General features: G+C 38.8%; 1 protein-coding gene across 1 annotated transcript; it reads right to left on the reverse strand.

Moving 5' to 3' along the window:
* Positions 1–34,889: 34,889 nt before the first annotated feature.
* Positions 34,890–41,873, reverse strand: LOC121893598 (mRNA decay activator protein ZFP36L1-like). The gene is made up of 2 exons (XM_042405601.1): positions 41,678–41,873; positions 34,890–38,804 (listed from the first exon to the last, which is right to left on the reverse strand). The coding sequence occupies exons 1-2, from the start codon at positions 41,729–41,731 to the stop codon at positions 37,794–37,796; spliced, it is 1,065 nt and encodes a 354-aa protein (XP_042261535.1). The 5' UTR covers positions 41,732–41,873; the 3' UTR covers positions 34,890–37,793.
* Positions 41,874–72,089: the final 30,216 nt, after the last annotated feature.

A 72,089-nucleotide genomic window follows, 5' to 3' on the forward strand; every position in this document is an offset into this window, starting at 1 on the left:
CCAAGCAAAGCCAACGTTAGCTAAACTAAGCTAAACTAAACTGTCCTCAAACTAAGCTAGCATTGGCATTAATTTCCCAGAAATTTATATGATCAATTGCTGGATGAAATGGCACTTTCAACTAGCTACCGATATCAAAAAAGCTGCCTTGACTAGTTTCTGGATGCGAAATGTAGTGCTGGGTTTTGAGTCTTACCTCTTCTCCACAGGTGCAGGTGAAAATGTGCTGGTTCAGCAGGATATAACATGATGTTAACCAGGAAATGATTTGGTGGCTGGCTGAAGAGAGGTCACCTCGTTTAGGGTAACAGCAGTTTTGACAAAAACCGTAATTATGAGGACAGGCGACTGTCAGCCAATCAAAAGCTGTGAACTTTACACGTGTGAATTATTCATTAGTGGGTGCAGTTACATTGACCCACCTACAGAGGCCGCTGTGTCATACACAGATTTTACACAAATTCACGTAAATCTGAATTGTGGAGACATTTGCTGAAACTTTGGATTCTGGGTCTCTACACCTATAGAAACACGTCTACGCTGTCCGAATTATGAGGACCCTGTCCTCACAATTCAAAATGTCCTCACAGTGTGGCATGTATTCATGCAAAACGTCTCCATAAACTACAAATGCTCATACACACTCACTCACACACACACAAACACACACTAACACACACACACAAACACACAGACACACACTCACACACAAACACACACTCACACACACACACACACACACTCACGCACACACTAACACACACTAACACACACACACACTCATGCACACACTCACACACACAAACACACACAAACACACAAACACACACACACACTCACACAAACACACAAAACACACTGACACACACATAAACACACACACACAAACACTCACACACACACACACATGCACACAAACACACTCACACACACACACACACACACACACACACACACTCACACACACACAAACACAGGCCAGACCAAAGAGTCCACAACTTACCTTTAAAATACTTACCTACCTCTTATACGGTAATACCAACCAAACAGTCCACAACTTACCTTTAGAATACTTACCTACCTCTTATACCTTAATACCTACCTCATCTCTCATGGGTGTCAAGATTTTTCGAAAAGTCACTCCACGACTGGTACGAATAGACTCCAAATGACCTGAAACGTGCTCCTTAATACTTTCTGCATGGTCGATTTTGGCCTCCACACTGAAATTTTCATCCCAGTCATTTCCAATGGGGAGGACATTTTGCTCTATAACTCGGGAACCAAAAGTCGTAGAGACTCGGGAGTGAGTGGCTTCAGACCTAATTGGAGGGCTCTGAACGTGCCAGTCTTGGACCCATGTCTCTACGACCTGCCATTCCTGAGATACAGCCATTTCAAAAACCGGAAGTGGCGTATCTCAGGACCGGAAGCTCGCACATGCTCGTGGGCCGTTCCTGAATTAGTGGGGATGGAGCTTGGTTCCAAGTCTCTATGACCTCCCTATCAAAAGTTATTCACATTTGTCCCGTTTTGTCCAGTGAGACAAACCTCGTTTTACCCACATACCTAACCCCTAACCCCTAACCCTAACCCCTAACCCTAACTCCCTAACACTAACCCCTAACCCCTAACCCTAAAAAATGGCTCATCATGGGATACTCCAATGTCACCAGAGTGCCACCGTTTACAGCCTCAGACTTACAGATAGATAGTTATCCAGGGGCCACCTTCAGACACACTGAAGCCATCCTCACTAGAGCCACTTCATCTGTCACGGTGGAAACAGTGATCTTGTCCTTTGGTTTAAAGAACAGATCACGAAATGTCAAACAGACAACATTCAAACAACTACAAGCAGCTGTCAAAACAGCACAACTCAGATTTCCACAAGCAGAGATCCGCGTGCCGCAAATTAACTACCCCAGGGCTTTGCCACTTAAAGACCAAAGTAATTTGCTGCATCTCAATGCTTACATTACCAAAAACTGCAGATACATACCTGAACTGCCCATGAGAGTCTTCAAAATAGAGACAGACAAAATACACTGGACCAAACCCACAGCCAGACGCATGCTTCAACACTGGTTTGATTATGTAAAATAACTATCACCATAAGCCTGCCTGTACAGGAGGGGAGCAAAAATGTGATGAATTTGGCAAATAAATGTTCATCTGACACCCCCACAACTCACCCTGTTGAATATGGGACTAACTTTTATTCCTACTAAGGGCAGTAATAAAAACATAATCGAACAGACTAGATGGGATCTACAATTATGTCACAGAAAAATTAAATTGGCAGCATATTTCCAAAACACAAAAGATACAATACCTCCTCCTTTCATCCCCAAATCACATCGGACTCCTCCTTGTGGCAAACTGCCACCTGAAATCACTGCTCTGATCAGAACTGACATCCAATATGTTGACACAAAATTCCAGGTCTCTTATACACAGCCGAACCTGAGCAGAGAGGAAGCTGAGGCATTAAAAGACCTCAAAAACAACAGAAAAATAATCATTAAACCAGCTGATAAGGGCAATGCAGTTGTCATTTTGGATAGAGAACAATATCTATGGGAGGGATACAGACAATTGAATGATAAACATTATTATTTAAAATTGAAAATTCTGGCCCTTGTATGTGGTGGTGTCCAGAAAGTCCACTGAGGTCCTGCTGGTAGTAGATTTCACTTCTATAGATTCATTGTGATTGTTTAGAGTGATTAAGAAATGATCAAAATCCTCCTCTGAGTGTTGCCATACACCCCAGATGTCATCCAGGTATCTATTATAATATAAAGGTTTTTTAATACAAGAGGCTAAGGCTGATGTTTCCCACTCTGCCATAAAAATATTAGCATATGCTGGTGCAAATTTCTTGCCCATAGCTGTGCCTTTGATTTGTAGAAAAAAATTCTCCATTAAATTCAAAGTCATTTCTGGTCAAATTAATTTCTAATAGTTGTATCAATTCCTTGTCTGGTCTGTTTTTATTAGGATATTTATGAAATATGTTTTTTATGGCTTGTATGCCTTGTGGAATGTCAATATTTGTGTATAAACTATCAATATTAATTGTGAATAAGGTGGCATTTTTTTCTAAATTGATAAAACCTATATATACAGATACAAAGCCCATGATTGAGAAAATTGTACAAATATTACAGGATAAAAAATTCGTAAATGCTAAACAAAAGCAATATTTACTGGGCGACCCAGAACCCAGAGCCCAGATTGTTTTATATGTAGCCAAAAATACATTAAGACCCATCTAAGTGGAGCAAACCACATGAAATTCCTGCAGGAATTCCTGACACCTACCATATGGCCGAGTTCCTAGACTTTTATTTAAATCTTCTCTCTACCTTACACCCCAGCTCCATCAAAGACATATATGATTTTGTGGAAAAAATCAAAAAAATCCACATCCTAAAAAATGCCATCTTATTCATAATGGATATTGATAGTCAACCTGGCAACGTGATCCAATTTTTGAATTTCCTAACCCTAACCCTAACCCTTCCCCTCGCCTAACCCTAACCACACCCATCCCCTTGCCTAACCCCAACCACACCTATCCCCCTGCCTAACCCTAACCACAAACATCCCTTTCCCTAACCCAGACCTACCCCTCCCTTAGCCCCCCCACCCCAATAGACTTTTCTCCTCTCCTTTCTTCTCCCTTTCCTTTTCTTTTTTTTTGTTGATTTCTCTTCCCCTCCCCCTCAGCCCTCCCACCTCTGCCCTGTCCGGATTCCTGGTCCCATGGGGAGGGAACTCGCAACAGCTCCCTCAACTTGAGTTTTCATTTCTCTTCCTGTCATTGGGCCAGTGATAAACAGTCTCCCAAGAACCCTGAACCCCGACCCCAACCCCAACCCTAACCCTGCTGTCTGACAGGATAGTCATATGGATAACGAGGTGGATGTTAATATTTGAGTTTAATATGGAGTAAACTCTGCACCAGAGTTGACTATGGTTCTGTGGCTTTTGTGAAACCTAGGAATCCCTCTCAGTGTTGATGCTGAAGCCTTCCGGCCTCCCTGGCTGTGAGCTCCTTCAGCCTCCTCACTGTATGTATAATTTGCACACCACAGATCTGTAAATACTTCAACCACAAATCTGGAAGGCTCACTCGGGAAATTCCAACATGACAGTGCCAAGCACGTACACCACTCAGCTCGCTTGGAGTGTTTTTCAGCCATCCAGAAACAGAAGCTATGTAATTTAACAGCAATAAGTACCACAGCATCCAGTAGCCAGCACTGCTTCACAGTTTCATATAATTTTATTTAATTATGACATAACATGGCCACTTGGAACTCCATCTCAAGGTGTTCAGTTGGGTTAAGATATGGTGAGTTTCAAGGCCATAACATAGGATTCACATCATTTTATACTCATCAAACCATTCAGTGAATCCTTATACCCCATATCTGTTATGGTTTGAAAGGTGGACCCAAATGCAGACACAGACTAGAGTGACAGTAAATGAAGTAAGGCTTTATTGCCAGGACTGGAGGACTGAGAGGAGTAAGGGAGAATGGCAAGGGCTGGCAGAAGGGAGCAGGTGGTAGTGGGCTGGAGAGTGGGCAAGCTGGCAGGTAGGCAGGCGAGCGATGGTCCAGGAGCACTGGATAGAGAAACAGCAGTTAGTAACAAATCCAAACATTGAGAAATCATCATATAAGTGAGGCCTGTGGTGTAAGCTACCGCTTGAGCAGAAACAACGATCTGGCGATGAGTGGATGAAGAGCCGGGGTAGATATACTGCATGCTGAGGAAGTGATGAGAGGCAGGTGAGCAGACTGGGAGAGGTGATGAGCTGATTGCAGCCAGGAGTGTAGTCTAACCCTAACCCTAACCAAAACATAAACACAGAGAAAGACAGACAGGGGAGCATTGGAAACACAAGGAAGGGGGAAAAACAGGGAAACACTAGGGAATCTTCAGGTACCATAACAATATAACATATATAACATAACAATAACTGCATTTGTTATGTTTCTACACTCATTTATTTAGGTTTTTCCATTAATATGTCACCTGCCAGCATCTCTGCAGTAACTGTAGGTCTATTCCTTTAAGTTCAAATTCAAGTTGAATTTCAGCTTTTTTAATTCTACATGTTGCACTAGGATTTGGTAATCCCAGTATATTCATATTTAATATACTGTATATATACATAAAGACATATCCAGACATGGATCTTCACTGGAATTTAGTCAAATATCTCAGTTCAAAGCCTGCCTCCACCACATTTCATGGAAATTAGTTTCCTACTCTCACCTGCAAATGGACAGATGCTTCTGAAGACATCAACAAAATGAGGCCTAATTTAATGGCTTATAATCCTTCTGTGCCCATTCATGACCCTTCTTCAACACTGGAGCCATGTTGTTCAATTGCGATAATAACATGTGGTTATGTAATTATGCTGTGCTATACTAAGGGAGAAAATGACCCACAGACTGTTCTGTGAATGAACAGTTGGACTTTTTCAGGCCAAAATGTCTGGTATTTACATGCCTCGCCCCCAAATATGCTTGAAGCTGCCTCTATGTATTTATATGAAAGTATGTGTATCTTTATGTGTGTAAACAGCATTTGTGCCCACTGTGACAAAAAACAATTGAAGAGTTGTTTGTGTGCTCAACATTTTAGGGGCAATCCATTGATATTTATTTAATTGTCATTTCAAGTTCTACACTGTGAAATAGTTGATTGATTGATTGATTGATTGATTGATTGATTGATTGATTGATTGATTTAATTGTCCACCTCAGTGGAAATTTGTCTTTGTTCATGACAACTCTCTGAGGGAGGTCAGTTAGAAAGCTTCTGATCCAATGTTCATTTTAAAAAGTCATTCTAAAAGAGAGCCCATTTGCATATTGTTAAAATCAGAGCTAAAATCAATGAAAAGAATATGAGAAAATGATTTTGGTTGCTGTAGATGTCCAGCTATTTGGTCCTCTAATGTCTTTTTCAAGTCAGAGGAAATAATCCTGATGGTGTCATAATGATGTCAAAAGGGTTATCTCACCTTGGGCCACATTTTTTTTAGCAGAGAGCCTGAGTTAGAGAGCCAAGTGGTGGTGTGAAATTTGAGAGACATGAACATTGCAGGTACAGAAGGGCTAATGACTAAATGCCATAGAATTGCATTATGGGAAATGTAGTATTTCGGAACTTGAGCCACACTTGTGGCTAGAAATTTGGATATGTCCCCCTGGATCCAAGGTGTATCTAGGGAGTGCTGCTGACTAGGAAACACAAAACCCAGAGAGAGACCCAATACCATCACAACACATTACCTCTTCTGTCAAACTTTCTGATGCTCTCTAAATCCTTTGGCACAAAACTCCCTCTGCATCAGTATTCATCATTTTTATCCACTGGCAAGATGTTATGAAAGAAAAGGAGTGGGGTAATCTTGACAATTATTGTTCCATTAAGAAGAAGATATTAAGTTTCAAACTGCAGTACACCATCTTGAATTATTGATGCTTTGCTTCCTTTAGTTACTTATGTTGAAACATGTTTTGCCCAAAGAATAATTAACAGTAGTGGAAGACACATTCACATTCTTTGCTTAAGTAGCAATACCACAATGTTAAAATACATTACAACAGGTATAAGTCCTGTTTCAAAGTTTTACAGGAGCAAAAGAGCAGGAGTAATATATACATATATAAATACTGGATCTCACTATCTGACCACATGTTTCAAGACGAGGAAACAGCAGGAGTCCTCAAGAAACTCAACCCATGGATCCAGGTTATCAAAACTAGATCTAGATCCCCCTCTTATCTTTCTCTTTCTCCTGCAGCTGAGGCTGGAGCAGCTCCTTGTGCTTTTTCACCTCCAGCTGCTGAAGGAGCAGATCTCAGCTCCTCTTTCTCCTCACAGCTCTCTGCTCTCTTGTGTGGCCTGCTCACAACAGACACACACAGAACTCTTCCTTTACGGCAGAAGACGCGAGAGCCTGCCTAAGACTCAGAAACTAAAGTTATCTAGAGCCAGCAGCTACCACACAAGTCTGCTGGCTGGTTTAACAAGTACAGGAGCCACGAAACAGAGTTAGCTTGCCACTAACTCTAAACAAAGGAGTGACCTTGGCTCTCTGACCTGCACGACTGGAGTGCTGTCTCCCCAGCAACACCTGCATCTTTCAGCTTTGGAGCCAAACCGTTCTCAGCCTGTCTCTTCCACGGATTCACCAGCTTAACACCACAAAGCATCTCTTTCTTCATGGACTGGTAACAACTGGGCATAGCCTAGCAACATAGTGAAGCATAGCACAGCTAAGCAAGAATGTATAACTTAATCAATGTACTGTACATGTATTGATTTGGCTAAGGTTATTCATTGAACTATCGTTGTGATGTCCTTGTTGTTCATAGTCAGGTTATTGCATAGCCACACTGCTAGGTTAATGTTAGCATACTTAACATATGTTGCATCCAGTAACTAGACCTTGCATGCAACTAACCTCTTCCTACCCTGGCACCTTGATCCTACACCAATTGGCCTTGAACAGAGAACCACACAGTTAAGAGGTTTAAACCTACTTTTGCAAACTTTGGTTCAGGCAGCACATGTGGTTCAAGACACCACTTGGTCTGGCCTTTCGTCCCTCTGGTTCTCTTTGTCAGCCCTATTGTCTGCATGCTATGTGCCCAGCCACCAGGTGACTGCAGCCATCTTGCCATTGTCTTTCCCACACACACTTACACACACATACACATTCACACACATATACTTGTATATAGGTACACTTAGCTAGATTAAAATTGTGTGTTTTGCTCTTTTACCTTTTGTTAAATAAATGTTTTTGGATATACCTGTTGTCTGTTTTAATGTTGCACAAGAATAAGTTTTGCCATCCTCTGCTCTGCAAAGAACTCCAAAATCCTTCAGCCTTAACTAGCTATTGATATGGTAATTTTGTGTATAGTTATTAAGTTAATTACTTTGAGAATGTGTCTTGTTTCTTCAAACTTCAATCATCCAATCCACCAAACACAAAACAAGAGTCAATGGCAGGATAAGCTGTTTGGCATTGGCAGAGAAGATTTGGCAAATTTTTCATGGGCGCCAGCTCTGCTGCTCATCCCACAAATGCATGTTCCTTACAAATGTGGCACCATTTAAAAGGGAAATAAACAGACTTCCCAACGGTATAAGATTTATTGCCAAGAAGCATTGTTACAACAAAGAAATAATCTACCAAACACAAATTTCCTTACTTTTCTGTTGAATGTATATATCAGTGGTGGCTGGTGACTCAAATCTTACAAATCTTACAACTGAATCATACTATATCATTGTCCCCCACCTGATGAAATCAGAGGGGTGGTGGGCAATTTTATATGCCAATACAAGAGTTCACTTTAAAAAAACAAAAAACCCTGAGTGGTGAAAAGGCTGCTTCTTTGAATACACACACACACACACACACACACATATATATATATATATATATATATATATATATACATATTATTTCTTAACAAATAAGTGCTCATTTTAGCCACGGAGTGGTTCAGACTGTGTAATTTTACCAACAAAGTGAAATTCAAATTTGTAGTATTGTTCTGTTGTGACAACAGATTTATGTTCTCATAAAAAATAGACAACATATCACATGATTTACAGGTGTTTCCTATGTATTTTCTTAGTATACAGAAATATATAAAGTAGCACAAAGCCTATAATCTGATACAGGTACAGATCAGTGCTGAACACTAGAAAGACTGAACACTAAAAACATTCACAGACCTAAAAGTGTAGGTACACATCAGAAATTATTAATGCATGTATCAAATACATGACTAACACACTCTTATCTATATGCACTACATACAAAATATAGTCTACAAAGCTGACATGTTAACACTTGTTATCCTAGTTACTTTAAGCTTGTTACTCAATATACGGCTCAGCTCAAAAAGGAACTGAAGAAATTGTCACAAGCAAGCAGCCAGACCTCCTGCACACTTATTTACAAATCACACATCAACAGGTGACTGAACAACCACTCAAGTAAAAACTGGATCAATTCCAAATGAATGAGTGAGTCCAGACAGCTCACTGTAACTTCAACAAGCAAACTACTCACATCACATTATGTGATTTCTGCTGCATTCTTGTCAAGGAGATAAATTCACACAACAGCCACAGAGACACATTTAATCATCAGAGATGATATTAGCAACCAAAGAGACAGAGAGAGAAGCTGTATGTGACTCACGTTATCCGGCGTCTTCTTCTTTCTTCCATGGAGATGAAGTATCCATGTCATAATGCCATTTGTGGTTGTTGGTCATCTTGTTTGTTAGTTAACAGAACTTTATGGCTGCTGGTTAACCAGTCTGATATCATTAGCAACAATGACAAACAAGCTAATTCTCCTGGTTGTTTCTCTGGTTTGTTTCTCTTTCCAGCTGCTCCCTGGCTCCGTCCTACTGCTGCTGTGCTGCCCAGTCCAGATCCATTCTCTTGTTAGCTTAACAACAGTCCTTTAAGTCCTTCAGGGCTGCTACAATAAGCTAAATGTTGCATTGGCTAATGGAAGCAGCTATCTACTGCTTGATAAAAGAAGTGAAACATAACGTCTAAATATGAAAAAAAGGAAATTTGATTGTTGAAAGGGCCTTAATAAGATGTAATGTTTCACTGATGTGCTTAAAAATATAGTTCACAATTTGCATTATAATTTATTTTCTAATATGCTACTCTATCAATTTATCTATATCTTACCAGTCTTCTTCTCTTACCAGTTCCTCACACTCCTGTACGTTACAGTGGTAGAGAATTGAGGATGAAATCTGGAAACTATCATTGGACCAACGCAATGTCAGTATTGCATTCTGGTTTTTGATTAGCATGAAAAAAAATGAAGTACATTAAATTGATGTAAGATATCCTGCCGTGAGGAGAACAGCAGGAGCCCATCCTCCTCTGTCTCCCCCCCCCCCCCCCCCCCCCCCCCCCCCCCAATGCCCCCCACCACCACTTCACACAGACTGCCCCTTCTCCTCCTGTCCTGAAGGTGTCACTGTTGAAGCATTTTAATTAGAATTTCAACAATGGAAAAAAAATTTTTTATAAATAATACTGAGATTTGGTAATGGTTTATTCCAACAAAATATTATTTTTTATATTTTGATCTTCCTCTGTGACTTCTGTGACTGTGTGAGTTTGTGGGTTGTTCCAGGGAGCTGATTGGTTCTACCCTCCAGGCTTGCAGTCTTAGGGCCTGCTTCTTCCAGCTACTGCAGGACTCATCTCTCTCCACTTCCAACTAACCTGCCAGCCAACATGTTCTGATGTGATATGTAGTTTGTTCATGTGAAATGTCAGCCCAGGTGCCGTAGGGGTGGGTAGCAATTTTGTTTAATCCAATTTTCTCCTGTTTTTGTTGGGTTAGGAGTTAGGTTAGTGGTTTGTCTTTTTGTTCTTATTTGCTTTGAGTAGGTAAGTTTAGGTTCCTTAGCTTTAGCTACATTTGTTATTTTGCTGTGAGCCCACCCTGAAGTTGAAGAAATTCTAAATAAAAACCTAAAAGGCTATAAATTCCTTGTGGCTGGTGGTCCTTGGGAGCTGGGAAGAGGGGAGTCTCACACTCTTCATGTTGTGCCAGGGTTTCACCTAGGCCGGCTCGTAACAGTATGTATACGTATTACATACTGTTGGTACCTGTTGGTACCTCAAAATTCCCACAACCCTAGCCTGGCCTCTGATTTGTACATTTTCTTTCAAATCCCTCACAAGTCTCCCAACTTTAGCTTCTGTGTTACTAGCTTCTGTAATTAAATGCAATCTCTCATTTGCCTCATTTGTCAAGTTGTGGCATTTAACCCATGATGATCTAAGACTTATGGGAAGTTTGTTAAAGGTAGTTAAAAACAGAAATATTGAATAAAAACCACATTAGATCCTTTTTTCAAAAACATTACATCCTTAACACATGGAGTGTTTACACGAGTTATATAATTCCTGTGTAGTTAACACATCATTTTTTAGGTATGCATGATAAAATTTACAGCTTGAGGCCATATTTATATACCCACCTTATATGAGTCTACAACAAGAAACTTGCAAATGAACATGACGTTGTACTCTGTTATCTAAGACCGCAGTATTTTTCTGCAGTTGTGTATACTCTAAGAACAAAAATAGCTCTTGAAGAGCATCAGCTCAGAGGCTGGACACTCCAGCAGACCACATGGTCCAGTTCCTGTAAATGAATGGGTTTATATCCTAAAACAAAGAGTTTGGGCTTTTCTCAAGGCTGCCAAGACACAGAGGTCCAGCCACTAGCCACAGGGAGACCAGACCTCCCAGTCTCTCTGTCCCAACCCCCTCCACCACCCTGCACTCCTCTGGAGGTGTGACCAGCACTGGAGGAAGACTCCACTTTGACCATGGGTCAGTGAGTTCAGCCAGCAAACTCAACATGCACACTGCAGCTAATGTCAGGTCAGGACATGAACCCCCGGTCCTGGTCATGCAGGCTGAGTACATTAAGCTCCACAGTGCTGATCGTGAGCTGTCAACTCAAACACTAAACAGCAGCCCATTTTGGGTTGAGTGCTAAGCTGTGGGTTGGAGTGAGTGGTTCTCACTCACCCTGAGGCTGACATAGTTGGTGATTAGAGGGCTGACCCCGGGCCTCAAGTCCTCCCCTCATCACAAGACCGAGCAGTGACCTCAGCCCATCCAGCTCTTTTAGGATGGAAATGGAGATTTAACCATCCATCTTTACAGGCCATTTTTCATAATTTATGAGGACACTGACAAACACTCCCTTTGTTGTCACTAATGTCTCTTGAAAAAACTGAAAGTCTAAAGACCCTAGACATTTTAATGTTCATTACATTCCCCAGTACATAGATGTTAAACTGAACAAACAACATATGAAGGGTTTTAGCTATTCCTGAAGGACTATAGTGGTTTTGCATGTTGCATAGTTATGCAATTTGATTGTAGATTTATTTGATCTGGAAAGTATACACTGCATGCATAATGACAAGCTGCATTATTGTCCAAAATCTATTAAAAATACATTAATGAGCCACACTGTTGCACCGGGTGACATGTTCCTTCATCAAAATGAACAGACACTGTATTTCATTTTGACTCAACCCCATGCACACTGTCTTGCTGCCAGAAATACTCACTAGAAGACCAACTGTGTATTAATACACTGCTGAATAGAGTCCCCAACAAATGCACTATTTCTTCCTTTTTGATTTGACGTTTGTTAAAAACTATAGTGATCAACTGTTTAAAGAAATTACTGAACCTTTTTTAAAAATGAAAGCATATATTTGTGATCCATTTTTAAAAATTTACATCCTCAGAAGAAGAATGGGTTTGGGGCTGAGAGCCACAGAGAGAATAGGTAAGTCAGAAGTATTGAGTAACACATTGTTGGCTTGGGTATTTTCATGGGATTGGTTGATAACAAGAAAAATGTCAAAAAAAAAAAAAAAAGTCAGCCTCATCCTTTAATGAACACATGATGGGCACAGCATTACAATGAACTGATGACCTACTGTTAACACCAAATTTGTAGAGTAGGCCTAAAGATGAGTACTTTTAAATGATTTAACTTATAAATACAGTGTGACTACAGTAACCCCTTTAGCCCACAGGCTCATGTCAGTGACACATCACCCCCCCTGCAGGACAGATCTGCTCTGCTAACCACAACTACACCCACCGCTCAAACCTCCCCTCACTCACCCACCCTGCCTTTTTTCAACACAAAATCTCTCTACCAGCTCCTGTGTTTTTCTCTTTTGTTCCATCATCACTCTTTCTTCATTCTTTGTATTCACCACAACAAAAACACTACCTGTTTTGGTTTCTCTCCCTTCAGTACACACATGCAGACCTTCTTGCCCTGTCCCACTCTATTCATCACAGCAGACGTGCTGAAACTGGAGGGGTTGGGGTGGAGACATGGAGAGAAAAGAAAAGTTGAGTGAGTTGGATTACAGCTATGATTTACTCAACTTCTACCTGTGTGAGCTGTGGGATGTCAGCCAGCTGGCAAACAATATTACTACTAAGCTACGACTAAGCCAATGTATTCTACTAGTGCTTGTGAGATTGAATTCTGTGTGATTATGTGGGTGCCTGATGATGTGCTGTACCTCTGTCCTCAGGAGGAACACCTGTCATAACATGAATTGGAGAAGGAGGTTGTGCTTCAACAATGGGATTCTCAGTGAGTGCTAAATCCAAAAATCCAGTAGGCATATTCCAAAAATGTAAAAAAAAAAAAAAAAAAGTGTAGCACATCACAATTTTCTAGTCAAGGAGGACAAAATATTAATATCTCACCTGTTTATTTGGCTCACATCACATTAGAAAAATGCTTACACATTTCAGCACAGAGCCATCTTCAGAGCGTTTTAAGTGCATAGATTGAATGCAGTCATATATCACCCTTCTCATCCCATGGTTCTAGACACATGGACCAATCTCAAGTATACAATGAAATCTTATTTAAATCCTATTGCATACAAAATGAAACTTCACAAAAAAAATCCTTTTGACCATCATCGATTCCCCACTAAGAACATACACTAGATGGCAATAAAGGGACATATAGATTACAAACAATTTTAACCTAAAAAACATTTTAAGCTGAAGTCATCATTAAGTCATAGTGTTGAATGTTTATATCCAAAACATTTCTCTCTGGGCACAGACATAAAATGTCTTTTTTCTAAACTTAATTGATTTAAAGAACTGATTTAAAGAAAAGAAACAAGGCATGCTTGTAACATTGTCAGAATACACATGACAACGACATATTCCTAGAGGCCTTCAAATCAACAAAGCTCCAGCCTTTGGCACTGATGACCCTGAATTCATGAAGGAGTGGGAACAGATCTTAAACAAATGCTCACTGGATTTAGAGGTACTGCTTATTGAAAAATCAAAAGCGGAGTGTTCAAAAAAACTTGAAACAATAAAGGCTCTTGAAAATAAGGTCCACAGTCTTCACAAGACGGATGAGGTCACTCAAATGGAGGAGAAAATGATGAACTCATTGGATTCATTTAAGACACAACTCAAACAATACAAAATGAAAAAATACCAACGTGATTTGAATGACTACAAAGAGGGAACAATCTATCAATGGCAGAAGCCAACCTTCAAATGGAGACAGAGAACCAGAGTCAAAACAGGTGTCTCCCATCAAGCTGCTGATTATTCCTCAGCTGTGAGTGATATATCAAGCACTCAGAGTGAGAATGAGGATCTTGCAACCAACCACAGATCAACTTTTTTGGATCCACCCCACCCACACCAACGTGGAAAAGGAAAACAAAGCGGGGCAAATAAGTGAAGGGGGCAGCCCAGGGAGGTGTTCCATCAAGCTGGCTAACGGGATAGCCTGGCTTATTTCAATAAGCCTCGCTAATTTAAGTGAGAGTTCCGTTTCATCACTGCGGCTTATATGAGTTCCAGCTCAGTAACCATGGTAACTTAGTCAGCAGAACTAGCCTGCTCCATGGCAGGCTAACGGTTAAGCTTAACTCAGCTGTATGTCAAAGAATGTCCAACAGACGGAAACAGACTCTCAAAAGATGCTTCCATCAAGTGTCTTTTCACACTCACATCACTTGTCTGTGTTCAGGAAACATAAAATAGAAGAACTGTGAGGGACTTTTACAAAAATACTTAAGTATATCCCCATTTTATTCATGGTCACTCCTGTATCAGACTGGACCCTTTTATTTAAACGCTTAGCATTTATAATTTAAGAAATAAAAGCCAGCATTATTTTGAAGTTATTTATTTATTCATTCGCTCATTTTGTTCAAGCTGTGAAGACAAAAAGGAAATTAAATAAAGGCCAAACCATGTCCTTCTGCTGTGTTTAAATGGATACAGTATCAACTGCTTATAGTAAGCAAAATTCACCGCTCTCTTCGTGTTTTCTGCCGCCAGGGAAAAGAAGGAACTTGTCACTGGCAAAAGTTAGAACCTGCTGCTTCACTTAATTTTTAACTTTCATTGACACTTGTTAATGGACATTTTGTGAAAGAGAAAATGTGTCAAAGAGTATGATAATGTTGGTAAGTTGATTCTCTTAAGTTGCTGACACTGTAATTTTAATTATACACCTGATATTATCTAGCTCAGTAATAATATAACCACACTGATCTGAAGGGCAATACTACTGAATGCTCATTTATTAACAAATAAAGATAAAACCATGAACTAGAACAAGCACTGCTCTTTACTTTCCCCACCCAGACTTGTCTGGCCGGATGCGGGGATTGAACCATAAACCTTCTGTTGATAAGTTCACTTCTCTAACCTTTAGGCTATCACTACCTGCCTACAGGTATGCGTTTAATCTGTCATTAATTTTGTGCCAAGCCATCTCCTTCACTTTGTTAATTGTAGCAGTATTTCCCTTTTTGGTGAAAACTCCTTTATATTCTTCATATAGTTTCATCAGCAGGTTTGTTCTGCTGTGGAGAACACCGCTCTAGTTTTCTCTTCTTTTTGCGACACAGTATCGTCTTTTCTACAATCGACTGTTCTGGGCTGTTTATGTACTCTGTGCATGCGCACACTTCAAGCTTATTCCAGTCTGGCTAGACTTGGCACTGACTAGAGGCAGCTAAGCTGCATTAGTGGAACGACTTGAGCCTCAAGTGAAAGTTGACGTTAATTCTAGCCAGACTTTTTCAAGTAAGCGCAGCTTTCTTTAGCTGCATTGATGGAACACCCCTCTGGAGATCCCCAAGACAATTCAATCACCAACGGTGAATTTGTCCAAAGTTTCACTCACTTCTCCCCAAATCTCAGTTCTGAGTAAAGGTCTCTCATTTGCAATGACTAATAAAGTTAATGCTTTCAACCTAAAAGTTGACACATAAGTTCATGAGACAACTTCATTTAAAAGATTTTTTTCTCCCCTCCATAAAAGTGTATCATATACTACTGAACAGTCATCACAAATTTAGGACTTTAAAACTGGGTCACAGAAACCCTCTTTCTTTTCTCCAAAGTTATCATTTTGCCACTCAACCAACTTAAGTCCTGCGATTGTGATATTTAACAAACTAGTTGAAAAGGATCTTGAAGAAATGATTAAAAAAGACAAGGGCCCTAATTATTCAAACTTGAACTATGAGGAGTGCAATGCACTGGAAGAGTTGGAGAAAAATCAAGAGATCACTATTCATCCTGCTGACAAAGAAGGTGCAGTGGTTCTCTCAGACACTGAATACTATCATCAGAAAATGCTTTAACTTTTGAACAGCCCTTTTGAATCAAATTGGATCACAAAAAAGGAGCATGTCTACCTAACTAACCAGCACCTGGTCACCCCTATTATTTATAGCCTTCTTAAAATCCATAAACATCCTACAGAACCCCCCTCAGACCAATAGTCTCATGAAGAGGCTCTGTCACTGAACCATTATCAAAATATGTTGACTTCTTTTTAAAAGATTTTGGGAAAGATTTATCTGCCTAACTTGGAGACACAAAAGATGTACTTTATTGCTTGAGTGATTGTACGTTAGATCAGAACACAATACTAGTTTCCCTACATGTTGAAAACTTATATGATTGCATTCCTCATGAAGATGCTTTAAACTCTCCTTCCTATTACCTAGCCAAGCAAGAAACAACACAAAGTCCTCCTTATATAAAAAGTATATTGATATCATCCTGTTATTTTGGGAAGGGACGCGAGGGGAGATGATGGATTTTGTGACACATCTTAACAACAGCTCAAGTTTCCTGAAATTTACCTGCGAACAAAGCACTGACAAGATCAATTATTTGGATCTAACCATATACAAAGATGAAACTGGAGCCATTCACACCTCTATTTACCAGAAAGATATGGCATGCAATTCACTATTACATGCAATCATCCCAAACATCTAAAGGATAATATCCCAGCGGGACAGTTAATGCCAAGTGTAAACAGGGCCTGAGTGATCAGATCTCAATGCATCCTCAATGGATCTTGGGTGTGTTCACATCTGTACTTGAAGTTGTCCACTTGTGATCGGATCACCCGAGACGAGAGATTATTTAAATCTCCGACATGCCGACAGGATAGGTCAGGATTTACTGTTAATAAATGTTCTGTGTTCTTCTACACATCTGATGGGTCCGCTGTTACACACAGACAGTCTACATTCATACTGTGAAACTGTTTGAGGTAAAGCAGCCATCCTCTTGCTAAATCCTGAGCTCCATCATGCCGAGCAGTGCAGAATAACTTAAAACTGTAGTTATCAATTTGATAGGATAGAGGAAACTATTCAGCAACAATTAGCTTCTGAAATATTTTTTAGACACACCGTAAAAATGGCTGTGAATATTTTTACAGTATAATGCTGTGTATTAGGCCTAAAAACACAGTAATCATGATAATACTGTAGAAATCACAGTAGTGGACACACTACTGTAGAAAATCACACTAACCATATGTTACTGCAGAAAATCACAGTAACCATTACACTACTGCAGAAAATCACAGTAACTACTATAGTACTGTAGAAAATCAAAGAAACCATTATGTTATGGTAAAAAATCACAATAAGCATTATACTACTGTAGAAAATCACAGTAACGATTATAGTACCACAGAAAATCACAGTAAGTATTATGTTACTGTAGAAAATCACAGTAACTATTTTAGTACTATAGAAAATCACATTAATATTGATACTATTGCAGAAACCATTATGTTACTGTAGGAAATCATAGTAGCTATTATACTACTGTAGAAAATCACAGTGATATTTGTACTATTGCAGAAACCATTATGTTACAGATTATATAATTTAAACCTTAGTTTGAAATTCAAATTCAAAAATTCAAATACTTCAAGATGGCCTTGTTTCTTCATGCTTCTGCAGGTTGTTACTTTCAGTTTTTAAATTCTTTATCAGGTCATGACAGACTGTCAGTGAAGTTGTGAGCTGATTGGTTGAGCCAAAGAAAAACATAATGTGATCTTGAATTTGAATAGTGTCACTGAGTCAGTCTGGGTGCCAAAGTAACTTACTTCACTGCAGCAAGTTTGGAATTTTAACAGCTTTTTGGATCACTACATTATCTTTTTTTTTACATTAAAGGATTTTCTTTTTAAGAGCGCTTGTGTTCTTGTTTGTTTTTGTTCGGTGTAAAATTGTCAGACGTATCATAGATGGATAAATTGGACTTTCTGACATTCTACAGCTTGCTTACTTTACCAGCCAACTGCTGAGTACTCTGAAATAAAGGACGCAACAAACTCGGAACATTCATTCATAAATGAGCACTGGAAGATATGGAAGACCACAAAGACGTCTGTTCAACAGATATTCTTTGCAGTGTGGACAGTGCACTTCTTGCAGCATGGTGAGAAGTAACGTAGACATTAGCCGTCAGTCTGGAGCAGCAGCAACAGGAGGAGGCACCGACAGCTGATCAGTAAGTGTCTTCAACATTAAAATACTCGGTCCTGACTAACACCAGCTAGTTTTTGTAGTTAAATTATTCACATCTATCTCTGGCTGCTCACAAGTGTGTTGTTCTAACATTATTATGTTAGCTAGTAGTTTGTTAGCTTACAAAAATTGATAGTGAACCTGCCTGCATTGTGTTAAACTGAAACAGCTTCATGTTACAAATCTAACTTGTCAACATGCCTTAACGTTACAGATGTTAGCTTTGTATCATCTGTGTTCATAGGACATGGACATGTTACAGTGTCCTCATAGATGTGAGGACACTGTAATACGTGTTTAGCCTGTGTCACCCCCTGGCTAACTGGCCGTCGCCATCTTGGCAGTGCATGACACTGCCTAACTCCAAGCCAATCAAAAATGGGCAAAGAGGCGGGCCGAATGGGTGAAACAAGCCACCTAGCGGCTGGCAGACCTGTCACTCAAAGCAGCCATGTCCTTCGTTATGTATTACTTTACGGATTAATAAAATTTAAACGGGTGAGTTATAAAAAAAATTCACCCCCTGTACAGTTGTCATGAAAGGGGAAATTAGCTATAGAGACCAAAACCGTTTTTTGTACCAGGCTGTAAACATGTTTATTTCTGCTGTAAAGTTGGGCACTTTTAACATGGGGGTCTATGGGGATTGACTCGCTTTTGGAGCCAGCCTCAAGTGGCCATTCAAGGAACGGCAGTTTTTGGCACTTCCGCATTGGCTTAATTTTTCAGCCCCTGAGGTTGCCGCTTGAGTTCACTGTGAAAAATTCACCGTTTTTTTCATCTCTGTAACTTAATAGTAAATTATTCTAATGTTAAGTCTGATAGAGATGGCAAAATGGTCTGCCATCTACTACCAAACTGTGTGAAATTACTGTGTTCCAAAATGTATATGTTTATGTATGTATGCATGTTTGTGTGTGTGTGTATATATATATATATATAGAGAGAGAGAGAGTGATTAATTTAAAAGTATTCATTCTAAGTAAAAATAATGTTTTCAAAAGTCATGCACGGCTCTTAATCCTGATGCCTTTCTTCACTCAGGAGTAGAAATAAGCTTCTCCTCACAGCTGACGACCACTCTTGCTGATGCCAGAGTCCAGTCTCTCCATCATTCCAGGTCTCACTGTGCAAGGTAAGATTTAAAATCCACAGACAAAACCAAGTTAGTTAGCTCTTGTGGCAGTTGTGCTTGTTGCACTATGTGCCTGTTTTTAGATATTTAATATTTATTTTGGCTTAACGACAAGCACCTCAGCAGTCATCTGCTTAGATCTGTTCTCGTACTAATTCACACAAATGATGTTCTCTCTGTTGTGTAAGTTTATTTTTTAAGTTTAAGAAAACAGTACTTTAAGATAATAGAATTGTTGTCAATTTAGTGTTTGATTATTAGTCATCAGGAGAAACTGAACCTGTGATCCTGTGTACAACCAAATGGATGCTGCTGATGGAGACCTGACTTCACCCCCACCTTGGCTTTCATAAAAGGTGAAAAACTGACATAGTTACTGATTTTAAATATTTTGGTGTGACACTGGATCCAAATTTGAACTTTAAGACACATGTTAAAAAAACAATTAAAACCATAAAGTACAACTTAGCAAATTTTAGACATATTAGAAACTGTCTTTCTTTGGATGCAGCCAAGATATTTATGCATGCTATGATTCTTTCCCATATGTCTTATTGCATAAATTACAGTAATTGACCGGCAGCAATCAACAAGTAACTTACTGTAAATTAATTACTGTAAATTACTATAAAATAAATTACAATAAGTTACTTGTCAATTGCTGTCAGTTAATAACTGTAAAAATCACAGTAAGTTTTTTTTTTACAATGCAGACAAGACTTATTTTCTGGTTTTGGTTTAATTTCTATTCAACTGTTGATTTGAAGAGGGGAACAGGTTAGGGGCATGGGAAAAACAGGTAAAAATGGGAGGTGGATTACATTTTTTTTAATTCACATGAAAAATGGAAAAACAAAATAATGCATTTCTTCATCCTGTCATTAAACAAGTTTAACACAGCTTTGGACCAGGAGGCAGCAATTTCATTCCCCTGCCTAGTCTGCCAGAAAATAGAGGACATTAGTTGAGGAGGCGGCCCTTCATTGTGACCCCAGGACACATTGCATTTACACTGCTAAATGAATGTGGCCACAAGTCGTGTGTATTTACTCTCCCAGATAATCTTGGATAGGCAGTATAAATTTCATCATGTTTTTTTATTTCAACTGTAATCTTCCATCTCAGCAGCTGGAATGTGTTCCAGTGAAGTGTGGTGTTACCAGGAAATATGCTGTAGAATAAGTCTTTCCTGACTCAAAGCCGTCCTCCCCCATGTGTCCTCAGTTTCTTTTATAAATATTACTTTGTAAATATTATGAGAACCTTTTGTTGTGCTCTAATTTAATTTGACTTGATTTAAATCACTAAAATTAAGATTCTACTGTTAAACATATTTTTTTCATTTGATTTCTTTAGGGCTTTATGAATTTGTCAGCCTCCAGCATCTGTTGTGTTTTATGTCAAAAATGACCAATCAAAAGAAATCTATATAGTAAGGTCATCCTAACATCATCTTGCAGGTGCAAAGCATCACACACACTCACACACACAGTCATTGTAAAGTAGTAATTTCAACCACAATTTAATCAAGTTCTCACACTTTTGTGCAAGTCCTCTGATGGAAACCACACTGCTAGTTACTGTATGAAAACATATGAGATCCTCCACGGCTCATTGAGAGGCTCTTGACCACATCAAGACACTGAGGAAGTGTCTTACATACTGTCCAGGTCACATTTGACCCATTTTTACATTTGAGAGCGGTGAAAATACCCTAAACTCCTTTCTTTCAGCCTGAATTTTTTAAAATTTTCCTGAAGTTACCCAGAATATAAAGAAATGGAAATATTTTTTTTATTTTGTGCAGGTGATACACATTTTTTGACCCATTTTTATACTAAATTTAAAAAAAATTTAATTCTGAACATACCATACAATAAAATTAATTGAAATCATGATGGCTGTTACGTTTTTTTTATTCCTCATTTGAACAAATACTGTAAGACCGAGCAATATAGGCTTGTTAAATAAGATGGGCTGTATTATCTCAAAAATTTAAAACAGCTAATTCACGACAAACTGTTTGAGTAATTTGTACAAATTTATCATTTTAAGTGGCTTAGGGCTTAATTTTTTGAAGCCCTTACCCACTTTAATGATTATGATGTATTGTACTCAAATCATTTGACAATCGCTTAATCTGTATGACATCATGCACGTGTGTACGTGCTTCTTCGCCAAACTGGAAATGTCTGCCATGTCAGCTGCTGGCACTGGAGAGAAAGTTGTTAAAACATTTTTTGCCTGTGAGTAACTTGGATATATTTAGATGCTGAGATGCGAAAGAATGGGATACCTTTTTTCCTCCAGTGAACTTGCTATGGGACTGCAGATGAAGATATTTTAAGCAAAACGTGCTGTGGTATGCAGCAAGTTTATCCACCTGATCAGCAAACTTTTGCTGGCTGCATTGACCACCATCATACTGATGTTTTCCCTGGTTGCCTTAATCTGGTGAGTTATTCATTGGTTTAGAACCATCTTTTGTCATGTTCAATTAACGTAACTTTAGTAACATTTAGTTTGTCAGTTTGGAATTACTTTATGCATTTGAAAAAAATAATCTGTGTTAATCATATCTGCCTAATTAAAAGTGAAAAGTGATTAAAAAGTAGAAACCAGTCATGTTAATTTTATTTTAATTTTTTCCCCTGTTGAAGTGGACCGTTTGTGATGCATTTAGTGTGCATGCTTTTAAAGTTTTCTGGTTCTTTTTCAACCATAAAATGGCGGCAAGTTACCGCATTTGTAATCGGCATTCAGCGTGCATGTTTGGGCATATTTCAGTAAAGGCGATGGTTTGCATTGAGGTTTTACCTTAATGTAATGCAATGCTGTACTACATGTCATGTATTTTTGTAAAGTGAGCTAATTATAAAATTTAGGCTTGTGATTTGTGAGTGAAATAACCCCGTCATGGGCAGGGCCCAGTGTCCTGGGTCTGTGCGTGGTAACCTGACTTCCAAAGATTGGAAGTGTTGCTGAAAACATATGATAATAAGTAAAAACATCCAAGGTCTTTATCTGCTTGCTAAACCTAAGAGCTAGTATAGGCTTTTGTTTATTTTATTTTTTGGTAATAAAAGGACTGTTTTAAGATTTGTATTTTTTCTATGGATAAATAAGGATTTTTACTCAGTTTAAGTGCATTAGGTAGCCTGTTACATTGTTTGCACAATTACACCCAGCAAAGCCTTTATAAGAACAAGGCATCAACATGTGGTATCGTTACATTAGCTACCTGCTGACTATTTTTATTCTATGTTGCTCCACACCTTTTAACATTTCGACATGCAGGTGTAACATATGCCTCTAGCATGTTACATTAATTACATAATTTGAGCTTTAATGGTCACTATGTCTAATAGCAAAATCTTGTAATGTAGAACATAATTTTGTCAGTAATTTTACCCTTATTTAATAGTTGTAAGGTGTACACGTTTGTGTTATTTTCATATTTTTATGCTGTCAACTTATATCCTCTTATATTTCATATTTAATATTAGGCTACACAGTATCCATATTGACAATCAGAGTGATTATCTATGTGTAGGAGAGACCAGGGATGGTTGTAACATGGGTTAGTTGTAACTCTTTCAATTTCTCCAATCAGGAACAAGTTACAAATCACCTGAGTCACTCTGCACATGCTCAATTTAGTACTTGTTCCAAATGTGAGGAAGTAAGAATTTTTTTTTACTTCATTTATTTTTGTGATAGCATTGCCTGCTTTGTAGATAAACTCATCAAACTTATATCATGTTAATTATGTGTCTGTGTAGATATCTTTCATGCAAGTTGTTAGTGCTAATGTTTTAGTTGTTAGCTGTAAGGTAAGCTAGTTCATGGCTACAAGAGTCTGTGTTAGTTGTAACAACATGTGAAAAAATGTTGCAACCTACAAAACATTTCATTATATTTATATGTTTGCCTTGAATTGCCTTGGTCCTGAAAGAGAAAGACTGACAGGGGGTGCCTCTCAACAATTAGAAGAGGGCATCAAATGATGATGGTGACTAACATACTTGACACACACAGACACACTCACACAGAAAGACACTAATGTTCAATTGATAAAGCTGATGCACATTTGCAAATTTGTTTTCAGTTTTATTATTATGTTCAAATGTTAGTGTGACACACACACGCACGCAAACACATCCCAATTATGTTAAAAAGTCATTGAACAAAAAGTTTTCAATATCTTAAGTTTTGTCATAATCCTTATTTCATAATGTTACATTTCACCCCAGGGTATGTTACAACTAACCCAGACCATGGGGTCAGTTGTAACATTTCACTCCTTGTGTTTGAGACTAAACCATGCATTTTCTGTTTGTGTTGCAGAGATAAAAGCTACACCATTTAATAGCAGACACATGTCACTAGTTTGCATCAAATTTTGAATGCAGTGGTTTAAAAGAGCTCCATGCCACAGACAGAAATGTCAAAAATGTTACAACCATCCCCGGTCTCCCTTACTGAATCATCTCTATCAATAGTGTCTTTTATGTTATTTGTAATGTGGTAAGTCTTTTATTCTGGCCAAGGTTAGACCGTTGGCCCTGTAATTTTTTATTTAATGGTTATTAAGCTTTGTCACAGACATCATTCATTAGTATAGTAAGTTTCCTTTGATTATGATTTCATTTATATTAAATAGTTTTACTGAGACCAGGCTGGAACCCCCATGTCCCGAAGTGCTTGTAAGCAATAAACAGTCATCATTGAATCGACATAGGAACTGCCTGTGTGTCTTCATTGTAGTCAACATTACTAACTGTCAGCCGTTAGTCCATCACCATCATCACAACACAACACAGAGACTGTAGGCTGTCACTATTATCAGCAATATAAGGGAGATTTAACAAGGGCATTATAAACTGTGAAGTTAATATAATCTCCTGTGACACAAGTAAACTCTATAGTGCAAAGAAATAGAAAATAAATAGCTTAATTTTTTGAGACGGCCCCCTTCACCAAAATGAACAAGGTTTTTTAGGGTGTCCTTGGGTTTTGTATATTACAGTCTGAAACAACACCATATTTCATATAATTTCTTTAATGTAAGGTAACTGATACCTTCAGCTTCTCTGATATTTTACTGTAGTTTATAAGAAGATTGCAGCCTATCTAACTTTTAAATCTCCTCTCTCTTCAGGCTGAAACTGAAGCAACTGGCTGATATACAGATTCTTCAATCTGGTATGTCTATAATACTCCTCTCAAAACTGTTTTCACTCTACATGTTAGACTTGTAAATAGAATTTTGGGTAAGTTTGTTTTCCAATGGCTGTGTGCAAACTCTGTGCTACTGTCTTTGATAAAAGGGCACAGCTGCTTGAACATTATCGTTTACATCATAGCAATGTCTCCTCAGTCAGTCCATTGCCTTGTCTCTATGATGACTGTGTGCACATTTCATTGAGTAAATGCATTGAAAATTCAAATAACCTGGTTACATACTCAGACACTTGTGGAAAGTGACAATCAGGTGGGATGTGTGTCATTTGTCTGTGCGGTGTGTAAATTTAAAGAAACTTTTAATGACAAAATTCTTCTAGTCATTTAAGGACACATTTAAAACATGAGATGGTGGATTGTCCATTTAAAAATTGTCACTACCGTATGTGTATGTGTATGTGTATGTATGCGTATGTGTGCTTTAATACCCACAAAAGTAGGAATCATCTAGACTGTGAAGTCTCAGATTTTAAGACAGAAATTGTCTTGACAAAAACTGACTGGCCAACCAATTCAGAGCCAAGTTGAATCTGATGAGGCTGGTCCCTCTCAAAATATTCTTGAGCTGGATGCTCCAGACTGTAATCCTCCTGAGTCTGGATATGACACTGGTGAATGGCAAGCTCAACTGAGAAAAAACTTGGCTTCTTTGTTCTTGAAAATGCAGTGTTCTGCATGTGTCAAAGACAGTGATACAAGATGTAGAGGAAAATTTTGCACAAATATTCACATTGTCCAAACCCCTTGTGAGAGACTCAGTCATTAAGGTTTTAGGAGAGCATTGTCAGTCTATCGATGATGCCTTTCTTGATGAATTAGTGGAAGCTGTCAAAAGTAATGTTTTTGTCAGTGCTACTGCTGAAAGTGCAGAGCTGTCCACTGCTAAGTGGAGGAAAACATTTGTAAGGAGTAACTACCCTCTGGTAATGCCAGTACAGTATGCTGTGGATTCCACTGGACACACAGCAGTGTACGTTCTGATACTACAGATGCTTCAAACAATGTTTAAAAATACAGATCTTCATGACAAGATTCAAGAAGCTAAACGATCGCCACCTGGAATGTACATGTCTCATGAAGATGGAACGTAAAAACTCAGTTATTGTCAGCAACAGGAGAGCTTAAGTTGTCACTGATTTTATATGTGGATGACATTGAACTAGCTTATCTTTTAGGCACAGCTAGAAAGATCCACAAGCTTTGTGCTGTGAATTGGTTGTTCACCAATGTGCCTAGTATATATAGGTCCAGCCTTCATGTCATACAGCTAGCTCTGCTGTGCAAAGTACCTGATCTGCAGAGTTGTGGTTATGAAAGTGTTCTTTCACCTTTGTTGAAAGACTTGCACACTCTTGAGCAGGATGGTATTTTTATTGAACCTGTTGGCCAATGTGTCTTTACACATTGGCCAACGCACTGTCATGTGTTTTGCAGCTGATAATTTGGCTGCCCATGGTCTTGCAGGCTTTGTGCGGTGTTTCAGAGGACAGTTTGTCTGCAGATTTTGTAGCTGTACCACAGACCAGATACAGTCCACAGAAGTTTCTGAAGGAGAGTTTAGCATGAGAACGAGGGCCTGCCATGATCTTCATGTACAGAATGTTGTGCAAGGAGAAACGCATCTCATTTTGGTGTTAAGGGTGAGTGCGCTGTCAGTAAGTCATTGCAGCATTTTCATCCTATTTCTGGTTTCTCGCCTGATATACTTCATGACCTTTTTGAATGTATTGTGCCAGTTGAGCCCACCTCTTGGTGGGAAGTAAAGTTCCTGAAGGAGATGAAACATGGGCTATATTGATCAACCTGTAAGAAATTGTGCAGCTACTGTTGTCCCCATCTTTCAGAGAAGAATCAATCTAGTACATGCAGACTAAAATAAGTGATCACAGACAGGGCCTTCTAGCAGTGTTTCCGGACTCCGGCTCTGACCCAAACATCATTATGTTGAGCACTTCCCAGAACTGACAAAGCATTTTGGGCCTCTTGTTCACCTATGAACCATGAGGTTTTAGGGAAACTCTTGCAACCAGGCATCAGCACTTGATGGCATATCACTTAAGTGCGCCATTATTTTTCCCCACACAAAGGCCTCAAGTGTCACCTCTGTCCAAATCGCCACATTGCCACAAGTGGCCAAAGACTTCATAGAGACAAAGACAGACAGCCAAAACATATATAGTACATCAAAGGTCTCCATAAATGGCATAAAGTTTGCAAATGGAATGTTTGTTTCTGCAGGCCAGACTGGAGGACTTCCAAAATTCAGCAGAATTGAACATGTACTGCTTGTGAACAACTCTGTTTCCTTTCTTTGCAGGAACTACAAGCTGATGCACTCTCTGTGCATCAGCTGTCAGAGTTAAATGACACAGTAAGTCTTACAGTGTGCAGTATTGATGGGCATTTGATGTTAATGCAAAAAAAAGATTTATTTTGATCAGAGATTTACAGGATTAAGATGTATTTTGATGGCCAAAGTGCAAAACCTCTTTTCTGCAGAATTTTCGGATTGGCAGATTCCACTTTGGACAATGAAAACAAGGAAGGCTGCTTATATTCAGTCCGTCTGCAAGATAATCCCGCCACTTCATTGTGACAGAAAAGTCACCTGACGAAAACCTCCTATCAGGTTCACTGGGAACACGTTGAGGCACAACACCTCCTATCTGCATCAGCACCAGACCGAGCTGAATTCTGACCCTAGTGAACTACAATGTAGTAACTATTACATTTACTACTCTGGCCCATCTTTTTACTCGAAAACAAACTTAATTTTATTTTTAATTTTAATTAAAATTATTAACTTAATTTAGAGCGTTTTGTAGAACCTTTTACAACTTGCACCAAGTGCAAGAGCTCTTATCTGTAAAATGATCCAGGAAAAGTGGGGGAAAACCTCCTATCTACACTTTGCGAGGCACTAATACCTAGTCGGTATTGTTAACACATAATGTATTATGTATTGGGTATCCTGAACAAATAGTATTCTGCAAGAAAACAAGTTTTTTTAGTTTTCCAAAAACGGGCATTTTTTCAGATAGGAGGTTTTGCTCTGCGACCATTGATTTGGAAGTGAGGACCTATACAGTCCCTTTAAACTGAAAATAATCTGCCCTCCACTGAAAATAATCAGTGCCACCAGTGACACTCCCCACCACAAGAAGCCTATAGAGACTAACTGAACAGATTTTTGTTTATTGCAACAGTTTTGATTGACAGTTATGTTCCCTTTTAGACATTGAGGAACTTCTACAGAAAGCTGTGCTGAAAGTGATCAGGTCTTAGAGTGATGCCAGTTCAGTAGCATCAGATGACAATAATATTGCCTCATGCCATGACTCCAGAATGGAAATGCTGTATATGACAGAACGGGGAAAACCCCTTTTTGTCTAGGGGACAAAAGCACGACATTCTTGAGACTGTCGCTGCCAAAATGCATGGCTTCAAAGCTTACCCCAATGATAAGGAGGTTTCAATGGTAGCTGTTTGGAAGCCTGACCATAGTGGCTAGGAAGGTGGTAGGAGGCAGACTCAGACTCTTGTTGAATGAGTAAAAACTGTTTTATTCAGTCCAGTGTACCAAAAACAAACGGTGTCTCAAAAAAAATGAAAAGAACACAAGCAAAATCAAAGCTTAATTTAGGATAAAGCAAACTAAGGCATGACCACGTGCACACAGCTACACCGTCGTACTCTAATTTCTGCTCCCCCTAAACCTACATCTCTCCCCTTAAATAGGCCCTCCAATCTATCAGGCAGAACCATAGGCAGGGGTGTCCTTTCCCTTATGCCACCATGGCATATAACAATGCTAGTTGTATCAGTCAACATTGTTTACACAAAACACATCCACAACATTAAACCTCAATCTGAGCCAAACCAAGTACAAATCATATTGATACTAAACCAAACATTTAACTAAGTAACATAAATCCCCCATACTTGGTCTAACCCAATAACATCACTGATGATGTCACCCAATGTGTAAATACAGGAAGAAGTTGGGTGCCTCCACCTTTTGTTTGTAGAGAACATGGTGGGTATGGTAAGTAACAAAGAAAATGATTAACTTATGGAATGCAGAACTCAACCAATAAACAGTAACTAAAATTAACAATACTTGTCTGTGTTTTACTTTAACCAAAAATGTTGCTGGTATGTGAACTGTAACCAAACATAATGCAAACCACAAACAAACACGGAATAGTATGTGTCTGCAAGTTACAGATTAATGCTCGATCTATGCTTAAAACAATTAACAAGCATGGTTAAATAATAAGCTATATTGCATTGATGGTGAAAATAGGGACAAATGGTGTGTTCTCACCCACTTTCACAGTAGCAAAAGCACTTGTCACTAAGCATCCTTGTGTAAAAGAGCCAGGATCTCAGATGGGATGGGATGGTTGGAAAAATAGTCTAAAGTTTAAGATGGGGAACTTCCGCACTAAGTTGAGTCATGCAGGATTTCATGAGGTAGCAATAAATTCTTGGAAAAGGAGCAGAAACAACCCAGACAAACAAGCTCCCCACACAAACATCAAAAGACCAAAGAGGGCAGAAGTGAATTTCCTTCCTAATTTCCCAAGAGGTGAGGATGCTGCAAGCCTTGAATGATTGAGACTCTAAATTGTAGATGAAGTGAAGATGAGTGACAAGAACCTTCTCCTGATTGGAAAGTTAATGCAGACCACCTTTGCCCTGCGGTGCAAAGAGGTCATCAGTGATGATCCCCCTGTTGTTGAGATCCTGGAACGATAGCCTGCACTCAAAATGGAGTCACAGGAAAAATATTTTTCTTACTACACCTATTTGAGCAGATCTATTAAGTATAATTCTTTTAGGTGACTTTGTCTGTGAGAACTTGTTAGTTTTACTCAATACCCCACATGGGTTGGTAGTGTCAGTTTTCTGCAAAGCTGACAAGAAATCATTGTCAATGTCAGTGTTTTGCTGTTTACAGGCATTAGTGTGGCATTTTTCATTGCTGTTTGTTTTATTTTCCCTTTTCAGAAAGGACACATATACACTATACTCCGAATTTAACAGTCATTTTATTTTTTTGCAGATCTGTGCTGAGTTTCACAGAATCTCAAATATCAACCTGAGTTGGACCGTCATGCCCCATGTCTTCAGAGCTTGTTCAGGAGGAAAGCTGCACGCACAGGAAACGTAGCCGAAGTCCTCAGTCAGATGTTCAGGATTTATGACCTCCAGGTAAGTTCATTAAGCTTCTTGGTGCTCGATAATGATGTTACAGTAGATTTTGGTTTATCTTTGGTAGAACTCTGTAAATACATGGGAGGGCTATTTGTTTTCATATAGTGTTGTGTGGCCATGCTGTTTACCAGCCATCGCTCCCAAGGAACAAGCTGATGTCCATGTCAGATGTGCTGCTGTCCTCCATGCTCTCCCTGCATATCTACATGAGGATGACTGGATTTCTGAAGCAATGGGATGTAAGTCAGTATATTTTTTATTTCGGTCAAAGAGTTACATTTTTTTGTCACTCTGATCCTGTAAATCACCAATTAAAAATTACAAATTAAAAAATTTCAGAGTTTGAATATTACCATTAAAACTGTCATCATAGAGTATAGAACGGACATAAATCAGAAAACAAGAACGTGTTGAATATGCTGTCCACTTATGGATGTCTTTGAAATTAAGCTCTTTCTGCAGTCTACCATAAATTCTCAAATGATGACCAAGGAAATCATTTGGGAAAGGCTTTTGTAAGAGACAGGCCTTCATTTCTAATTTCTCCTGTTCTCTATTTGATACAAAATCAACACTTCTTCAACATTGATCTGCTGTCTTGATAAACATAAACATCATTTCTGTTAAAAAAAAAAAAAAAAGAAACAGAGCAGCAAAGTGGTGAGTGTAACAAGACTTTTGTTGTACCAATGGAATTAGTGCTGTTGAAATGGGCATTATATTAAATTTACTGTGTGAAGTGTTGAAGTTGGCTACAGGTAATTCCAACCCCCTCGGTGTGTTTTAACCTAGCCTTTATTAGCAATCTGCCTTTACTTGTTCATGCTGGCCGTGCCCCTGGCTATTATTTTAGATTTGGCAATTATTTGAGTCCGACCTTTATGAGAGTTTACGGTCACTCAACAGCCCTTGGAAAATTTTAAATGCCCCAACCCTAAATGAAAATAAATCAAACCAAACGAGAGTAGGTCAAAACCTGGTATATGGCTGGACCGGGTATGAAACAATAGAGGGCTTTTAATTTGAAACAGATACAGAAAGTGGTGACACCCGGTGAGTGATTGGCTGACCAATGGTGTAACTTTATCACTCAGGGACCAGTTCCATAAATACTAATGTCAGTACATTAGTATTTATAGAACAGGTCCCTGCACTCCAGCCAACAATAAAATGAAATACAATACACAATGGTATATGCATTTCCTTTTATGTATGCATAAACCGTGTCATTATTAAATATATAACATATTTTTAATGAAAATAATTTAGCTTTTTGTCAACGTGTAAGAAAAAAGCCCCCTGTACCTCCTCATGAAAACATAATGATGCTTTGTATTTAGTAGTGGGAGATCTATGCTGCTCTCTGCTGGGCAACACTGAAATGCAGTAATCCTCTTCAATTTGATTTCTGTGTCGTGATTTGGTTTAAATGTGGTATGGAAAATTCATGTCACAATGAGAACAATTCATTGAATTATTAAAGACAAAGTGCTACATAATTGTCATTTAACATATGTTTTAATTTAATTATGACACAATGAATGCATACATAAATAGGAAAAACAAAACATTTAATGTGATTTCATTGTTTTATTTGTTTTAATTTAGTTTTACATTTTTCATGTGCAATAAATCCTACTTTAATTAAGGTTATGTTTTTTTAGAGGGTTAGGGTTACGACCACATTACAATTACAATCCAAGATTTGTAGGGCTGGAATGAGGTATAACAAATATCTGGACAACATAATCAGTAATTGTCTATTCATTTTCATTTTATTAATCAAAAACAATGCCTCCACTGTGTGAATGAATGAAAATCCACATCTTGCACAAAACAATTCATAGTACATACCATTCAAATTTTTCATATTGCATGGAAATTGATAATTATGATAAATTAGTAACTGGTTCTAGCCCAATGTTTGTTGGCCTGAATCATTCCTACTCTCTAAAATATACAATTTCATGATCTATTCCAAGCTTCAGTTGGTTAAAAAAGCAAAATTAATCAAGTTTCAAAATGGCAAAATTATGTGCAAGACCTGTAGCCATAACCACAAATTCTGAGCAGTATGCTTAAATGTTAAGCAGCTATTTCTCACTGTTGTCACTAGGACTTCACACTCAAGTGTAAGTTAGTTAAATCTATAGCTACATAAAATAAACTTGGATTTCATGTTGCTGTGATGTAATGGAAAACATTGAATAAATTCTATACCACTATCTTTTTTTGTAATGCTGAAATCCTGCACTTGAAGCAACAATGGTAATATTACCAAATTTCAGGTTAATCTTAATATATGCCATAGTTACTGTGCCATGTGTGAACACAATGTACACTTGCCCATAAAAGATTCACTGCTTAAGTTTTATTTTACATTTAATATTAATTGAAACCACTGAATCAAATCACATTTATGGATTGTAATTAATTATTTCTGACTGCTATTTGTCTTCTGATAGACCACAGATGCATTTTTCAGCAAACAGCCTTTGGAAATAGCTGAGGCAGTCTAGGGTCACAGATAACCTCTCTGTTCTTGTCTGCAGGTGGTGCAGTCTGACTAACCAAACATTGGCGACATACAGATTGGGCTCCTCTTGATCAGTGCCAATTCAACAGATGCTGCGTTCAAGAGAGAGGATTGCGGTTGTGCTTGAGGGTAACATAGTTATTGATTTCCCCACATTCGCTGATGCATTTGTCATGCTTTTTGCATTTATTTATGCGCTGCATCTAAGTTACCCAAAAGACTTGGCCAGTATATTTGACTTTACCCAGAAAGTTTTGATGGGCCTGGAGGATTGAAAGATGAGACCCAGGGTGTTGAGCCTTAAAAATGACCTTTTGGCATTGGAGTAATCTCAAGTGTATGGACAAACAAAGACAAGGTTGCTCCTTTACTTGAGATCTGTTTCATGTACACTTGCATTACAGTCATTTTTTGCACAGAGAAATGAAAGGAGTTTTCAAAACACATCTCTAAGATGAAAACATCTTAGAGATGTGTTTTGAAAGTATTCTTCTTGTTCAATTTTGAATGTGTTACTGTTCAAAAGTATTTTTGTTGTGGTGTTTGTACTGTATGGATGTGATTTGTATGAACGTTTTGCTGTAGCCATTTCTGTGATATGTCACTATAGGAAATGTGGTAAATCAATGAACAGAACTGTTTATGGCAATATTGGATTTTTATGATTTTAGCATCAATGTGATGAAGTTATTCCAATTGATGAATTAGCCAAACACATAACCTGTCTGGTTATTTAATCCATAAACTGTTTTTTAATTGATTTTAATTGATTCCCATACCATGCGGTTGTCCACTCAATAAATGTAGTGGTTCTTTCCTCAGGCCATTTTCTTAGGCCCTTGCACTATTTTATAAATACCAGTATATTATATTTTTGATGTTACTGTTCCAGTGTTTGCACTGTATGGAAATGAATAGAATATTAGACTAGATTAGATTAGATTAGAATAGATTAGTCAAAATAATTTGACATTTTTTATGGGCCCTGGCCTGTTACAAGTATGAATAGCCTTGAAGTAGAAAAGGATGAGAACCCCTGGCTTAGAGAAAGGCACATTCCTACATTGCCCCACAATACATAGCTACTGACAAAATATATGAAATATCATACCACAGGTCAATGGGATAAATTTTCCATTGGGTTCAAAAATTTGTTTCCTGGATCGTTTGACCATAGTATTCCTCTATTAGTATTACTCCACAGTTATGCTACTAAGCATAGACATTTCATTAGCTATTGCTTAAAAAAGATACTAAGACACTAACATGGAAATCAGAAGACCAGATTACAAAAATCAGTATTTCCATACCATGAGAGAAAATGACATATTGGTTGAGAAACAAGGGTAAAACATTTGATGAGATATCGATGCCCGTTGTTGATTTTATGAAAGACATTCCTCTGAACCAGATTGACTACTGAGAATATGATCTTATCATGTAATTATTATGCTACAAGATAATGCGTTGAATGAGCCGATCCACTCAACCCCACCTGGGGAAAAAAACTGAATGACCAAATTTTTTAAAAAAGTGAGACAATATACCACACAGTTCATGTATCTTATCTGTAATGTGTATTGCCCTCTTGTTAAATCTATTGAAACTCGTGATTTTACACTTTAAATAAACATACTATGTGTGCACAGAAGAAACTTAACTACTTAATTATGAGGGAAGCAGCATTGAAATGGTGTGCTTGCAAGGAATATTGATGCTCGTTTAATGATGCAGTCTTTTTGTGCCACTTTCACAATATCACACCACACTGGTTGACAGAAAACACACTGATAGGCAGCATGCCATGTGTGTTGGCATCTGGCAGGGATGTTTGTAAAGAGCTGGAAGGATGAGGATGGAGTCAATACAAACTTCAGCCACATTCAGTAAGAACACTTCAACAGTGAAGCTGAAAGTTACATACTTCTTTGGTGTTCGTCTAATGGGAAAATAATATATGTCACCTTGAACGTATCCATAGATAATGATTGGTGTATCTACACTTTAGACACTCCAAAAAGCTGTAAAACACTGTACAGCAACAAAGACATCATGCTGTGGAAAATGGACAGCAGTAATTTCAGATATGCAGTAAAAGGGCTGAAACCTGCAGAAACACCTGTATGGTCCTGAGCTCAAACCTCAGCTGTGTTCTGTCACAACACCAATGTTTGTCAACAGGATTTAATATGATTAGACCTTGTGGTTTGCTGTCATGTAAAGCAGCATTTGTCACAAACAGGAACTCACGTTAAATATAAATACATGTTTTATTGGTCTTAACTGCAATCTGTCATTACAACATGAACCATGAACAAAGTAATTACTGTAGTGAACAGCAATGGCTGCTGGAGAATACATTCAACAGTTCCTTTTCCTGTGTCAATGTTAAAACTACAGGAACACATTTTAAGCTTTTATCGCTCCATTTATAGAAAAATATGAAGGCACAACATTTGGGAAACCTGGAATGTATTTACAGGCACATCATAGGAAAAAGTGGTCAAAAATAACTTTTACATCATCATCGTCATGACTCAAAGTGCTTGTAAGTCTGTGCATGATACTGTGGAAGAGCTTCTATTATCCTTTCAAAATAAGAGCTTAAAATGTTGTCTTTAATCACTGAGTGAAACGGATTTGACTGACTGACTTTGATAATGAAATGATGATAATGAAATGAGAATTCATCCCAGTCAAAGACACTTATGAGGACAAGACTGTTCCAGAGCCAGTCTACATTCTAGAGGATGAAACAAGCTGCAGGTCTCTCTTCCTGAGGCCTGAACACACTGGAAGCAGCAGTTAATGCTCTGCATTTCAGTCTGGTAATTTGACATTTTCTACAGTGCAGGTGGAGATGTAAACAGGGTTCCCACACAAATACTCTTTCAGCATTCTGGGGTTATACCACACTTTGAATTCAATCAAATCCAGTTGATCAATATCGTGCTGAATATTCTTACAGATGCTCGGTAGAGGATTGTTCTCCAGTAAAATTGCTATTCTTCAAAGGAAGAAGGTCTAAGGCTATGACTTGTATGGTTCTATGTATCTGTATCTCAAGAATACAAAAATATTTTCCTCACTCTTTAGTGCAATTTCCAAATGTGGTTGAAAAGCCTGGAAATGGGCCCCTACGCCAAACAAACATTCTCCACATGTAAGACCCCTGTGTGAACCATCAGCAATACCTGCATCCTGTGTGCATTCATAACTTAAACTGTATGCCACTAGTTTAGTGACCTGATTAGTTTGCATTTCATTACTATTATTAGTTTTTCCATCATTTCAACTTGATAATGGCAGCTGCAGAACCTCTCACAGTCACTGAGAAGTGAAAGTTTGTAGGGATGCCTCTGGCATACACTGGGGCATTGAAATTGCCTTCAGACTGTGACAGAGAATCTCCACCTGTAGTCCAACATGTGGGAGGAGCACACAATAAATAAAAATGCTAAACTTTTGTGCAATGTTTAAATTAAAGATTCACTTAAAAAATAAATCAAGTGTTACAAAAAATGTCATTGCAGTATAATATATTAACTGTGAAAATATAACAAAAAGTTTTTCACAATCTTGCAATTAATATGGAAGATCATAACTTAACATAAAATATATATTCTATTGTTTCATTAACCAGATAAATACAAAATAAAAATGAATCAGCAATAAATACATTTTGATAAATAAGCAGTGACAACCAAAGCCCTTACTTTGAAGGCTTTAGAAAATAAACTAGACAATAATGATATTAGTAATAACGAAAACATAATAATAATAATACTAATAATATTGAACACGGAGGAATCAAAAGGAGTGCTTATGCTCATCTGATTTCAAACAGCTGACGTTGCCTCAGACAGAGAATTGATCAATGGGGGGCTGGAAATATCTGATCAGAAAGAAAAAGCTGAACTACTCATATTTTATAGGAAAAAAAAACCTTGCAGCAGTTAAGCAACTCTTAAGATAAAGGTGGAAAATTGTCAAAAGGTACCCGCCAATTGCTGTTTAACACCGTCTGCTGGCAGTTTCTTAAAAGGTTAGTTCACCCAAAATTACAAAATGAAAACATTCTCTCTTTACTCTAGTAGTATTGACAAATATTATTTAAAAAAAAAAAAAAATCAATACCCACTTGTCAGTGACCCTGTGGATAATCCAATTAACAAAGAAATAGTCTGCATGAAAACTGTCTCCAGTATTTTCTGTGGACACCATCCAGAGTAACACTGATATAGATTGATCTGGAAGACACTGCCTTTTAAATTTATTATGATGAATTTATGAGTAGCAAAAACTGCATTCCATTCACCTCCATTTTATTGGGATGGAGGCCTTTGAAGTTTCTGGTGTGATTTTTCAGTTTGCTCTGCAGCAAATAGAGAACTGGCCACCAGCTCAATGAAACAAAGCACGTAGCACCAGCATTCCAGCCTGACTGAAGGAAGGCAATCTGTGAGTAAGCCTCTTAAAAAATAATCACCATGGCACAAGTGAGAGAACAGGAAACTGGGTATGATTAGAGAAAAAGAAAGTCTAGGCCTTCACCTGAAAAAACCCAACAGCAGCTTTATAAATTAACTGTCCACTGACTTTGTCTTGTTCTTTTTAAAGTGCCGATCCTTACAAACTGAACACTGAGTTGTCACAAACCTCTGGAAGGTGTAAAGGCTGTGGCACAGGCAATAATAGTAATAATAATAATAATAATAATAATAATGGCTGTCTGGAGCTACAGAACACTGCAAGACACAAAGTACAGTACAGACACCCTGTACTGGAACACACACTGACCACACTACCACTGCTACTGCCCATTATAAGTCATATTTAAACTACTTCATAATCTCTGAGCTACTTTTCACAATCCACCATGGCACCAGTGTGCGGTTTACCAACTGTTCATCGTATTGAAGAGACTTGATCTGAATTCGGGGGTGGATGTGTCCTTAAAAGTAAAAGACAATCATCATGAGGCATCCAATATTCTGAGGTGACTGTGTGGCTACAACAATGTAGCACAGTCTGCTTCTCCTGTAAACAGGGCTAAGAAGAAGAGGACGTGAATGGCCTCCACCTTCCTCTCTATCCCCCCCCTCACCCTTTTTCTTCCTCATCACTCCATCTCAAGCCCAGAGATGCAGAATCCTTAATCATCAGAGACAGAGAGCCTGCTGAAGATGGGGAGGCGGCGGGAGGCATCCAGCAGGGGAGACTCAGAGCCACTCTGGCTACCCTGACTGCTCTGGTAGCCCTCCTGGTCAGAAAGAGAGTCAGGGGGGCTGGGGGGGCTCTCTGATGTGGTCTGGAAAAAGCAGGGGGTGTTCGGTGAAGGCCGGGCTGGTCCCTGAGGTTCAAACACAGGTGGGGACCCCAGGCTGTGGCCAAACAGGCTGGCAAGCTCCTCACTGGAGTAGGTGAAAGAGTTGCTCTGCCACTCCGTCAGGTCTTCAGTGCAGAACATGGGTGGAGGTGTGACAGAAGTGGGGCTATCCTGCCGGCCACCAGAGCGGGGGAAGCCGGCGAAGCTGAAGCTGTGCTGCAGTCGAGGGCGCTCCATCTTGTTGAAGGCAGAGAGGGGTGGGGGCCCACAGCGCTCCTCTGCGTTGTGGATGAAGTGGCAGCGGGGGCCATATGGGCAGAAACCAATGGTGTGGAAGGTGCGGCACAGCTCAGTCTTATACTTTGGGTGACGGCTCAGGCTGCGCAGCTCATGCATGCCGTGGGCAAACTGGCACTTATCACCATACTTACAGGTGCCATTCTCTTCAAAGGGCCTGCACAGCTCTGTCTTATAGCGGTTTGAGTTGACTTGGCTGCTTCCATCCGTGCACACCTGACTACCAGGCTGCAGCCTGTCCCCCAGCTCTGAGTAGGACCGCTCACGGAGACGGTTCTCCTTGTTGTTACTGCTGCCCAACAACACCGAGGAATCTGTTTTAAGGCTGTTGATAAATTGGTTCTGGCTGAATTTTGCACCAGGGAGGCTGACTGAGTGACGGCGTTGGAACAGGCCTCCTGCAGAGGGCCCCCCCCCCACCTTCCTGTCCAGCAGGGACCCAGTGGGGGTGCAGGAGGAAAGGTTGGTACTGGAGCGTGAGTTAGATGTAAGATGAGGTCCACCAAGACAGCTGTTGTTGCTGCAGTTCAACATCTTGTTCTGTAAAAAGAATGACATTTAAGTTAGTCAATACAATTAACAGGGTTTTTCCTGCCTATCTAACTCAAAGGCGGGCCACCTTTGTATTACTGGCCGCTGCCTTTGTTGAAAATTCCAGCATGTGTTGTTGACCAAACGAAAAAGGCGGAACTCAACAGCGAGGGCAGTGCAGCACCCGGACAGTCTACAGCGCACATACTAGAATTATTTCTTGTAGATCATCACCGTCACTCAGACACTGACGTTAGTGGAGTGGAGCACAAAACTCCAGTAGTAACAAACGAGACCTGCTGACCCACACACTGCAGCATTAAACAACTTAAACCTACTGAGGTGAAGAAAATAACTTGGTGCTCAGTCTGTCTCATCTCAAAAACCCTGCATCCGCTCATTGTCTTAGACAATGATGGCTTTCCCCAGAGCAAACAGTGCAGCAGAGAGGCTGCTCTCCACTGCTGGAGACATAACGTTAATAACAAAACAGCAGAGCACTCTGACTCCCCTCATTTTGTTATTCTCATCCAGGCAGGAGACTGTAAGATGCTTTTACATTAATTAATTCATTAATTAATTAATGCTGTTAACTTTAAAAAAAAGCAGCAGACCATTTATATCTGGAGCAAGAGACTGAAAATAGTGCCCCATGTTCTATTCATTCAATCAAGAATCTGTTTTGAATTGAGAATCAATTCTGAATCAAATCATCACCCAAGTATTGTGATAGTACTGAATCAGGCGATAGGCATATCGTCCCAGGCTTACAAAATAGACACCGTCATTTGTCACAACCTTTATTTTTCATCTTTTTCCTCCATCTTGGTATAAAATTTAAATTTCTATGAACACTTTTGTCTGTCAAATCATCATCTTTTTCCCACTTAAGCACACAGCACACTGAAGGTGACACAAACTGTGTATGCCACATCGCACACATTCTCCAGCCTATGCCACCTTTGTCTCAAAAAAATCCAGGGAAAACCTTGAATAAGCACACTATTTCATCCTCTGTGATTTAAGTGTACGGTGAATGCTGTGTGCTGTGTTTATCATCTGTTTGAGTCATGCACCCATTTTATACTGCAAAAGTTCACATGGCCATAGCAATTAGAAGATGTTACAAGCAGAGTTGCGAACCAAGAACCCGTTATGAAGTGGAACTGGTTCCACATGAATAAGAAGTGGTGATTAAGAAACATGATTTTTAATCTTTGTTCCTGAAAGCTTGGATGTAATGAGCTTCTCTTTACATTAGAAGTTATGCATGGGTCACAATTTAGTGTCTAATGTGAAAGCATTTTTTTGCAGCATTGTGTAGTGCAGCATTTAATGTTCCTACATAGTCATAATGCTCCAGAATCAACAAGTGCCACAGCATCCAACGCAAGTAAAAATAATCCCTAAAGACAAACTTAAACAGGGCAACAGACTTAAACAGAATATGTCCATCTTTCTTCATTTCACCTTCCGAGTTCAAGTCACTTATAAAAAATTGTTACTTTGTATTTTGTTACTGTTAGTGGCAGCGCATAAATAAAATAAAGTGGCTTCTGCTTTCAACATACTCTGATTTCTTTCCTTACACAAATTGGAACTACAATTCCACAGCAACCAGAACTGATAGGCAGAATCTGAAAATTTAAGTATCATAATCAGATAATCCTATCACAAGAATCTGAATGTAGCTTACATTTCTATTCTGTTGTTACGAGTATCCACACAGATTGTGTAGACATGATATAATCCACTTTGTGTATAGAAATGTATCAAAAAAGTATCCATATCAGCCTCTCTGACATTGTGTTTGAGAGACACTGCCTTACAGCCAAAGAAGTGGCACTTCTGTAAAACAGAAACATTTACCATAACTTTAAGAGTACATTGTTTAAATACTTGGGCAACCCCTGTCCATAGTGCAATCTTAACATGTACAAATTGGCATAGCATGAATCCACACATTAATTCAACAGTACAGTCCATTCTGGGTTAAGATGCAGTGTGTTTGATCACAAAATCATAAGTCAGCCCCTCAGCCTATTCCTACGCAGTTGCTTCATTGCTCAACATATGATGAACCTCCGCAATATTTTCCTCTGTTGTGGTATTTTGACATCCACGACTGTTAAGGCAGGAACAAGCCACTGTCAAACGTATGGCCCCAATAGAAAGCTGTGCAGTTCAGTGACTGCGTGTGGACTTACAACGCACGGATTGACACAGATGATACTAAAACTGAGCGGTTGTAGTTTTAACAACTCAGTTTCTGTAAGTAACTGTAAGTAAGTAAGCAATGTAAACGACAGCTAACGACGTTTACTGCTTAACACAATGACGCTGAATATTAGCTTAGTTAACTAAACAACGCTAATACACAGAGAGCAAATGCAAAGAGAGCAGGCTAACGCTAGTTAACACCGAATATTTAACGTTACGTGAAGTAATACACGACGTTAGAGTAAACAACTTTTTGTTTGTCCTAAAAGTGGTGCTAAAGCTACTACAGCTCCATATTTACATGTAACTAGGTTACTTTATTTCAGCGTAAAGGTTGGCATTAGACATCGACAACTGTCTTTGGCGTCAAACTCATATTACCTTTTTAACTAACGTTAACAGTCAACTTAGTTATGCCACTGCGCCAACATTATAAAGTTAGTTAGCAGCAGTGGTACAAAAACCTGTTTTTAACTTATGTTAGTGTTATCTGGTTTACAGAGGCTGAGTCCGAGAGACACGCACTATAACAGCTAACAAACATGTTAATTTATGTAACTTGCTCTAAAAAACTAGCACAAACTTGCAGTCAGAAAAGTGGCTAGGCTAACGTTAGCATATTTTCTTCAGTAAATAAACCCTCCAGGATAGGCGTCATTTACCTTGTTCGGGACTTCACTGTACTCGAAGAAAGGAGAAATAGTAGTTGCTGTCATGTTTTTGGTAACGTTTGAGAACAAGAGCTGGTGGTTCTTAGTGTCAGTCTGGATTTCCGTGTTTCCTGTCCCGCAGACAGCCCCCTCTGTCGTGCTCCGGTGCTGCGCAGTTCGTTTTCTGCAGGCAGCGGGGGCTGCTGCGCGGTAGGCTTCCGGCTGACACGCCGCACACATGCAGCCCATAAGAACCTTAGAGCAAACAGCGCCTCTGCAGGACTAATATGCAACTGTCTAGGTAGAAAATTATGGGGCTAGAACAGTGACATTTACATTTTGGCATCAAAAATAAAATTTTGCATTCAAAACAAAACCTGAACTTAAAAAGTAAACATTGTCATTGAAACACTTATATTGGAAAACGTTGTATTGGCACTGAAACAAGTATTGGCACTGAAAAAAGTTCCACTGAAAAATAAAACACAGACATTACAAAATTACAATCTTACAATTTTATTATCTTATTTTATTTAATAATTATTTAATAATAATAATTAATAATTTAATAATTTTATTTAATTAAAATAATAATTTATTTTTTGCATGATGATGTGTTTTTCAATGTCAATTTCAGATTTTTTTCTTCATGTCTGTCTTTCTTCAGTGACAGATTTATTTATTTTTTTACACAGTATTTTTTCAGTGTCACTGGTTTTCAGTTTCAACTCTGTCACTGTTTTGGCATAGGGAGGAGGGCCCTTGCTGGGCCTACATTACTCAGTGTGCCTTGCAATGTGACGCAGATTGGATATCCCAGAGCGAGGTGTCACAGCGGAGATTTTGAGCCAAGCTGTTGTAATTTTCACTCGAGGACTGTTAATATCTCATTTTATTAAGACTAAATACTTTTTCAGGTGAGAAAGTAACCGTGTAGATTCCAAATATATGGTCAGTTTATTCAAATAACACCTGTTTGTAAGTTTGTTGCAATGTTTTCGGACATGTGAGGAGCGGCTGGCCAGGTGAAAGCAGCCGGTCATCTCAGCTGCTAGCAGCCCAAGTCCTGTGTCATCATCCCGGGGAGAAAATGATCCGATGAACTGATCTGTGCAGCTCTTTAGTGATTCACCGCTGGTTCTAATGTCTCTGTAGCTTTTTGATATATGATATAATCCTTTTGGAAGATAAATGTTGGAGTCACAGATTAATTGTAACTGCCACTTTAGTTTGTCTGAATGTACAGTTAGACAATGAGCAGTCATGTGGTTGGTGTGTTCTGTCCCAGGGTGCACACTTAACCAGACTGTTTTACAGGATATTATATGACAAATGTACTTACAGTCATCCCATACCATTTTACTTAATGTTGTATTCATCACCTGTTGTTCCTATGAGGACAAAAGGAACAAGCTGACAGCCCTGACATCACTTTACAAAATTGATATGGCTGACCATCAAGCAAACAATTGCCTATACTTAACCACAATATTAGCATTCATTTAGAGTTTGACCATTTAACAAATGTAAGTCATACTGTATATTCACAGTCCTTTTAGCTCTGAACATTGGAATAAAAGTGGCATCCAACCAAAACAATGAGCTAAAAACAGCTGAATAGCTCAGTGAAACTGCAGAGTGGGTTACAATGACCTGTGCTTAAATAGCTACCCCTTTTACATTACACATTTTATGCAAATACATTGATTTATTGAACTAAAAAACAGTACATGGCCACACAAGACAAAAGGTAAGTAACCAAAAAATTTCCACTGCACCAAACAGATATCTGGTTTGTCCCATGTTGAATAGTGTTCAATTCATGCCAAGTGAGGGGTGGAGAATAGGTAGGAGCGGCAACATATCAGTCCATGGGTTTTGTTTATTAAAAATACGGCATCCCCAGGCTATAATACTATATTTGTGCCATTGTCTTTTCTGATTCTTTTATGTTATGAACTGAACTTAATTTGGCTTTTACCTAGTCATCCTGACGTGGCTGACGTGCTGCGGTAAATGTATTGTGTCATTTCTGGTTGCCAACTGTGTTTACTGATAGTGTTTTTGCTGCTCTCAACTCAGTTAATTCTGCTTTATTCCTCATTACTGTGGATAAATATCTGCTGTATATTTAAGTATATTAATTCTACTCAAGCACTCTTAGGTCTCTCACTTCTTTTAGCGACTCTTCTCGTTAATCCCACAGTTATTAGTTATTTACTAACTTATTTCTTTTTACGTTACGTTATTTGCTTAGCAGCTAACTTAGATAAGCAGTTAGTGATGGCTTCTCTCTCTCCTTCTCACTCTCCTGCTCTCTCTTACACAGTATGTCATATGTTTAGCTATTCCTCTTTCTCCTTTAGTGATAATGGTACATGTAATAAATTTGCAGTGCTGGAGGTGAGGCTCAGTGAATTGGAAGTGTGGCTCCACACCATGGAAAACCAGTCATTAGCTAATGTAGTTAGCCAGCCCACAGTAGCCGGTGCGGGTGGAACTAGCATAGCTCCTGCTCCTCTGGTAGTTCCCGAGCAGCTGGGAAGCCAGGGTGGCTGGGTGAATGTCCAAAGGAAGCATAGCCCCAAGCAGAAGCCCACGGTTCACCACTAACCAGTTCACGTTTCAAACAGGTTCTCCCCACTCAGTGACAAACCCGCTGAGAAACCAACTCGTGAAATTAGCGACACTAGCAGCCATAGTCAGATGTATTCCTGGGGCCAGAGTGGGTGACATTGAATCAAATTTGAATCCCGATTACGCCAATCAGAGGTCACTAAAATTACTGTTGAATCAGTGTGTACTAGGACTGTGCCCGAATACAAATATGTTATTCGGCAAAGCACAAATAGTGGGGGTTTTTTTAGGAATATTTGTTTCACACAAATATTTTAAAAATGATTTGTATTTGGGGAGAAAAAAACAAATATGCTAAATACCAGCGTGCAGGTCAGTTACATTGCTATCTCAGTCTGTCTCCTCTTCTCCGCTGTTACATCTATCAGCATGTCTCAATGAGGAGAGTCACATCCACCAGTTGGGGGTGTTCCCCAGATATAAAACTGAGCTACTGACACATGCAAAGTGCTCTCAAAGGACTCTCCATAACCTGTTATTCCCCTTCTCCTTTCCACAAAGTTAGGTTGTAAAAAATAGGCAATAAATGAAAAGTGCAAAACAATAATTGCCTTTGAAGTTCTTCCCTACACATTACACTGTGTGCTGTCTCTGTGTTATGGGTGTATAAATAGATATAGGTCTGTCTGCAATAAGGAGATGAGTAAAGTTTTAGCTCAGTAGTCAGCGCAGTCGTCTATGATCTGGGAGACTCCAGTTCAAGACTCAGTGTGGGGACCTCCTTCGTGAGGTAGTTTATTCATGAACACTTATTAGGGACCGAGCCCAAAAGGCAGAGGGCGCCTAAGGGCGAGGACCCTATTGTTTTTTGTGGGTTTGTTTGTTTGTTTCCTTCTTTCTTTATAATATTATAATATAATTTTGACCCCCTAAACATGCTCAAAAACTCACCAAATTTGGCATGCACATCAGGTCTGGTAAAAATTTGATAAAATGTAAAATTTAACCCCTAAAGTGCCAAAATGTGCTCTCTAGCGTCACCTATGTAACTAAAATGGCCACCACGGCTTGTAGGAATGTTGTAGAGAGATCAGACCACAACTCAATTATTTGTCTCATCAAGACCTACAAATCATTGTAAACACTGACACCCCTGACCTAAATCCAACAGGAAGTCCACAATCAGACTTTCAAAATAAGACTTTGCTCCAATTTTGGACCCCGAACAAACGCTATCTCCTAAGAGAGTGTTAATGATATCGGCTTCAATCTTTAATACATGACTTATGACACTGCGCTGAAAAAAAGTTGTGAAAAACTTTGTAATAACTTGAACGGTTTGGATTTGATAAGCCCTGAAAGTTGCAGTGCCACATCACACCTTACAATCTAAACCAATGGGGAGGCATGAACTTTGTGTCAAACAGAGGCTGCTGACGTCTAAACTATAAGTCTGACCACTTTCAAACCTGTATCAATGGATTCGCCATGAAATTTCCTACTAAAATATGATTTTTAATGTTAGATTTGGCCAAAGTAATGGGATTTATGAGGAGATTTCACAAGAAGTGTTCTCTAAAAACCTCCTCTCCAACTGCTCCTGGTGATGTCGCTCCCACAGTGCTGTGAAACCTTCCGCAATACACACTCATTATAAAGTCACAGGAGGAGCAAGAAAAGACTTTAAAAGTCAAACTCTAATATGTCAAAAACAGTAAAAGATTAAAAAAACTTAAAAAAATTAAAGATTTGTAGGTCAAAGTCTCGTGACTCATTTAAAGCTCAAATGAAGTCTGTATCTAAAACTATGTGGAAGCAGTAAACATTCAAAAAGGTGTGGGTTCGCTCACACTCTCCATTCAAATGTATGAGTATTTTTCTGTGACACCTGACAGTACACATGTCAATCAAACTTTCAAAATAAAAGCACACCACACTTGTAAGAAATATCCCTAATTTTTAAAAAGCAAAATGATCTAATCCCGATGAGCCAGAGTGTGAGGTCCCGACCAACGCTGCTTGCAGCTTTAATTGTAACTTTAATTTTCTAAAATTAAAGTGCAATAAAAACAAAAACAGGATTTTTAAGCCTCTTTCCACTTTTATTTGAATACCAATACAAATTATTTTGCTGCCTCAACAAATACAGATACAAATACAAATACTGGACTCTTTGCACATTCCTAGTGTGTACATATGCAAAGACAATGTTGGACTCTGGGCCACTGCCAAATCTGACCAGTGATGACATGTATAGCCACATGTCATCATTCAACCGCTGGTTGTCGAGGTGGTGTCCAGCAAACGATAAACAATTGGCAGACTTTCTGGGGAAGACCTGGTCTGATTAGGAGAGACAGCATACATCCCACTTTGGATGTAGCTGCTCTTATATTGAGAAATATGGCTGAGTTTATTAGCAGACCAAAACCATGACAACCCAGAGTTGAGACCAGGAGGCAGGGCTGCAGTCCTATACACTTCTCCCCTGACCACTTAAATCAATTAAATCTAAAATGAACAAAAGAGGAGTCATTCATAAAAATCTAATAAAAATGAACACCACCTCTGCAACAGTACAACAAAATAGGATAATTACATGTGGACTCTTAAACATTAGATCACTATCATCTAAAACCATATTAGTAAATGATCTAATCTCAGATTATCGTATTGATTTATTCTGTTTTACTAGCTGTGTCATGAAGAGTGTCTCAGCCTAAACGAATCCACTCCTCCCAGTCATATTAATACTCACATTCCTCATGACACTGATCGAGGAGGTGGAGTTGCAGCCATCTTCAACTCAAAACTAATTATCAACCCTAGACCTAAATTTAATTATAACTCATTTGAAAGTCTTGTTCTTAGTCTCTCTCACCCAACCTGGAAAATGTTAAAGCCAATTCTATTTGTTATAGTGTACCATCCACCCAGCCCATACTCTGAATTTTTATCTAAAATCTCAGAATTTTTATCAAACTTAGTCCTTAGCACAGATAAAGTAATCATAGTAGGTGATTTCAATATCACGTGGACGTCAATAATCATCAGTCTTAGCACTGCATTTATCTCATTATTAGACTTAATTAGCTTCTCTTAGAGTGTAAATAAACCCACTCACTTTGTTAACCACACCCTCGACCTTGTTCTGACTTACAGCATCGAAATTGAACATTTAATAGTTTTTCCACAAAATCCTATTTTATCAGACTATTACTTAATAACTTTTGAATTCCCATTACAGGATTACACATTAGACAAAAATGTCTTCATTAGATGTCAATCTGATAGTGCTGTAGCTAAATTTAAGGAAGCAATTCCATCAGTACTGAATTCAGTGACATGTCTCAATACTACAGAGGACTCTTATGCTAACTTTCTTCCCTCCCAAATTGATAATCTTGTTGATAGTACTGCAGGCTCACTGCGAATAACACTGGACTCCATCGCCCCTTTAAAAAGGAAGGTAATAAAACATAAGAGGTTAGCTCCATGGTATAACTCCCAAACCCGCAAATTAAAGCAAACATTGGAGGATTTGGCATTCCACCAAACTAAGAGAATCTTGCTTAGTCTGGCAAGATAGTCTTAAAACATATAGGAAGGCCCTCTGTAATGCCAGAGCCGCCTATTACTCATCATTAATGGAGGAGAATAAAAAGGATTTAGAGCATATCATAGCACAGAGACAGCAGTGGTGAAAGTCATAAATGATCTCCTAACTGCATCGGACAAAGGACTTCTCTCTGTACTTGTCTTGTTAGATCTTAGTGCTGCATTTGACACAATTGACCATCACATCCTATTACAGAGACTGGAACATTTATAGAGTCATAGAGGAACTGCATTAAGCTGGTTTAAATCCTACTCATCAGATCGATTTCAGTTTGTACACATTAACAATGAATCCTCCATGCACGCAAAAGTTAGACACAGAGTTCCACAAGGTTCTGTACTTGGACCAATACCATTCTCCTTATATATGCTTGGGAGTGGCGCGCTCCTGTTGGTGTCCTTCTCTTCAGCTATTGCTGTTATTTGTTATTGCTAGTCATATCTCTATTATTATTATTGTTATTGTTATTATTGCTGTTATTCTGCTTCTCTGTGTCTACACCTGCCTGCTGTTTCCTAGTGTATATTCACTTATCTATTTTCAGCGGAACATAACTGTGAAATAAATCTTCTTTGTCATTTATTTGTATTCAAGTTGCAGCACCAAACATCAATATAAAAATTAATTAAATTCTGCAAAGTACAATACAATAAGACAGTTAAGCAAATAGATAGATAATTATCGTATTTGTACAATGATTTTGCCTTCTGTGTGATGTATGATCAATAATGATGAAAGTCCAATAATGTACAATAATTTGATCATACTGAGACACTACATCCCACAAGTTGCATCAATTGCTGCTTTCCAGTGCTGTGGGAAATTAAAAATTCACATCTACAGCATAGAGGAAAGACACAACAAATTGGACAGTTGCCTAGATATCTAGAGCAACATCTAAACATCACACTCTGATATGCCTCCTTTGATAAGATATTTTACATTAGTAATTTAGAAATGTTGAGTCATATTTGTGACCGCACATCTTCAAAGTGGGGCTTTATGGCAGGTTTGTGAACACAGCATGTTCTCTTGTTTATGACTTGCGTTTCCACAAAATATGAAAATTTTCAGCCTCTGGTATGATACTTTAGTATTTCCGATCTAGCAACACTGCAATGACCAAAAGAGAAATATGGCAGTTCAGTTTCTTCACAGTGTAAATAAAAATGGTTGACAGTGGATTATCCACAGTAACCAGCTCATTGTCTCTAGACAGAGATGACACCAGATATTTAGCACAAACTAAATTTCATTACTGCCAGTGTGTTGGGGCAGAGGCAAAAATCTCAGACAAATGTTAATAAAAACTTGGATGAATAAAACCAAAACTATATGCATGGCAAGGCTCTCTCTCTTGCTCTTTCTCTTCAGGGAGGCGGTGAGATCATGTGTAAACACAAGTAATCTACCAAATCTCCAAACTTTAGGGCAACATTAATGAAATTCTGTATGGTCTATGGTACAAATGACTGATTACTGCACAGTGGCAGAAGTTTACTCTTATAGCTGCTGGGTTGTACTCTGTCAAGGGTCTGTCTGACAGGATGATCAGTGCCCAGTTATTCTGATTGTGGGTAATCTCAATTTGGGTGCCTCACCATAGAACAACAAGCTGTCACACTCAGCTATTACACCATTTCAGGATTAATGTCACAAATTATGTGATTGTAGTGTAACAGCAGGAGTTTCATCTCTGATGCAATGGGAATAGGATATTTAGACTATTACAGGATTTACTGCACAGGTCAAAATGAGGATCCATAATTCTTATCAGGGAGAAAATAACAGCATCTGAAATGAAATAGGCTTGTTGATGTTGATGATAATGAATGATTATAAGCTCTGAAGGTTGCTCATCACTGGAGTGAAATATAGACCTCTTGGCTGCATTATGTTATTGCCGAAGCATTGCATTGGCCTGTTTTTCATTTTGTTTTTCACAGAGCAGTAATCCAATTTTACTGAACCACTCACAGGGACTATTTTTTTAAGTAATAGCCTCCTTCTCCCCCACAGTCCCTCTCCACTTCTATTACAGCCTCCAATCTGCTGTGGCAATCTTCCCACCAACATGTCAGGCTTCATGAGATCCCAGAGACCTTGGCATCACATTCTGGGCGCCTGACTATTGACATGGTGGTATTTTGCAAAACAAAGTGCACTGTGGTTTATATTTGAAAATACTTTGCGACCACAGCACAGTTTTTTCGCTTGTTGTTTTTGTTATGGGGGATTAAGGTCTGTGTGCTTTAATGGAGAAAAAGAAAGCACAGCAGAGAGGGAGGAGAGGTGCTATCTGTTTGAAGAGCAGATATCTGATTTATTTGGCTCCATACACTGTGGTATGCTATACACTAGAGGCCTATGGTGAAATAAGAGCATTGCACTCCAAGCTCTGACTGGCTATGTTTACTGAGTCAGATGTGCAGCCTTCTCTTGCTCCCTGTTGCATGAACTATATTTCCCGCCCCCCAAAATGAACTGAGGCTGACTGAAAGGCCAGAAAGAAGCTTTTTAAAATGACCATACAAGTATTTTTTCTCAGTGTTGAATAGTAATATGGTAATAAAGAACACTGACATTTTAACATTAGTTGATCAGAACAGAAGGCAGCTCATCCAACAGCCAAGTACAGCAGGGATTTTAGAAGTAGTGAGGATTTGAGTCCAAGTTTATCTATTATAATTATATTTTCTGTCATTTTATTTCCCCAACATGATGTTACTTGTTACTACTTGTTGTTTCAAAGCTAAGAATACAATTCTGGTGGAGGGATCCTGAATTCTTAATTTATTCTTTTTTTTTGTTGGTAGTAGTCAAATTTAAATTCATCTAAAAAATACTGGAATCAGCATATAGAATACCCACAATGTGTAGATGTTTAACTGTAACTCTCCACAGGCTGCTAAACCCCCAAAGTCCAAGAAAAAATACAGAAGACCTCAGTCACCTCAGCCCTGAAGTACTGTCGAGTCAACGCAACCTTATCTTTATCTTATCTCATAGTTAATATGATAAGAAATTAACACCAACGGTCCAGTGGTCAAACTCATGCGACTGATGCAAGATGAAAATTCTGTTCTTTAAAGGATCACTCAGGATATTTGTCAGACCGAAAAAGACTAGATATTAAAAATGAATACATATTCACTTAATGTTTTAATTAATATACACTAACAGTATGGTACAATAGTAATATTGAAATAGTTTGTTTAAAAGTTTGACACAATAATCTTAACTCAAGGTTCACTCTGGAGCTCTCAACTGTATCTTATGGTCTGTATCAGTGGTTGGAGTTTGTTCAGTTGTCATGGACATGGCTCAGGTGTCATCATGCGAGGTGTGGAAGTATAATCTTAACCCAAGGTCCCCTCAACTGCATCTTACTGTCTTCTCCAGCAGATGGAGTTTCCAACTGTGCTGATACCTTTTCACCTTTTAATAGATACACAATAAAAATAGCTAAAAATAGAATATAAAAGATATTAACAAAAAAGTATATAAATTATTTGAAAGTATAAAATTGTACAATTTGCAAATACACTAATAAAAACAACTAAAAGTAGCCCTTCCCTGAGCCAAGATGTACAACTGGACAACCATGTAATAAAAGTTGACAGTTGTGGGCAAAATGTTAAGAGTTTATAGTCCGTATGGCTTGGGGGAAGAAACTCCTTCTGAATCTCTCAGTTCTTGCTTTTAGGGAGTCGATATGCCTGCCAGAAAGGTAACAACCAGAGAGCAATTGTAACAGTGTAGAAAGTTTTTTGCAGCACTGAGGAGATTTTGAATTTTCTCAGCCGCCTAAGATGGTGCAGGCATTGCCTTGCTTTTTTCACCGATGTAATGGTATGCATGGACCAAGTCAGATCATCTGAGATGTGCATGCCCAGATGCTTATAACTGCTCACAGTCTCCACCCTAGTCCCATGTAAGCTGTGTATCCAAGAGCAGAGTGAAGAGCTCAGCCCCAGGCTCCCGAGCTTAGTGTCCAGTCTGTTTTCACAGAGTTTTTTTTTGTGGTTTCTCCCTGGGCTGGTTTGGAAGCCTTTTTTCCAACCATATTAGATGCACTTTGTTATACCTTGTTTTATCCCACAAAAGTGCCAGATTTAAGAGATTTTTACATAAAGGACAACAAATCAGATACTAGAGTTTTTGACAGTCACAGGAGAACACTGCTGGCATGGAGCCCAAAATCAAAATCTGAGCTGCTGTGATGTGATAAAATCTGCTGTTCCATTCCAGATTTCTTTTGCCCTTTTACTCTTTTTGTGCCACCATGTGTGTCTCTCTTAACCATTTGACTGGGATGGTGTGATCAAAGTTACAACGCAAGCTCCAGATAAGAAAGTGAGATTTAAATATCTATAATAATGTTGTCTCAGAGAAATACTGTGCTGTGATCTGTAGACGGTACCACTGAAAGTGCCAGTTTTAGATCTAAGAGAGTCTGAATGGTAAATGGTAAATGGACTGTACTTGTATAGTGCCTTTCTAGTCTTCCGACCACTCAAAGCGCTTTTACACTACAAATCACATTCACCCATTCACACACATTCACACATGCATACACTGAATGGGTACAGGGGCTTCCATGCAAAGTCCTGCCCATTAGAGGAAACTAACCATTCACGCGCATTCATACACTGATGGCACAGCCATCAGGAGCAATTTGGGGTTAAGTATCTTGCCCAAGGACACATCGACATGTGGACTGGAGGAGCCGGGAATCAAACTTCCAATTAGTGGATAACCTGCTCTACCTCCTGAGCCACAGCCACCCCCAAAGCAGATTAGGACATCTGATACAAAATTCTCAAAAAGTAAAAAAGAGGATTTTTAAAAAAATACTTTATTGAGACAATTTTAAGTTAGTTGACAATACTGTACACAGCCCCAATTTAATCATGCTTCAAGGGTTTTATGTGCATTAGCAATAACTAATCATCAAAAATATTGCATAATAGTGATCCATGAAGGAAACAAGTAAATAAATAAACAAACATAATAATAATAAAAGTAAGAGAGAAAAGAAAAGAAAAACAAACAAAAACATAAAAATAAAAAAGTGCAGTCAATACAGTGAAGCCAGACAGAGTCTATGAATCAGAAAAGGGGTGAGGTATGTTTGGTATATTTACATTTACATATCTATTCACATGCACACACAACTCAGTGTAGGCACCCATATCTACTTTGTCCTTTTAATCCATTATTTCAGGAGGCATCACACCTCAGACCTAAGACAAACAAAACCAAATCTGGACCCACAGAAATTTTCATAACATATTCTATTTCCGTTTTCACACCAATCCAGTATGAATTCAACATTTCACATGACCAAAATATGCAGGTGTTGTTTGCATGAGTTTGTCCACATTCCCTCCAACACTTGAAGATTCAGACAAATCATATTTGACATATTTATTTGGGGTGGTAAAGTACAAAAAGTAAACCCAAGCCAGTCACAAGACAAAACAGGTCAGTGGAGCAGATTGATGGGATGGTGATGACTGGGACTTAGGAAAATATAAACCCATGGTGTCTTATCTTAAACTAATAAAGGAATGACTGCATTCCAAGGTCAGCACAGAAAAAAACAGTCCTATGTGATAGCAGCAATCAGATAAAAATGATGTCATTCATGTCAGGGAACAGACAGGGAACCGGGCCAAGTGTGACATCACTGCTGACCAAAACATCCAGAACACTACCGTCTCACTTCTTCAAAGAATGATGATGTTTGTTGTCAGAAATTAGTGTTGTGATTGACCCCTGTGTGATCTTCAGGTACTGTTAACTTCCAGTAGTTCTATAAATATTGTACCTTGTCAGTTTGCATACACAAGCATGCTCTGCAGAAATATCTGACCCACAAACCTTTGACCCCACATGGCTGTGTGCTGCAGTATCTGAGACAACAGAGGGAGAATGTGCTGTACATGACCAGGGGCCTATTTCAGAAAACGAGTTTAGTGAAAACTCTGAGTTTGTTGACCCTGAGTTGAGGGAAACTGGGTTTTCAGTTTCAGAAAGAGAGCTAACTTAAACATGGGGTCAGTTACCGCAGTAATTGACTCTGTGAAACTAACCTGCTCGCTGGCAGGTTTTCTTCAACAAACCCTGAGTTTTTCTCTGTCTCCTCCCTCTTACAGAGCCGGACAAACTGTTTCATTTCCTCATTCATTCAGTCCGTATCAAAGCGCATTCATTAGCGGAGGTTTACTATCTGTCAGAATCTAAATCCTGATTGGATATTAGTTTAGTTACTCGACGACTTTCTAAAGTTACTGCTTTTATGCGCAGCAGTCATTTCTTTGAATAGCTTTTTTTTCTCTCACATTCAGATATTACACAGCGTGAATTCATCCACAGCTCAGAATAAAACCTCTGCATGTCCTTCTGTCATAACTCTGTGACTCTGTGCACAAGACAGCTGTTAGTTTGTTAGAGCAGCTCCTGTGCTGAAATGTTTATTGCACATAACGTGTAATCTTGGTTTAAATTTAAACAATTGGTATGAAGCTTTAGACATGGGATCTATGAATAATTATCTCTATCACTCATGATGTGATTGGTCGCACTGATGGGACATCATTCCTATAATATTGTAGATTATATGTTAATATGCTGAGTGAGCAGGATTGTGGTGCAGCTGCAGAATGTAGTTTGAAAGTGAGATGTTTAAATAGGGAGCATAATCTTAATGTGTTTAATGAGCATTTTAGAGACAATGTTTAAATTTACTACATTTGTTGAAGTAGCTGAAATAAAGTCATTGAATGCTGTTGAGCTGAGATATAAATAGATGTCTAAAAATTTAAAATCTTCTGTATTTTAACCTCGACGCCTTTTCAAGTACAAATCACCAAAGACATTATTACTGGATCAGATTGTGAGCTACAGTCATATCTCTATGTCTTTGATCTTTTAAATGTTTAACTATAATTTTCATCTTCAGTTGCCTCCTGTGTTTTGTCCGTCAGATTAAAACTGAACAAATATATTTAAAATGTAATGTAGCTGCAGCCTGGTACACAGTCAGATTTCACTTTATCATCATTAAGGAAATGTAAGTCTGCTAAATGATGAATTAATGGACAACACTGAATAAAAATTTATTGTGTAAACTTATGGACACTTTTCCCATTTATCTTTTTTTAGATAAATGTGCAGCGTCCGCACACACATGCGCACAGGATTGGGTTATTTGACAGAAGTTTAATCAGCTCAAGCTGCTATAAACTAAACTGGCCATTGTTTTCATTTCATCTTCATTTCATTTACATTGACAATGCAAAAGAAATGCACACAGTTATACCTTCATACCTGGAAGCTGCCCAGTACAACCACAGTCTGATCTGCTGGCCATTGAGCAGCTCCATTAGAGCAGTTGGGGTTAGGGGCCTTGCCCAAAGGCACCTCAGTGGTGGTAATGAGGGAAGGGCAAGTGCTGCTTCTTCACTTTCCCCAACCAGATTTATCTTGCTAGTCCAGGGGATGGAACTGGCTACCCTCCAGTCACAAGCTCTCTTCTCTAACCTTCAGGCCCCCACTGACCACTGTTACATTGGCTCACATGTTCCTTCATCATCATGAACACGCACTCTGTAGTTATGCTTTGGTCTCTTTGTTGATAATAACTAGAAGATCCAATAACACCAGGCCTTTAAATATATCACATAGCAGCAAATCTATGAGCAGCCTTGTCACAATAAACCCGTGCCAGGGGTGACCTTTTTGCATTTGTCACTGTCTCATGTTTGTTCAACTCAGCTAGCTTCAAACTCTCTTGAAATGTGATGAATTGTGAGGGAACGGCTCACCACAACAGGCACAATGCACATAAAAACATCCTGTGAGCCGTCTCACTGTTATTGGTGGCCTTCCTGTTCATGACTTTTGACGTTACATAATACAATAGTGTAAACAAAAAGTGCATACAAAAGTGCAATTCAAACAAAGTTCTTGTCACCTTTCCAAAGGCAGATTCTTTTACTTCCATCATATTTTTGTGTATAAAACAAAGTGCAACACCATGAATGCCTTCAAAGAGAGACTGTCTGAAAGTGTGTGTCGTTATCCCAATTTGTATGAGTTGAGACTACAAAGACGCAGAGTATTTGGGGAGAGATCCCAGAGTGATAGGATGCAGCCAGGAAGTCATGGCAGGAGCTTCACACCTTCCAGTGTGACACTTTGACTTTAAACATGGTCAGATGACAAAAACCAACTACTTTTTTTGATGCTTTTACTAAGGTGTTTATGTACGTTGGCTGGTATTTGTTTGTAAACAGAAAAATGCATTTGTAAATGTTTTTACTTATGTATTTTGCTTACAGACTTTACTTATCTATCTTGACACACACTTTTTTTTACTAGTTTTGGGACTAATTTCTTTTTTTTGCACAACATATCTACAACCTGTGAGTCAGACTGATATTCTATTATCTTTCAGCATCTGCTACCACATTTCCAGTCTATTTGGAAACAGAAGAACACCATGGCTCTGCAGGCCACTTGCAACTTAAACTTTAGCAAACAAAATCCATCAAAACCCGCACTGCAACCCTCACAGTATTACCTACACTTTCATTGACAAGGTTTGTGTGGGAAATTCAGTGCTGAAATGCCACTGCAATTAACACCTAGAACCAACAATGAAGTCTCAAAAAAAAAAAAAAAAAACAACAGCAAAGAATAAAAAACAAAAAAAACCCCACAAAATTACATGTGGTGTGTATTACAGTAATAAATGATTGTAAGTGATTGTAAGTGATTTGGGGCAGCATTTTCATTGTAAGAGCAAAGGGTTCAAACACAATGTGAAAATGAAACTACTCTGCAGCCCATGTGAACTTTTCAGTCTGGGTGGTGGGATGCAGCCGCAGACTAAAGTCTCAGTTTCCTCACTGAGATTGAACTCTCAGTGACTGAGTGATTCTGATGCGTGGAAATGTAAACAGAAACTCCCTACCTCCTGATCATCACTGTTTTAAACCAACTTTATTGGTCGACCAGGAGGTGCAAGTTAACATTATGAATAACAGAGCATGAGTCTCTAAATACTGTAGTTTGTCTGTGAAATGATATGTCATATTAATATACTTATATATATATACTATACTGTGCTTTGCAAAAAGAAACATGTAATATTCAAATCAGACCCATTACGTCTTTAAAGCTGCATTTATTGTTTTTTGGCCTTTCTGGGGCAGTGTAACAAGCAAAGTAATGTTGGGCCTTGGCTTCAAGTTTGACAATCAGCATAATGATTATCAAAGATAATTGCTACGATGGGACATTGCTAAGATGGCTGAAGTCACCCAGTGACTCAGCACAAGGCATGCAGACAATCTGGCCGACTCTTAACAATGGAGATGCATCACAACAATAAAACTTAGTGGACAGCGTTAAACCAAAATCAGTACATGTACATCGACAAAGTTAACAGTCTATGCTTAGCCATGCTATGCTACATTATATGTTGCTAGACTATGCCCAGTTGTTACCGAGTCCATGGAGAAAGAGATGCTTTGTGGTGTTCTGCTTCTTAGCTGGCAAATCTGTGGATGAGTCAGGCTGAGAAGAGTTTAGCTCCAAGGCTGAAGGATGCAGGCTTTGCTTGGTAGTCGGTGCTCCACTCGTGCAGGTCAGAAGGCCCAGGTCAGTCCTTTGTACAGTCCTTATAGAGTTAGCGGCAATCTAACTTTGCTTAGTGGCTGTGCTTGTTAAATCAGCTAGCAGACTTGTGTGGTAGCTGCTGGCACTAGATAACTTAGTTACTGAGTCTTAAGCAGGCTCTCATGTCCTCTGCTGTAAGAAAAGAGTTCTGTGTGTCTGCTGTGAGCAGGCCACATGAGAGAGCAGAGAGCTGATCAGCAGAGCTGCTCCCACAGCAGCTGTGAGGGGAAAGAGAGCGAGAAGAGGGGAACCTCTAGTTTTGTTAACCTGGGTCCATGGGTGGAGTTCACACTTGGGTGCAAACAACCAGGGACTGTTTTTCTTAGAGTCTTGAAACATGGTCGGCTGGTGAGACCCAACAGTAAAAATACAACATCTTATATTGACTACTTTTTTGAACTTTCAGTTATATCACATGATATCCTTAGCAGAATTTGACATCTGACATAGTATCACATAATAAAGTTGTTATGGTGAATGTGTTGGCAAACAGTTGCCTATTTGCAAATCCAGCAGACACAGAACATTATTACCCATCAATATCAATATTCAATTTGCTTTTCATTGTGGTTTGGCCTCCACCAACTCCTGAGAGACATTTCTGACTCTTTAGCTCCTGGATCTTCCACGTTCACACACACACATGTGCTAAAAAGCTTTCACATGACACATAGGGCTTGTACTACAAAGCAAGTTCAACATACCCAAGATGTCTTTTCATTAGCGGGCTTCACTGAGCCTAACATTGGCCGTTCAGATCACCGGTACTATGAAGCTGGCTATCAACTAGCTCAGTCAACTCTGGATTTTCATCCAGGTACGAGCACATTCACGTGAAAGAGGCGGGATTGTTAATTACAAGTGACATCATCAGAACCATGAATGAAGTACTTCATATGATATGAGATGAAATGGTGATACCAAGTACCTTTGGAACATTTATGTTTTAGGGACAGCAAAAAGTCATGGTCAGTGAAGTGAAATGTAAATTGTAGCCTGTAATCATACAGCAGGATAAGATGATGGAGAAACACTAGAAAAAATTCCACATATTAAAAGTAGGCTAAGGCTTTAAATACATGTCGGAATTATTATATATGACTTAACTATAGAGTGAATGTTTTTTTGTTATTTAGTTGGATGATGAAGATACCATTCTGAATACGTCAGTGTGTGGATTATTTTTCTAATAAAAGGCATTTTTATTTTCAATTATCATCAGACAGTTGTCTCATGTTATTCTGAGCTGCAGTGATGGAATCAGAGTGTAAATCATGTCATCATCCACACTGTCAGCATTCACTCTGGGGATAAAAAAAAGTTTGTACAATTAAAATGCAGTTAAAATCATCATTGTGTGTTTAGTGTTGTTAAGTCTCTCTCTGTTTGTTAGAAGCTCTGTTTCTAACAAACAGAACAATAAACTGTTTCCATTGACCCATAAAAATATATTGCTCTTTTTTACTTGTCACTTTATTGTAAACTCAGGACTTTTGTCCATGTCAAGGTCTTGTTGGAAAGATGACTCTTTTTTTTCCAGGGATCTGATTGGTCAGTAGTCAGGGTGTTGACAGGATGTGATTCAATCCTCTGAAGTTAACCAGAGGGATGTTCCATCAACACAGCTAAAGAAAGCTGCACTTATTTGAAAAAGCCTGGCTAGAATTAACAACAACTTTCACTTGAGGCTCAAGACATTCCACTAACACAGCTTAGCTTTGTCTAGTCAACTCTAAGTCTAGCCAGACTGGAATAAGCTTGAAGTGTGAGCATGAACGGAGTACATAATCAATCAATCAATCAATCAATCAATCAATCAATTTTTATTTATATAGCGCAAAATCACATTAAAGTCATCTCAGGGCACTTTTCACATAGAGCAGGTCAAGACCGTACTCTTTATTTTACAGAGACCCAACAATTCCCCCATGAGCAAGCACTTGGCGACAGCAGTAAGGAAAAACTCCCCTTTAACGAGTAGAAACCTTAAGCAGAACCTGGCTCTTGGTGGGCGGCCATCTGCTTTGACCGGTTGGGTTGAGAGAGAGAAAGAAGGAGGGAAAGGGGGGGATGGAGGGGAGGAGGAGGAGAGAGGAGCTCAGTGCATCATGGGAAGTCCCCCAGCAGTCTAGGCCTATAGCAGCATAACTAAGGGCTGATCCAAGGTGAGCCTGATCGGCCCTAACTATAAGCTTTATCAAGAAGGAAAGTTTTAAGCCTACTCTTAAACATAGAGAGGGTGTCTGCACCCCGGACCGAATCTGGAAGATGGTTCCACAGGAGAGGAGCCTGATAGCTGAAGGCTCTGCCTCCCATTCTACTTTTAAAGACTGTAGGAACCACCAGTAAGCCTGCATTCTGGGAGCACAGTGTTCTAGTGGGATAATATGGTACTATGGGCTCTTCAAGATATGATGGTGCCTGACCATTAAGGGCTTTGTAAGTTAGGAGAAGGATTTTAAATTTTATTCTAGATTTTACAGGAAGCCAATGTAGTGAAGCTAAAATGGGAGAAATGTGATCTCTTTTTCTAGTTTTAGTCAGTACACGTGCAGCTGCATTCTGGACCAGCTGGAGAGTCTTGTTAGAGCAGCCTGAAAATAAGGAATTGCAATAATCCAGCCTAGAAGTAACAAATGTGTGGACTAGTTTTTCTGCATCTTTTTGGGACAGGATGTGCCTGATTTTTGCAATATTATGTAAGTGAAAAAAGGCAGTCCTTGAGATTTGATTTATGTGGGAGTTATATATCCTGATCAAAGATAACTCCCAGATTCCTTACGGTGGTGCTGGAGGCCAGGGTAATGCCATCCAGAGTAGCTACATCATTAGATAATGTGTTTCTAAGGTGTTTAGGGCCAAGCACAATAACTTCAGTTTTATCTTTATGGTGAAGGTGAAGGTGAATAGAATTGGTCCAAGTACAGAACCTTGTGGAACTCCGTGGAACTTTTGCCTTCACGGAGGATTCATCATTAACATGTACAAACTGAAATCGGTCTAATAAATAGGACTTAAACCAGCTTAATGCAGTTCCTTTAATGCCAATTAAATGTTCCAGTCTCTGCAAAAGGATTTGATGGTCAATTGTCGAATGCGGGACTAAGATCTCACAGAACAAGCAGTTAGGAGGTCATTTGTGACTTTCACCACTGCTGTCTCTGTTCTATGATGCGCTCTAAATCCTGACTGAAAATCCTCAAATAAACTATTGTTATGTAGAAAGTCACATAACTGATTAGAGACTGCTTTCTCAAGGATCTTAGAGAGAAATGGAAGGTTAGATATAGGTCTATAATTGGCTAGAATCAAGAGTAGGCTTCTTAAGAAGAGGTTTAATTACAGCTACCTTAAAGGACTGTGGAACATAGCCTGTTACTAAAGACAGATTGATCATATCTAGTAAAGAAGTGCCAACTAAGGGTAAGGCTTCCTTAAACAACCTAGTTGGTATGGGGTCTAAGAGACAGGTTGATGGTTAAGCTGAACAAATCATTGAAGTTAGTTCAGAAAAGTCGACTGGAGAAAAATAGTCCAAATGTATGTCAGGATTTACAGCTGTTTCTAAGATGCCTGTGTTTGGGGAGAAAACGGTGCCTGTTGAGGACAGGAGGTGGTTAATTTTGTCTCTAATAGTTAGAATTTTATCATTAAAGAAGCTCATGAAGTTGTTACTACTGAGAGCTATAGGAATACATGGATCAATAGAGTTATGACTCTTTGTCAGCCTGGCCAAAATGCTGAAAAGGAACCTAGGGCTGTTTTTATTCTCTTCTATTAATTCTGAGTAATAGGCGGCTCTGGCATTACAGAGGGCCTTCCTATATGTTTTAAGACTATCTTGCCAGACTAAGCGAGATTAGTCCACTTTGGTGGAACACCAAATCCTTTCCAATTTTCGCGATGTTTGCTTTAATTTGCGGGTTTGGGAGTTATACCATGGAGCTAACCTCTTATGTTTTGTTATCTTCCTTTTTAAGGGGGCAATGGAGTTGAGTGTTATTCGTAATGAGCCTGCAGCACAATCAACAAGATTATCAATTTGGGAGGGACTAAAGTTAACATAAGAGTCCTCTGTAGTATTGAGACATGGCATTGAATTCAGTACTGATGGAATTGCTTCCTTAGATTTATCTACAACACTATCAGATAGACATCTAGTGAGGACATTTTTGTCTAATGGTGTGTTATCCAGTAATAGGAATTCAAAAGTTATCAAAAAATGATCTGATAAAATAGGATTTTGTGGAAAAATTATTAAATGTTCAATTTCAATCCCATAAATCAGAATAAGGTCTAGGGTGTGGTTAACAAAGTGAGTGGGATTATTTACACACTGAAAGAAGCCAATTGAGTCTAATAATGAGATGAAAGCAGTACTGAGACTATCATTATCAACGTCCACATGAATATTCAAATCACCTACTATAATCATCTGTACTAAGGACTACGTTTGATAAAAACTCTGAGAATTCAGATAGGAATTCAGAGTGCGGGCCAGGAGGACGGTACATTATAACAAATAGAACTGGCTGTAAAGTTTTCCAAAAGTTTTGGCTGAGAGAGGCTAAGAACAAGGCTTTCGTATGAGTTATAATTAAATTTAGGTCTAGGGTTGATGATTAGGCTTGAGTTGAAAATGGCTGCAACTCCTCCTCCTCAGCCAGTGTCTCGAGGAATGTGAGTATTAATATGACTGGGGGGAGTGGATTCATTTAGGCTGACATATTCTTCATGACACAGCCCGGTTTCAGTAAGACAAAATAAATCAATATGATGATTTGAGATTAAATTGTTTACTAATACAGCTTTAGATGACAGAGATCTAATGTTCAAGAGTCCACATTTAATTATCTTATTTTGTTGTACTATTGCAGTAGTGGTTTTAATTTTTACTAGATTTTTATGAATGACTCTTCTTTTGTTTACTTTGGATTTAATTGATTTAAGTGGTTGGGGGACAGACACACTCTCTATGTGGTTTTGGGTGGCTAACTGCTCTAATGGAAGCGCAGAGAAGCGTGTAGGACTGCAGCTCTGCTTCCTGGTCTCAATTCTGGGTTGTCATGGTTTTGGTCTACTCAGCCATATTTCTAGATATGAGAGCAGCTCCACCCAAAGTGGGATGTATGCCGTCTCTCCTAATCAGACCAGGTCTTCCCCAGAAAGTCTGGCAATTATCTATGAAGCCCACATCGTTTGCTTGACACCACCTCAACAGCCAGCAGTTGAATTGTGACATGTGGCTATACATGTCATCACTGGTCAGATTAGGCAGCGGTCCAGAGAAAATTATGGAGTCCGACATTGTTTTTGCAAATGTACACACCGACTCAACATTAATTTTGGTGACCTCTGATTGGTGTACTCGGGAGTCGTTGCCGCCGACATGGATGACAATCATACCATATTTACGTTTATTCTTAGCCAGTAGTTACTAAACCTAACCCAAATTTGACTCAGTGTTGCCCGCTCTGGCCCCAGGAATACATTTAACTATGGCTGCTGGTGTCGCTAACTTCACGTTTCTGACTATGGAGCTGCCAATAATCAGAGTTGATTTCTCAGCAGGTGTGTCACTGAGGGGAGAGAACCTGTTTGAAAGGTGAACTGGTTGGTGGTGAACCGTGGGCTATGCTTCCTTCAGACAGTCACATTATGACAGTGCAACAGGAAGTACTGGCAACAGGAAGTTACAGGTGCTGTACTTTTACAATCTCTGTCTTGCATGTTAACCAGATTTTCCTCAGATATGGTCAGAAAAGCCTTAAGATGGTACTATATGTCTCGACATCAAAAAAGAAAGTGTTGTAACTCAACTCCACATCGTCCGATCTTTCCCAGATTTCACATATTTGATAAGGGTCTAGTGAGTGAATCATAGTCATAGTACCACCTACTGGCAACAGGAAGTTATCTGCTCCTAGCAGATTAGCCAGATCCACCTAGGGCGGGGGGGCGGCTGTGGCTCAGGAGGTAGAGTGGGTCATCCACTAATCAGTAGATCAGTGGTTAGATTCCCGGCTCCTCCAGTCCACATGTCGATGTGTCCTTGGGCAAGACACTTAACCCCAAATTGCTCCTGATGGCTGTGTGTGTGAATGGTTAGTTTCCTCTGATGGGCAGGTTGGCACCTTGCATGGTAGCCCCTGTACCCATTCAGCGTATGAATGTGTGTGAATGGGTGAATGTGATTTGTAGTGTGAAAAGCACTTTGAGTGGTCGGAAGACTAGAAAGATGCTATACAAGTACAGTCCATTTACCATTTACCTAAAATTTGATCAGTTACATTGTAATACCTTGATGATGCTAAATAGTGAAGCTTTTCAGTGTTCATCAAATCCTGTTGCCATGGTGACACATTATTCGCCATGACACAGGAAGCTGTTCTTGAGGTACTAGCTGTGCTTGAAGACTCACAAAATTTGGCACAAATATCAGAAGTGGCGAAACTCGGAAATTGATATGACTATGGTTTGTCAAAATTCCTCAGTAGCGCCCCCTAACAATATTCAAGGTCAAAGCCCTCATTTTTAATTTTGATGTAGATTTATGAAATTTGGTAGGTAGATGTACCATCTCCAGACTTAAAAAAAAGGCTCTTGGAACCATAAACTAAGCCCAACAGGAAGTCAGCCATCTTGAATCTATTTTTTCACAAAGTGAAGCCATTTACAGGCATTGTACTTTAACAAACTCCATTTAACCCGAGCCACTTCAAATTTGGTAGGTGATATCTAAATACCTTTGTGATGCTAAATTGCAAAGCCTTTCGTTTTCATGGAATGATCTCGGTGTGACATGCCAATCAGTTTTGGGGCATTAAAATGGAAGTTGTTGTAACTCCACTTTACATGGTCCAATCTGCTCCAAATTTCTCATGTTTAATAAGGGTCCAGGCCTGAACACATCTACATGTCAATATTGAGTCATAGTCATAGCGCCACCTACTGACAAAAGGAAGTCAGCCTTATGTAACAAACATCATCTGATTTACATGACATTTACATGGTGTGGTCTACATATGATATAGAGCAACATGACATATAATATCATATCTTGAAGAGCTCATATCTTGAAGAGCTCATAATACCGTATTATCCCACTAGAACACTGCGCTCCCAGTATGCAGGCTTACTGGTGGTCCCTACAGTCTTTAAAAGTAGAATGGGAGGCAGAGCCTTCAGCTATCAGGCTCCTCTTCTATGGAACCATCTACCGGATTCAGTCCGGGGTGCAGACACCCTCTCTATGTTTAAGAGTAGGCTTAAAACTTTCCTTTTTGATAAAGCTTATAGTTAGGGCCGACCAGGCTCGCCTTGGAGCCTGGATCAGCCCTTAGTTATGCTGCTATAGGCCTAGACTACTGGGGGACTTCCCATGATGCACTGAGCTCCTCTCTCCTCCTCCTCCTCTCCATCTGTATGCATTCATGTAACATCAATGCATGTCACTAACTTTGCTTCTTCCCCGGAGTTTTTTGTGCTTTCTCATCTCACAGAAAAACCTGACTCCCGGGCCGAACCTTCGCGGTCCTTCACAGTCCTGATGGCATCCTTCCCTGGCTGTTGGTGCTTGTGCTTGTTGTTGTTTGTTGTTGTTATTGTTTTTCTTCTGTCCCCCCTCCCCCTTTCCCTCTCTCTTTATCTCTCTCAACCCAACCGGTCAAAGCAGATGGCCGCCCACCAAGAGCCGGGGTCTGCTTGAGGTTTCTACCCGTTAAAGGGGAGTTTTTCCTTACCGCTGTCGCCAAGTGCTTGCTCATGGGGGAATTGTTGGGTCTCTGTAAATTAAAGAGTACGGTCTTGACCTGCTCAATGTGAAAAGTGCCTTGAGATGACTTCTGTTGTGATATGGCGCTATATAAATAAAGATTGATTGATTGATTGATTGATAATTAGTGGGTGTTCCCACTAACTCTAACCCTCTAGTGACACATAGTGGATACAGGAAGTGATAGTTATTTCCTGTATGCAATGTCCAATATTCTTGAAAATGTATATCCATTCCAGTTGAACCAGTCACACTATTGTTATCCAAATGTTTACTTATTGTGTGAGAGCTGCGGAGCAATTCAAAGGTCTTTTCAGATAATTGAGAAGTTGATAATAAGACATGACAAATGATTGAAACTAATATAATAGACTAATATTGATTCTAATGCACTGTTGAAAATGTTGAAATAAAGAATTATAATAAAAACAATAAAATAGAGGTTAAAATAAATTAATTAACAATTAGATTGAAATGATAATGATAGAAAAGAGGAATTAAACATGAATACAAATAAAATAAATGATCAAATAAAATAAATGATGGCAATAAAAACATTCTAATCAAAAGTCAGGCAAAAAAGGTAGATTTTCATTTTGAATACATCAACACTTTCAACTGCTTTCAGATCCTTTCTGTTCCAACATTTCTGAGCATAAAACCTTAAAGCTGTTGCACCATAGGTTTTAGTCATGAAATAGTAAAAAGTTAATTACTGAAAAGTAAATGGCTTGTGCCACAGGACACAAGACAGTGCTTGCTGCTATGCAATGTTTTCTCTACTTCTGGTCCCAGTCATCACTCGGGCTGGGCAGCAGAGTTCTGATTTAAAAGTTACAGATTTCTGACTTTTTAGATACTCCAGATAAGTGAGTATTACACCCAGTCCAGCTTGCTGGATATTAAAGTGCTGATGAGACAGCAAAATGGTCGCAATTTGGTTTTGGATTTTGGTTTTGGATGTTTGTAATGATAAAAAGCAGCTTTGATGACAAAGCCCATATTAGCCTTAAAATTTAGTTCTGAGTCAAAGATGATACTGAGGTTTCTGACCTGTTGGCTTGAGGTAATTCCTAGAGACCATAGTTTTGTGACTGTACAACATACATACAAACATATATATAACATACAAATAAGCCTCTTGTAATGCCTATACAGAAATAGATATCAAAGTGTTTCAAAGATGACAACAATTATTTGTTAATTAAATCTGGATCAATAATAGGAAGCTGTGTTACTACACTAAGAACATTTCATTGCATGAGTAGGAATGACTAGTTCATTGAACTGAATGAAACTGAATCAAAGTGCATGTAAAGTGAAGAGAAGAACTGAGCACAAATGAAGTGAACTGAAGAGAAAATGATTAGTAATGGGGCCTCTTTTTTACACATAGCCTTACAGTTTAATTTTTCTGTAACACCTTGCAGGCATTTGGGACAATCACAAGATGACTTAAGTGAAATTTTGGTCGATCATAGGTAGCAATCTCATATAATCTTTTTTTTTTATTGTTTTTTTTTTTAAGTAGTGAGTCCAAACTTTGCATCAAGCACATAGATTGGATGAGAGATTTATCAAAAGCCACTCCATCAACTTTGAATCATTAAAAAACAAGTGAATTTTGAGACAGAGAGTTTTCAAAGTCCATCTAATTCACATTGCGATAAATTTAATCTTTTTTTGATTAGATTGATTTGAGTTGTCCATCACATGGATGATGATGTAAGCCATCAGGCTAATGACATGCTCACCCACAGGTGGGCCCCTTTTAACTCAGGGAAGAAAAAAATCCATAATGCAACAGCAATTGTTTTAAAAATAGTCTTTAAGGCAGGGTTGAACAACAGTTGTCACTGTCAGTAGTACTAGGTATGTGCAAATATGCATTGTTAGGCCACTAAAATATATCTACACATCCTTCCATCACTCATTCACTTGATTGTTTTTATGATTTTATATATTATCATATAGCAGTATAAAATTGTAGAATATTGTATATTATTCTCAGTCAAGATCCATGGGTAAATATTAAAGAGTGTAATTAAGTGGTGTCATTGACCAACGTTGAAACAATTTAAATACAAATGTTTCAGTTTCAGTGGTTTGCAATATTGTTCAGCCCTACCATGAAAGGCTTTTCACATCATGGTTAGACCTCGGCTAATGCCCCCATTAGATCATGGCTTTAAGTTACAGTAGGCCAAAGTAGAGCCAGAAGAGCCAAAGCTCAGGGTATTTTCTTCACAGGGCTAAAATTTTAGACTGCTTTCTATGCCACAGGGTTTAGATTACTTCAAAGCAAAGTAGAAAAATGTGGAAAACTTTCACATACCTGTCAGCTGAAAGCATATTCTAATTATTATTTTAAAATGTGTTCTCTCTCCAAGTTTCTCAGATCAGTTGCATGTGGCAACTGAAGTAACTAATCTATCTTTAGAGTCATTTTGTGGATGAGTGAACTATGTTCTGTAATGGTATTGTTTGTTGAATCTGTCCATTTAAAAAAAAAACTGTCCATGGAGCAGAGTGTCAGCATGAAGATGTAAAGGGCTGCCACCATATAACCTTTCCAGTTGCTGTAGAACTGCAGCTTCCAATTATCCAGTCAATGTTTGGTGTGAGGGCAGTGTCTCAACAGTGACATGGAGGAGGAGAGGCCTTAAAAAGAGTAAAAAGAAAAACAGAACTTTCTTTTCTGACATTCCAGTAGTTCTTCATGCAACAAACATGCACAAACAGTGTTTTTCTGGTCAAAGAGGAATATTTTCTACAAACATAACAAAATGTAACAAAGGTCATAAAAATGTGTTCCCTGTAGGACTTGTTCAGGGAGGAGCTTGATGCAACACAGATGAGTCACTCTCTTAAAAATGATGGATGGATGTACAGATGTTGATGTGGAGGTAGGAGGACTAAGCTGGTCCTAACAACAGAAAATAGGAGGTTCGTATGATAAACTGATAACTATGAAACAGAACATGTTTTAAACTTACACAATACACAATAATCAAATACCTTGAACAGTACTGCAGGGCAGAAAAACATTTTCTGTCTATTGCTATTTTGCATCAGTTATTGGAAAGCTGCATGATGTTCAGCTTATTTTCAGTGTTTAGCTCTCTCTGCATACCTGAGGTTTTCCACAAGGGAGGGCTGCCTGAAGAAAGAAGGTAATGTAAATGACAATGTTATAGTAACATCCCATGAAAGTCAGAAGCAACAACAGTGTCATCAAAACATTAAAAAGCTGAATTAACTGGATTAAATTGCTTCGAACAGGTCATTGGAGATGAGACAGGCTTTATGAACTGTTGGAGGACATGACACAGTATACAGGACTGTGATAACTGTAATAGGTTTTCATGACAGCAGAATGGAGACAATGCTGTAGTTGAGACATGAAAATGAGGTCCAGCAGTGTGTGTGTCTGTGGTTGTAGCAGCGATGAGTTGAACATATCCCCTAGACTGAAACAGCTCCAGTATTGGCTTCTTTGCAATTGATAAGAGATTCTCATTGAAATCACCACAGACAATGATAGGGTGACAAACCATGATCTCCAATGACTCCAAAAGGCCTTTATAGGTTTGACAGGTAGCTTGTCAAGCTGTAGTCTGAGGTCTGTACACAGTTGCAATCATTGCAGTTACTGGGGCTTCAACTTTTAAAGCCAAAAACTCAGGTCAGTTACATTATGTATGTACTGTTTTTCACGCACTTGAAAGTGGTTTTTCACATAGACAGCAACTCCACCACCACCTCTGTTGGCCATTTGTAGAACTTTTGTGTTGGACAAGTGTCTGTTGCGTTTGAACATATTGTAGCCCTCTAAATGGAGACTGTCTGCAACAAAGTCATCATACACACAATCGTTGCTTTTTCTGTCATTTTTGGCCATTTCACAGTTATTCTGCCTCAAAAAGCAATGTTATGCAGCATCATTGCATAAAAAGCCTTTCCACTGTCATGGCACAGAAATTAGTGGACTTTCATCAGATCTAAGCGAAAAGCATCCAAAATTACTGATTCTGTCAGTAGTTTCATCATATATGCAACGGATGCTTTAACAGTTGTTAACAGTTATTTTGCCTCACAGAAATTAGTGGTTTTTCATCAGATCTGAGTCAGAATCATCCAAAATCAGTAATTCTATGACCAATTTCATCATACACAGAAATATAACTTCTTGTGTCATTCCTGGTGTTTCACACTGATTCGGCCTCAAAAATGGCTGTTTTGCAGCATCATCGCATGAAAAGCCTTTCCACTTTCAAGACACAGAAATTAGTGGTATTTCATCAGATCTGAGCCAGAATCATGCAAAATCAATAATTTTATGAGCAGTTATATCATATACACTATGATAGCTTATTGTGTCTGTATTTCTGGCCGTTTCCCACTCATTTGACCTCAGACATGGCTGTTTTGCAGCATCGTGGAAAAACCACTAAGTTAGTGATTTTCCATCAGATCTGAACCAGAATCATCCAAAATCACTAATTTCATGAGCACTTTCACCTTACACAGAATAGCAGTTCATAATCTCTCTTTTGTCTGTTGTCCACTTATTCTGCTTCAAAAAAAAAAGTGTTTTGCGAGGATAACAGCAAAAAAGGCACTTCCCATGTGATGGTGCAGAAATTAGTGTTTTTTCATCGTATATAAGCCAGATCATATATGGAAATCACTCATTCTGCATCAAAAAAAAGTGTTTTTCCAGGATAACAACGGAAAACATACTTCCCATGTCATGGAGCAGAAATTAATGGTTTTTCATCAGATCTGAACCAGAATCATCCAAACTCACTCATTTTATGGGCAGTTTCATCATACACAGAATGGTATCTGGATCTGTCATTTCTGGACTTTTCCCATGTACTGAGGCTCTAATACAGTGTTTTGCAAGGATAACAGCACAAAAGGCACTTCCCATGTCATGGTGCAGAAATTAGTGGGTTTTCATCATATATCAGCCAGATCATCCAAAATCATCCATTCTGCATCAAACAAAAGTTTTTTCCCAGGATAAAAACAAAAAACATACTTCCCATGTCATGGACCAGAAATTAGTGGTTTTTCATCAGATCTGAACCAGAATCATCCAAAATCACTCATTTCATGAGCACTTTAATGATACACAGAATGGTAGCTGGATCTGTCATTTCTGGCCTTTTCCCACGCACTGAGGCTCCTAAAGCAGTGTTTTGCAAGGATAACAGCAGAAAAGGTACTTCTCATGTCATGGAGCAGAAATTAGTGGTTTTTCATCAGATCTGAACCAGAATCATCCAAAATCACTCATTTCATGGGCACCTTCATCATTCACAGAGTGGTATCTGGATCTTTCATTTTTGGCCTCTTCCCATGTACTGAGGCTCCCGAAGCAGTGTTTTGCAAGGATAACAGCATAAAAGGCACTTCCCATGTCATGGTGCAGAAATTAGTGGGTTTTCATCATATATGAGCCAGATCATGCAAAATCACTCATTCTGTATCAAAAAAGTGTTTTTCCAAGATAAAAACAGAAAACATACTTCCCATATCATGGAGCAGAAATGAGTGGTTTTTCATCAGATCTGAACCAGAATCATCCAAAATCACTCATTTCATGAGCATTAAATCATACACAGAATGGTAGTACTGAGGCTCCTAAAGCAGTGTTTTGCAAGGATAACAGCACAAAAGGCACTTCCCATGTCATGGAGCAGAAATGAGTGGTTTTTCATCAGATCTGAACCAGAATCATCCAAAATCACTCATTTCATGAGCATTAAATCATACACAGAATGGTAGTACTGAGGCTTCTAAAACAGTGTTTTGCAAGGATAACAGCACAAAAGGCACTTCCCATGTCATGGTGAAGAAATTAGTGGTTTTTCATCATATATGAGCCAGATCATCCCAAAATCACTCATTCTGTATCAAAAAAGTGTTTTTCCAAGAAAGAAACAGAAAACATACTTCCCATGTCATGGAGCAGAAATGAGTGGTTTTTCATCATATGTAGACCACATCATCCGAAATCACTCATTTCAAAGGCGCTTTCATCATACATAAAATAGTATCTGGAGCTGTCATTTCTGGACTTTTCCCATGTACTGGGACTCCAAAATCAGTGTTTTGCATGGATAACAGCAGAAAAGGCACTTTGCATGTCATGGAGTAGAAAATGGTGGTTTTTCATCAGATCTGAATCAGAATCATCCGAAATCACTCATTTCATGGGCACTTTCACCTTACACAGAATATTAGTTAATAATCTCTCTTTTGGCTGCTGTCCACTTATTCTTCATCAAAAAAGAGTATTTTGCCAGGATAACAGCAGAAAAGGTCCTTCCCATGTCATAGAGCAGAAATTAGGGGTTTTTCATCATATATAGGCCAGATCATCCAAAATCACTCATTCTGCATCATAGAAGAGTGTTTTGCCAGGATAACAGCAGAAATGGTCCTTCCCATGTCATGTAGCAGAAATGAGTGGTTTTTCATCAGATCTGAACCAGAATCATCCAAAATCACTCATTTCATGGGCACCTTCATCATTCACAGAGTGGTATCTGGATCTTTCATTTTTGGCCTTTTCCCACGCACTGAGGCTCCTAAAGCAGTGTTTTGCAAGGATAACAGCAGAAAAGGTACTTCTCATGTCATGGAGCAGAAATTAGTGGTTTTTCATCAGATCTGAACCAGAATCATCCAAAATCACTCATTTCATGGGCACCTTCATCATTCACAGAGTGGTATCTGGATCTTTCATTTTT

Source organism: Thunnus maccoyii, unplaced genomic scaffold, assembly GCF_910596095.1.
Source record: "Thunnus maccoyii unplaced genomic scaffold, fThuMac1.1, whole genome shotgun sequence".
Taxonomy (NCBI): Eukaryota; Metazoa; Chordata; class Actinopteri; order Scombriformes; family Scombridae; genus Thunnus; species Thunnus maccoyii.

Coding starts and splice junctions, on each gene's coding strand:
- LOC121893598 (XM_042405601.1), bottom strand. CDS start 41,731: ATGACAGCAACTACTATTTCTCCTTTCTTCGAGTACAGTGAAGTCCCG. Junction 38,805..41,677: donor ACAGTGAAGTCCCGAACAAG/GTAAATGACGCC, acceptor TTCTTTTTACAG/AACAAGATGTTGAACTGCAG.